This window comes from Trachinotus anak, unplaced genomic scaffold (genome assembly GCF_046630095.1).
Source record: "Trachinotus anak isolate AG129_WGS33_773 ecotype Australia unplaced genomic scaffold, CSIRO_AGI_Tana_v1 ptg000003l, whole genome shotgun sequence".
NCBI lineage: Eukaryota > Metazoa > Chordata > Actinopteri > Carangiformes > Carangidae > Trachinotus > Trachinotus anak.
Genome location: NW_027273854.1, coordinates 16,077,036 through 16,137,983, shown reverse-complemented (window position 1 = coordinate 16,137,983; position 60,948 = coordinate 16,077,036). Strand labels below are relative to the sequence as shown.

At 41.7% G+C, this 60,948-nt stretch overlaps 2 protein-coding genes across 3 annotated transcripts; both read left to right on the top strand.

Annotated features, from left to right (window-relative positions):
- Positions 1 to 3,442: 3,442 nt before the first annotated feature.
- Positions 3,443 to 32,753, top strand: grapa (GRB2 related adaptor protein a). The gene is made up of 5 exons (XM_071474123.1): positions 3,443 to 3,842; positions 8,981 to 9,078; positions 10,077 to 10,196; positions 20,054 to 20,222; positions 31,343 to 32,753. Exons 1-5 carry the CDS (start codon positions 3,765 to 3,767, stop codon positions 31,526 to 31,528), a joined length of 651 nt encoding a protein of 216 aa, XP_071330224.1. The 5' UTR covers positions 3,443 to 3,764; the 3' UTR covers positions 31,529 to 32,753.
- A 4,229-nt stretch (positions 32,754 to 36,982) lies between these two features.
- Positions 36,983 to 53,458, top strand: fam83ga (family with sequence similarity 83 member Ga). Of its 2 annotated transcripts, XM_071474122.1 has the most exons (6): positions 36,983 to 37,435; positions 38,473 to 38,640; positions 43,179 to 43,303; positions 44,259 to 47,316; positions 47,461 to 47,493; positions 48,620 to 48,741. In XM_071474122.1, the coding sequence occupies exons 1-5, from the start codon at positions 36,983 to 36,985 to the stop codon at positions 47,488 to 47,490; spliced, it is 3,834 nt and encodes a 1,277-aa protein (XP_071330223.1). In that variant the 3' UTR covers positions 47,491 to 47,493; positions 48,620 to 48,741. The 2 variants fall into 2 exon arrangements, with proteins under 2 accessions (XP_071330223.1, XP_071330222.1); XM_071474121.1 differs by lacking the exon at positions 47,461 to 47,493 and having other exon boundaries at positions 48,620 to 53,458.
- Positions 53,459 to 60,948: the final 7,490 nt, after the last annotated feature.

Sequence of the window (60,948 nt, the reverse complement as noted above, 5' to 3'; positions counted from 1 at the left end):
AACACTGTAATTACACACAGCCAGTGAGTCATGAATTTTTCACACATCTTATCATTTTGAAAGGGTGAGCAACCTGTGCGCCAGGTTTGGATTTTTCAAATAAAGGACCCCTGCTGCTCTTTATTACACTCCTTATTTTGTTGCGTCCGTGGTGAAATATGTCACTTAAAAAACAAAAGTCAAACATAAACAAAAGATTGAGCATCAGTAACAGACTTGTGGCTGCTTTAAGTGCTCAGTGTTAGAAGACGATCCAAAAGTTTCTCACCACCTTTATAAAACCTTTTTAAGCCAATGTTGTTATCACTCAGCTGACATCATACCCTGCCCAGTGCCAACTGTTCGACGTGAGCGCGAGTGTTGAGAGGAGCTAGAGGTGTGGAAGTTTTAAATCTGAGTCCTTTGCAAAAACCAGTGAGAGGAGAGGAGAGACTAGGGGAACACAGAGAAAGAGAGAGAGGGAAACAGGATGTAAAAAGTGTCACAGGGACAATACAACATAAGGAAAGGAGGAAGAGAATCAGTGGACAGAGACCACAGACTTTTTTTTTTTCCAGATCATGGTGGCAGAAAAAAAAAGAAAAGACTGATTGAGAACAAACCGATGAGAAACTGGGCCTCGGACTAAACAGATGGAGAGAAGCAGTGTTGTCATTGCCTTTGAAGGGAAGCTGAGACTTTGTGCCCACCTGCTTTTCCGCTGTTGCCCACTTGCTTCCGCTCTCACACACACACACACACACACACACGCAAACTTGTTCATCTATTTCATGCTCTCTGCATCAGTGCTCCTGACAAGATGAAATGTTGGTGTCACTCAGGCAGAACACTGTGCATACTAGATGTGCCTGTGTGTTGTGGGTAACGCACATTACTGAATTTTGTTAACACTGGCAATGAGATCAGTTTTTTTAAAAATATGACAATAGATCGTGGGAACACTTGGAAGAAAAAACTTCCTCACTATTATTAGAAACTGTGTCATTGTGTGATGTAAAGCAATGATAATACAGTCACTTGGTCAACATTTGCTGTTAAAAACATCCGGTGCTGGCTTTCCCTGGAAACGGACACAAGAAGTGATGTCACTGCCTCAGCTGAGTGGATTGAACAGAAGATAAGGGTGTGAGCAGTGATCAACACTACGGCTTAGTGGACAAAGACCAGAACCGCCCACAGAAACTCCAAAGTAAAAAATATCGCCCACGCAGCTTGTTTGAAAAGTGAGGCGAGCAGAAACAGAAGAGTAATGACCAGCCGACACGGATTTAAATAGAGGAATGAATAAAAGCTTACAAATGGACGCACATCTGTAGAAGTCGCCTTTAAATTACACGCGAGAATTAGACGGGAAATCATCACACACACACAAAAAGGGTAAAAAGTAAAGGACGAGAGTGTGCCTCGGCCCTTGAGCTGAAAGGCAGTTCCTCTTCCTCTCCTCCTCTTCCTCTTCTATTGTCCCTTCATCACGCGTCCAGCCCTTCCCTCTTCCTCCCGCAATCCTTCTTTTCATGTGAGTCAAAGTGAGCAGCTGACTGGGGATTTCCTGAACAGGTCATGCTATTGAAACCACAGTCCCTCCATTGCTGCCCTGCTGTATCGCTTTGACTAGTTCTGCTTCATTTTTCTCTCCTCTTCTTCTCTCATCTCTCTCTCTCTCTCTCATTGTCTCACAAACGTGCCACGCCGGCTGATGTCTTTCCTGAGGTGCGGTTGGTAACGTGGTAATCGCTACAACCTGGCTAAAAATGTCAAAGTACTTTGAGAAGTTTCCAAACTGCACGCACACAGCGCACACTAGACACCCACTGAGTGAAGAGGGGCACATCCTTACACTTACGCTTATTTCACTGATACCTCTGTCTTTGACCTTTGCCATGCTGCATGTTGACATTTGTAATCTGAACCCAAACCTAACCTTCACAAGTCTCTCACCAGACTAGACTATGTCTTACGCAAGTATTGTACTGCAAGATAGTTTCTTGATAAACACACAACTCAGGATTTTGAACAGCTATAAACGGCTGCAGCATTTCCTATGACATATGCTGACAAGGCAAAAGGGCGATCGTCCTCTCATTGTGTGGCAGCTGGTGGCCTCAGCGTGCAGTTTGGAAAACTCAGAGCTGATGAATAAGAACTGAAGTTTGTATGTTTGGGAGTACTGATGCACCCGTCTGTGCAACAGTCCGCAGCATCAGCTAATTCACAGCATTTAGAAAAGTAGGTGACACTAAACCCTGATTTATGGTAGACATAAGGGGTAAACAGGAGTCCAACTGATTGGCGTAGATTGTGATTTATGGTTCGGCAGCACCGCTGAACACGAGATAGATGTTTTACACATGATTGGCTGTATTATTCTTTAATGATGTACATTCCCCACTGTAACAGTCTTTGATTTGCTTTGTGATACGAGCAACAGTTGGAGGGTCTGCCTGATTCATTACTGAATATGGAATATGAGATTACTATATGCCATGGCTGTGTTTCTGTTCTTGCATTCACTATGTTAGACAGCAGTGCGCAAAAGGTCTGCAGAGGAAATGGTTTGGTGGCTGGATGTATGTTGTACGTTTTTTTTCTCCCCCTGGTTGTTTCATGTTGTTTTTACTCTCAGCAATCTCTGCCGACATCAGGAACCTGTAGGAGAAAACACAAGCACGCCATTGTGATCAATCACGGTGTGTGCGGCGTCCATGTGTTATCTCCAAAAGTCATCTTAACCCTGAGGTGAATATTTGAGGAGACCCTCAAAAATGTGGCTTCACATCTCATAGCACCTCCACACCTCATAAAGCGGCAATATTTCAACTTCCACGTGTCGGGCCATTACTTACTTAGTAACTGTTGGAGACATTTTAGAGACACATACGCGACTTCACAGTGTTGATTCATGGTGTAATTGTCGAATAATCTATCAATTATTATCCACGAGCCAAAGCTACAGCAAATCTGTAATGTAATACGTCCAACTGTGAAGGGGGATGGGAGTCAGAAAAGGGGAAGTGAAGCCTTTATTTTAGCCAGTAGGTTTGTCACACAGAGAAATCCAGCTGCCTCACAAGGTTACAACTCGTGTTGAATGGGCTGATAAACAATGCTCCTCTTTTCAGATTTGGGTGAATTGTCACTTTATTTCTCACCTTGTCCTGACCTTCACCGAAAAGTTTCAATCTTCAAGAGTGACAATCAATGAAGAACGGCAAACATGCTCACTTTTCACTGCGTGTGAAAAAACTACAGCCGCTGACAGAAGTGTGAAGACTAGCCACACACATACAAAATCCACAGAAGCCACAATGAGTGTATGAGACAAATATATACACAGGAAGTGCCTCCCACTCCTTTGCCACTCTCTCTCTCTCTCTCTCTGTCTCTCTCTCTCTCTAAATGTTACTCATGGCAGTGTGTTGCTGAGCAGCAGCCAGTCGTGTTTTTCCCCTCACCGAGCTCTCTCTCTCTCTCTCTCTCTCTCTCTCTCATCCTCTGCTCTGACTCTCTCGCGCGCTCTTTGGCTCAGCGGACAGACGAGACCTCTCCTCGCCAGCTCCTCTTCTTCTCTGTCTTCTCTTCCTGCCTCTTATTTCATTGTTTCATCTTCCTTCAGCCGTTCATTTATTTACTTAAAAAAAAATTCTTTTTCCCCTCTTTCTTCCCCCCCGCTCCCCATGCCAGGGACATTAGTGGGGGTCCCTGAAGTGTGTGTTTGAGAGTGTGTGTGTGTGTGTGTGTGTGTGAGTGTGTTGGGGGGTTTCGCCATGGAAGCAGTGGCACTATATACATTTCGTGCCACTGAGGGCGATGAACTCAGTTTCAACAAGGGAGACTTGCTCAAGGTAAGACAAATATTTTTTACTCACTTTTCCCTTTTTCTATCCACCTATCTATCTATCTATCTATCTATCTATCTATCTATCTATCTATCTATCTATCTATGCACGTTACTCATACGTGGACCAACAAATCAACCACCTCTCTCTTTCTCTTTCTCTCTCTCCACCTCTGCTGCGATAATTACAACAATTATAACTTTAGCGTCTACAGCTCCTGACAGTCTGTGTCCAGGTGCTGCTGTTGCTGCCTACAGAGAGAGCCTCACGAAAGACAGCCAGCGTGTAGATGGCTTGAACTCGTTTTGAATGTTACAACGTAAACATTGGATTTCTGGCCCTGATGGCATAGCTGGGAAGTACTATGTACAGAAATGTATTTCTTATTTGCTCTACAAAGGTGTAACTTAGTATTTTTTATTATTATTTAAAAAGAAAAAACTTGGTACTTTTTTCCTTTTTTTTTTTTTTTTTTACGTTTTGTAACTTACTGCAAAATTAGAGTAGTTTAAAAGAACAGACATTTTGGGAAAAACACTTACCCCCTTTCTTGCTAGTGTGTTAGATGAGAAGATTGATGGTAAACATGTAGCTTGAGCCAGCAGCTGGCTAGTTTAGCTTAGCACAAAGACTAGAAACAGGGGGGAAACAGATTGGAAACTGGTGGCAACATCTGTCTACCAACATATTTAAAGCTCACTAACTAACGCACCAGTTTCTTTCATATGTACAAGAAATGTAAAAACATCACTTTGGTGTGATACAGCTGTTATGCAACAGACTATATTTTGACTGGGAGCAGTAACTTCCTGCACTTTCTGCTGGTTTTGTCCGGAAACTGGTCCAGGCCAAGAATTAGTGAGATGCATAACCCCTTATAAAATGGCAAATTTGTGCTTTGTGCCTAAAGCTAGTTGCCCCACTCACTTGTTTCCAGTCTTTGGGCAGTAACGTCATATTTAGTGTATAGACAGAAGAGCAAATAAATGCAAAGAAAGAAAGAAAGAAAGAAAGAAAAGATCTGATTACAAACGTTTTAAGGCCACTGCTTTTATATTTGTCTGATGGCTAACAGACCAGATGTGGTGCGGAGATTGTTCCTGTACAGCTGGAAATTACTGTCGCAGAAAATCAGCAGTGAACCTCGTAATTAAAGAGCAAGAGCTTCTTTCTAGACTTACGACAAACCGTGTCACCAGCTGTTCGACAGTCATAAACAGACAAATCCATGCTAGAAGACACAGTCAGATCGATTTCTCCTCTGGATTTAGCCTCAGTAGACCAGAGTGCAATGCTGCTGATGAACAGATCTGGTGTCAGAGGCGGCTCTAACTTTTTCTTGACTGAAAATAAAAACGAACTAATTTTTTTGCTCTTAAAATGACATTGCTACGGCCACCTGCACACTAGCTTGCCACCATTCTCCAGAAGTTTTCTAACTCTGGGAATTGTAGGGAATCACTTGAGGATGATGAGGTAGGAAGATGGAAAGACTTCATCCCTCAGATACCACAAAACAACCCATGACATGGAATGTATTTGATGATGTCTAATAGGATAGTAATGCCCGAGGGTGGAAGTTACCTTTAATTGTATGCCACAGGCTACTATATTATTCATCCCAGACAGACTCTGTTCCAATATTAGACAACGCATAAATAAAGCAGCTTCTCATTTCTGCTGTCTGCAAAATCTTTATTTATTTATCTATAGGTGGACCTGAGTGTCAGCGTATGATGGAGCCAATATAAGGTGGCATTTAGTTTTGTTTCTGCCAGTGTGTTGTTACAGTAAACAAATGTGATTCTTTATTCCCTGAAGTTTTTATGTCCAGATACAACGTGGTAAAGTCTTCTGGGCGTGTGATTTAAGAATTGTTTTTTACCGACATGTAAATCCTGATGTATTTAGTTGTTGGCTTTGATCAGCGCACTGCAAAATAATTGTATATTTCAGTTGATGGCTAGGTGAACAGTTTCAAAGCCACAGTGACGCATTTCTTGCAACTAAAATGGGACCAACACTTAAAATGCTGTTCCCTTTATGTGCCATGTTTTCTGTCTTCCCGCCGGGATAAACTGCTCTCTTGACTCAGCCAAACAGCTCTGGTTCACACTTGGGTCAGGCTTTTAAATAATTCTTCACGTTTGCTCATTCCCGCTTGCAGCACAGATGGCCTGAACTTTACAGTATCACCACATTTCATATAGTATCATGTAAAATGTCAATTATTTAAAAGGACACTAAACTGACTGTCAGATAACTCTCCTGCACCACTTACCGGTGTTTCTTTTTATTGTGCATAAACCCACCTTTCTATATAAAAAGCTTTATTTTGGTCCCAGAGCTGCTCCGTTTCCCACTTTGTTGGCAACGTGGATGAAAGCAAATAGATTTTTTCTGTATCATTCTTATGGGGGGAGCATTGTTTTGTTCATGGCCTGTTGTGCAGTAGCCATGTGATGAGGAGTGTAGATGTGACTAATAAAAAAATTATAAAAACAGCTTCATAGTTCAATAAAAAGTAGCTGTTCTGAAGGCCAGAAGATGTGTGGTCAAGTTTGACACAGGGGACGCAAAAGTGGGGCATTTCTTTTGTTCTCCAAACCCCAACGCACGAATATGACAATTTAGGATTGTGTGACTCCTCTGTCAGTGGCAGTGACTAAAATCACAGGAAGTAACCGGGTAGTACAATGGGCACTCCTATCGCCAAATAAGAAACATGTAAAAACTTGAGTCGCTGAAATAAATTCTTCCTATTTGTTGGACTTCCTGGTCCAACAAAAAGGACCTGAGCCTGAGTCTTAATGTGTGCCAGCGGGGCACAAACATGCAGGATGTCACCGAGCCTGTTTCTGGGAGTCATTTACAGTATAATATTCATGTTGAATGTTTTGTGTCTTTCCTTAAAGGTTGAGCAACTGTTAAATCCATTGGTGCGGTCTAGAGGGATGTGAGTCAGTCACAACTCAGTCAGTGGGGGCGGTCATGAATAAACATCCTAAATATGTGTTTTATACCCAGATTTTCACACATGGGTCTATGGATGCAGCTAATACAAGATCAGCATTAAGAATGTGTATTCTGTGGAGAGGAGTGAAGAAGCAAAAGCAGGAATTGTCAGTGACAATGTAGATGTAGTTAAAAAGCATGGAAAGTTTTAGAAGATATGGAAGGAAATAAACAATGGTTAATGAGCAATACAAACATAACAAGCAAGGATCTGGATTTTTCCATGATACAGGATTTTGACAAAGATTTACAAGTCGTACAACTTCTGTTTATTGGTGGTGGAGGTGATGATGACGTCTGTAGGAAGTAAAGAAGAAATAGAAAAAGAGAAGCTGATTTTACTGCAAAGTGAAGAGCTCTAGATGTAAGTGTAATGTGGCCCCCGGCAAAGTGGAATTAAGAAGCAAAATCAGAAAGGACATCGAGAGGCAGTGTCATGAGAGGTCGGGAAAAGTTTGGTTGGAAAAGTTAACATCTGTGGGTCACAGAGTCACAGTGATGAATTAACTGAGGCTGTGGCTTGGTGGGGTGAGTATGTGACTGCAGTGCAGACAAGGGAAAAGATCCAGTTGGGCTTATGTTGTTTAAGTGGGACTTCTTCTTCCTCAGATAAAATGTCTTTTGGGCCAACACTGAAACCCCAAACCGATTAATAGGGCAAACATTCAGCTCTGTGACTGACGGTAAATCATTCTATAGCCTGCAACACATTTAAAAATGTGCAGTGTAACCATTAAAATAGCTGGTGCATGAAATAAAGTTCCTAAAGGCAGAGAAGGGCAACTTCTTGACATATGGGCAGCATTGGCCAAGCAGTTCTCCATCACTGAGGAGCTCACAGGCAGGATACATTTCATCTGTACATTTTTTTTAATGATATGTCAGACTTTACCTGGTTAGTTTCACTGATAAAAAAAAAGCATGGGCAATGTAAAAAAAACAAAAAAAGCTCCCAAAAGTGACCCCGGGTCTGCAGGGGAGATAAAGAAAAGGAGTTGATAAAATGTGTCTCTGCAAGCAGCCAAGCAGAGCAAACAAAACAACAGCTTAAAATCAAAATGACAGGGAATGTCACCACTGGATTAGAATAAGGAGAAAAAAAAAATATGACTATAGCAAAGAAAAAAGACAAGGCCAGTGAAATGAGAAAGGATAAAAACAGCTGCATATTAAACGAGAGCATATCAGGTGACAATGTGTCTCTCTCACAATTAAAGGCTGTCCTGCAATGTCCTCATCACTTTATTGTTTCTAAGCTGGTCTAAAACCTGTCAAAATAACGAGAATAATAATGATTTATGAAGCTGAGGTACAGAGAACTACAATCAGCTCGGGGATGAGCAGTCGTCACTCACCTCAATCACTTTTTCTGTTTCGAGCAAATTACTTGAAGCACAAAAATGTGTTTTCAGGACCACATTAACAATCTGTGTGGACATAGAAGCACTGACCGTCTTTCTCGTTGAAGCTGACATGAATGCCCTTTCCTTGTTTATTAGCGTTGACAAATCTGATGCAGTGTGAATGTGGCAACTGCCCCTGAGACACATTTCAGGCCTCCATGAGTTAATTGCTGGTTGTTTGGAATCAAATGCTTAAAGCAAGATGATACGACTTTTGTTGAACAGCGGCCACTGCAGTCACACTGCAGCCAGCCGCACTGCACTAACTGACATGATGCGTTTACTTCTTTCACAATTTTATGTTTGTGATTAAGTAAGTAAATGAAAAGTTACCTGTGTTTACATGTGGTACAACAGCCGCACAACTAAAAAGTTGAGTTATGATGAAATTTCGGGATTAATGCAGAGCAGGCCAGATCTGTTTGCTGGCTCCCCATGTGTGTAATCACAAAGGTCTTCATGTGGCATTTTGAACTTGCCAACAATCGTGTGGGCTTTGGAATTTGTGTGAATTGAGAGTTCACACATACATGGATAAAAGCCACTGTCGAATAAAATAGAAGAAGAGAGGCTTGGTGAGGAGAGTGAAATACAGCGAGACAGAGAGAAATAACAGTGGCCTAGCTGCATTAACATCATTATGGGCAATATATTACATTTCTCTCTCTCTCTCTCTCTCTCTCTCTCTGTGTGTGTGTGTGTGTGTTTGTGTGTCCTCACTCCTAGATCACTAACATGGAGGATGATCCTAACTGGTACACAGCTGAGCTCCACAACAGAAAAGGCTTTGTGCCAAAAAACTACATAAACCTGCGGCCACACGCGTAAGTACACACACACAAACACACACACACACACACACGCATCTTCAACTCATCTGTAAAGCAGATGAATACATCTCACACGTCCAGCACTGGTCTATCTTAACAGCTCATCAGTGAGTGTGTGCACCTCCCGGCGTTTTCTGCTCTGCTTTGGACATCTGCACTCCGGCATAAGGCAGCCTACCCAAAGGGACACACTCACTTGCTGCCTTACGTAATCACACACGATACAGCGTGTGTGTGTTTGTGTGTGTTTACAGTGAAGCTGCTGGTGCACCCTGAATCTCCATCAGATGGTCATACACCAGCTGGGTTCTACTTTTCACTGTGACAAACACTAAACTGACAGCACAGCCATTACAGCAGCTCTGGCTCATTAATGAACACTGATGTACGGTCCAGTTGCAGTTTGTGTGTTGTGTGTTAAGAAGTGTGTCTGTGAGTGTTTTTTTCCTCCTCCACATTTCTTCACAGAGCCGTGAAATAAAAACACGGGAATGCTGACCTTTTGACCTGAACCGAGAGCGTCCTATAATCTGTCCACCATACTGGATGCGCTCAGGTTCATGAAAGCAGAACATCACTTACGCAAGCCTTGCATCCAAAGAAACTGCTCTACTAAGCAAAACTAATGAGAAAAAAACATCAAATGAAAAATGACATTATTTCTCCCGCTCCACTGCTGACAACTGAAATCCAGCGTTTTGGGATTTGTGTTGCGGGCATATTTAGCAGCGTGTTTAAAAATAACTTCACCAATGTGCTAATTTTACAGTTTTTCTCCCCCCACACTCAACCTCTCTTTTATTTGTCAGCATTGATCTGTGCTGTGCTGAAAATACAAACATCCAAACAGACCCCTCACGAAAGTTGTGGTGAATTACACTGTAGCTGCTCATTAGTCTGAACAACACAGATTATGTGCATAAAGCAGTGGCATCACTGACCTCTTTCTTTCCTTTCTTACTTCTGTTCTTTTCTGTCTCTCTCGCCTGCAGCTGGTTTGCAGGCCGTATATCTCGCAGTGTGGCGGAAAGTCGACTCAGACACAGGGAGTGTGGAGCGTTTCTGGTCAGAGAGAGTGAAAGCGCTCCTGGAGAGTTCTCCATGTCCGTCAGGTAGGCGATCATTCAAGAACTTTTCCCGACTAAAATTCACATGTAGGTTTCTACACACAACTTTGATCCATGTTTTCCTTATTAATACATATTGTTCCTATTTTTCATGTATCCACCTATGACTGCGACCGCCCTGTTTCTCCACCGGGATGATTCAAGTTTCATCCTCTCTCATCTAATACAATCTCACTTAATTAGCAGATCTATGTAAACATAAACTGTGCGCACACGTCCCTCCACACACAGTATAATTGTCCCTGTTAATTAATGCCTTCTGAATGTGCACATGTATGAGTGCGTGTGCATGTAGTGTTAATAATGGTGGCAGGGGATCAGAGGAGCAGTCAGAGGAGGAGGGTTTAGGGGATAAGGTGTGGGGCGGAGGGTAAGAGGGAGGATCTGCAACCCCTCTGGCCTGATGTGAGCTAATCCTGTCTGGCACACTGCGGCATCTGGAGCTGCTGATGGGGGCCGATTGGTTGTCTTGTTGGGGGATGACGGTCAGGGATGCAGCTGAGGCTTGGTGTTGTGCCCCCGGGGGCTGTGTGGATATTGGAATTGGAGAGACGCAGTATATGTGTGTGTGTGTGTGTGTGTGTGTGTGTGTTTGCCCGGGTGGGGATTATAATGTCTGAAATTTGGTGTTATAAAGGGCAGGTCTGGAACAGAGGGTTGGCTTCTCACTTGCAACTGGGGCTGTAAGATGGCTCAAATCAGGGGTTAAGGGTTGGACTTTTGGGTTGTTCTGTGGTCAGTTGGCACAATTTCTGATTTCTGAGCATGATACTCTCTCAGTGGATTTGTTTTAGACTTTAGGAAGGATTAATACAGGACGGGACGGGACGGGACGGGAAGGGTAAGGAAAGGAAAGGAAAGGAAAGGATGACTGCAGTAAGGGAATCAAAAGGGGAAAACTAGAGGAGAGTGAGGGGAGAGAGGGGAGGTGTTGTGTGTAAAACAGGTTTGCCAAGAGGGAACAGAGAGGATTTTGATGCTACTTGTTTTTCTGGCTGTTTGTTGATGTCGCTCTGGCTGTTGTTGCTGGATGTGCAGCGGCTTGAAAATTGGGTCAGGTGTTTGTCTGAGCGTGTGTGTGTGTGTGTGTGGTCCTTGTGTACTGACAGCTCTCCTGTCAGAGGAGACGTCCTGACAGAAGTGGATGTGGAGATTGGGCTCAGCACGGTCCAGCTTTGACGTCACATCAGTCCATGGGTCTACTTTCACAGGGTTCAAGAGAGGGGCTTTGTTTCTTGGTTTATTGGAAAAACTGCAGGTGAAGTCAGAAACCATATAACACGTTGAATGTGGTGTAAGGTTAATTTTCACTTAAATGAGCATCCATTGATTAAACTCAATTAAAATAGCTATGTAGCATTTTTGTAGATGATGGTGTTTATCTTCTTGATTTACATAGTATGACAGTTTGATAATATATAAAAAAACTAAGGGTCATTTTCCATCTATTATTAATTTGATAATATGGTTGTGATGTGTAGTTTTAAGTGTCGCTCTGAAGTTTAAGTTAAGGCAACGTGGTTCATTCTCACAGACGTGGATGTTGCTTTAAATCACCATAGTGACAGAGTATTTCCTGGTGTTAAAGTTCTCTTTACACAGAGACCTTTTCCCCATGTCATGGTGTCATAGTGATAAATAAGTCGATTACTACAAAATGATAAAGAAGTTATATATCAGAAAACAGTTACTGGCAGAGTGGCCTTCACAAAGTCTCAAAATAAAGTGAATTTTTCTTTATTTATTTACTGCTAAGTATTTATGATTATTAATCAGTTAGAAATGGTTTATTCAGCCAATGGAGAGGGAGAATTTTATCAAACCATACGATTTGAAAATGAATGGTTTTCACTGGAGGGTGGTCAAATCAAACACTGGTAAGGAAATTATAAATCCTGTATTTATTTACTTATTTGTTAGCATTTGTAGTCCTAAATATTGAATATTTACTGAGTCAGAAAGATACTGGAACCAGCCTATAAAATACCCACCGATGCAGAATGCAAATTTCCGTCAGCTTTTTAAAATCTGCAGAGAAAATACCCGTGACATGACCTCAGTGTCCTCAGTGGTAGATTTGGTTCTTACTGTGGACCTTTAAGATGATCAGTCGTCATGGAAAATCGGTCAGAAGGGCATGTGGTCTGAATTGGACACATTAATAGAAACACTTAAAACACTCTTTCAGCAGAATATCTTTTGAAAGGTGGGTGGTATGTGGCAGGGGACCAACTTCAGACTGTGCCTTGTGAAACTGTCCCAATGGGTTATTTAGTAGCTTATTTTTGGAAAGTGGAGCAAAGTGATGCCAACCTAGACTTTTATAGATAGATGAGGAATCCATTTTGCTTCGCTGGGCTTTCACAGCTCTCTTTGACTCAGCAGCAGATGCACCCAAAGCAAATATTTTGTCTTTTCTGAGTTCTCCACGATGCTATAATATCGATTTATTCTGAAAAAGAATATAAATATTTGAAGATGAGAAAAAGAGCAGCGGCACATTGACACAGTTTTAAATAAAAGGCAGCATGTTGTGTACCTGCGTGGTATTTTACAGATTCGCGCAGAGAGGAGACGTAACTGTCATTTTTTTCTCAAACGGAAAATCTCACTTCCTGATTCACGCTCTGCTACAGTCACTATCACTGTCAGTCCTCCCACCTGCACCTTCACAGCTGAAAGTAACAACTGTACTCAGGCTCTGTGTGGCATCAACACACACTCTAAGAAATCAGTAGCAAAAGCAAACCGTGTATGTTGAGGGAAGGTTGATACACTAAACAGTTACAATTACCTAACATTGTAATTATGTATAATTACAACAGAATAGCTAAAGGTCCTCTTTAACAGATTTTTGGGATATCTTAGTCTTGTCGTTTTCTTTATCAAAGGCTTTTTCTCCCTGAAACAGAACCAAATGTATTTTCTTTTTCTTTCCATCAAATCGTACGAGCATGACATCACTTTCTTTTTGATCGCTGCATAGATTGTTGTATGTTAGAGCTCATGATTGTTTCACCACAGCTACGTCCTGCTTGACGCATTTTATTTCAAGCGCACTGTGGTCAGCCCATGTATGCATACACATGAAAGCTCACAAACACCCGGTTGGTTTTCCTGTTGCCTTTGTCGTTTATGTTTTAAGGTCATGGAGAATAAAAGACATTTTTTTTGCTTCAACAGTCTTGTTTAGTTTGTCTGAGCCAGACATCTGTCAGAAACTGCGTGTATGTGTGTGCACACTCTTGTTATTCAGGGAGTTTAATCCAGGTGTTTCCTCAGCAGACAAGTTCAATCTACATTTGTTTTTTTGGTCTAAATTGACATTTTCAGCCACAGAAAACATCCTCCTGGCCACCGTCTTTGTCATGGCCTCAGATATCACTGACTCATGCTTCCAGTGGCTGATGGCTCATACAGTAAGTGCTGAAATCAGCCTCCTTTTCTTCAGTCATCATTAGTCTCTTATCAGGGTCATTACTCTAAAGAGAAACCGTTAAAGGGAACTGACCTTTTGGCTTATACTTATTTTACAGCTTCATTGTCTCTGCGGGTTCAGCATCCCATGAATGTCATCACTTGGGGGGGCAATTTCACACTAAGCGACTCTTGATATCTCCTCAGATAGTACATTAGTTTAGTTTTTTTTTCAGACAAATGAATGCAGGTGGGGAAAATGCATCAAAGATTTGCATGAAAGAATCAAGAAGTGAGTGAGTCAGAGAGTTATGCAATACAATTTTGGAATAAATATACGAGGCTGGGACCATATAGGTTCATTTTTTTCAAGTGCAATTCTTTTTTAAGTTGTGTTCTTGCTTTATGCATCCTGAAATCACTGAAGCAATAGTTTGATAATAATATCACACTTACTGCCCAGACAGAGCCAGGCTAGATGTTTCCAGTCTCTGTGTTATGCTAAGCTAACCGGCTGCTGGCTGTAGCTTCAAACAGACATGAAAGTGGTATTAGTCTTCTCAATTTAACTCTGGGCTAGAAAGTGAATAAGCTAACTATTCCTTTAAGTTGTTTGCATATGATGAATAAATGGGCGCTGGAGGGATCTGGAAATATCCCTCATGAATATATCTTTGTCAAAATGTGTAGCAGCCGTAGAAAAACTGGTGCATTGGTCTTCTGCTTTATCACCTCTCCACTTAGGCTTACACTGTAGCTCAATGGCACAATTTAATACCACAGTCCAGTGACCAAGGCACAGCGGAGAGAGACTCGAGAGAGACAGAGACATAAATACAGAGAGAAATGCAGAGGAGAGGGAAAATTATCAAGAGAGACGAGGAAAGACACAAGGAAAGAGCAAGCAGCTTAAGCAGATAAAGTAGACAGGAGAAGGAAAAGCCAACAGCAGGTGGAGTGGGCAGTGAGTGAGGGTGGGGGTCTGCTTTAAGTTCTTATTTCTCTGTTTTCTCATACTGACAGTAGAGATGAAATAAGACCAGCCAGTCCTCTGGGAGACAAACCCTCCAGAAGGTCTCCTCCTTTCCTTTCTCTGTCTCCTTTTTAATTCATTTTTTTCTCACTTAATCCTATCCTTACTCTATCCTTTGCCTTTTATCTCTGTCCGTCTCTTCTATGGATCAACTGTGGGGGTAACTAAAAAGTTGGCTAAAAGCTCCCCCGTGACTCATGCTAGCAACGTGAAAGTTGGACATTTGGGCAATTACACGGATTCACTTTCTTAGAGCCAGATGAGAGGATTGATACCGCTCTTATTGTGAAATGAAGCCACCACTGGCAGCTGGTTAGCTTTGAACAGAAAGACTGGAAGCAGCTAGCTTGATTTTGTCCAAAGGTAATAAAATTCACCTAGTAGCACACCGCTAAAGCCCACCGTCTGGTTTGTTTAATCCTCACAAAAACCTAAATTAAAAAATATTAATAATAAAAAGAGGCTTTCGTCACCCTGGGCAAAGGCCTGCTGAACTATTCCCTTTAAGAATTTAGCACATACAGCAGCAGTGCTAACTATTTTAAATCACTACAGGCTGTTTTAGCTAATCTCTTGGCAAGTCAGCTAGCCAAAAAGAAATATGTTCATTTTAAGCTGCAAAGCTACTAGAAATTGTACTTTTTTTTTTAAAAAAAGAAAGTAAATTAAAAGTAAATTATCTCTGTAGCTTCTAACTTAAGAGTTTGTGTAACATCCCAAAAAACCTGTGGCTCTTTGGCTTCTGCCTGTTGAGATTTATCTACACGACTTAAATTATTTTTTTTCCCTCGAAGCAGCACTGGCTCTGAGAAACCATTATATAACTACTCACATGCAGGAATTCCTTTAATGCAGTTAAAAATTGCCAGTTGCTGATATGGGCTCCATCTCCAGAACAATATCTCAACCAGTGACAGCAGCTATTGTTCCCGATCGTATCAGTCCGTCCTCATTTTCAGGCTGACACGCAACACTTCATGGTTTAAATTCATCGTATGAGCTGGAAAAGATACAAAGCTATACGGGCATGGGGTCTTTTCAAAAGCAAAAGCTATTTTCTTCTTTTTTAAGTATAATTAATGTTTGTTTAGATAAGTGTCAGTTTGCTCTCTGACGATAACGGGCTTGAGAAGAGACTCCTTCTGACTTTACGGCGCTCATCATTTCTGTCTGAGAGGCTCCTTATTGAGCCGTCAACACACTTTTCGACTAAATTGCCCCCACCAAACATCTTTTATCATTCTCACCCTCATTCGCTCCGTCTCAGCTCCCTAACTGCGCATACAGACACTTCCTCCCTCTCTCCTCATCCATCTCTCGAAGCAGGTGACGGCCGTGCTTTTTTTTTTTTTTTTTTTTTTTATCGCTGCAGGAGGAGCTGAACCTCTCACTCACACACTGACATGCTTGGCTGACATGCAAGCATGACACACACATGCAAGGATGACACACGCTTTACAAAATAACACACACACACACACACACACAGTCATGGCCACTATGCTCACAGACAAGTGTGTCACACATAAGACACAAGCTATGGGCAGGCAGACACACCCGACGTGTCGACACGTGAAATCATCTGTGATTTGCACCAAGCACGCACACTGATAGCTCCCTGACACGACCATCAGTTACCGACGCACGCTCACAGTCAAGTCAGAGTTAAATTGACAGCTGGAGGTGTCAGTGTGTCTGTGTCAAGTATTGCAGACATCTGCAGCAGTTTAGAAACTGAACAGCAGATTAGAGAGGGGGTGGGGGTGGGGGGGGGTGGCACTATGAGAGACAGCGCAGCGAACAGGGAAGTGAGAATAGATTGACGGAGGAAGTCGAGAGAGAGGGATGGATGGATGACCTTCATGCATCTTGAATTGTGCTGGCAGAGTAAAAGTTTTAAAAATAACCTCTCTCCTCATCTACAGTATACCTCTCGCTGTGTGTTCTATCTCTGCATCTATTTCATTTTCTCTCTTTCAATCTTTCTCACTCTTGTTCTCTCTTAATCTCTCTCTCTCTCGTTTCCTTTTACTTGGAAAAAGAACATAATCTCTCCATCGCTGTGGGCCTTAATTACACTGGATCAGGGAGATGACAGGGCACTTGGAGAGTGTGCTTTGTGTGTGTGTGTGTGTGTGTGTGATGAAGCTGAGACAGATGTTGTCTGTGTTTTTATAGTACACAGGTCCTCTAATGTCTCTGGGTAATAAAACCTTCATCAGCTATAACACTGATATAGCTACAACATTTCATCTGCTTTCTCTCTTTCCTTCCTTCTTTAAAACATCTTTCTTTTGTTTTTTAGCTTTAACAAGCCTTTGCTGGTAATTGCTGGACTAAGTTAGAGTTTGAATTCACCACAATGGGATCACTGATGCAAACAACTTTCAAGATGAGGAAAAGTCAAGTATAGTTTATATAAATAATAAAAATACGTTTCCATTGTTTCCATTGTTGTTCCAATATTTGAATGGATTCGCCGCACGTCTCCACTGAGATGTGATGCGCAAAGTTCAGAATGAAAGATTTCTGATTGGTTTTGGTCTCGTCTCAAACACTTCACGAGTATCATTACATAGTGGTTGTAATAAAATGTTTTTATAGAGAAATTTATATGTGTGGAGGTTTTTAGAAAAGTTGGTGTCTTGTCTAATCGGACCTTTTCAACACATTTTGCCAAACCAATATAATGGTAGCATACACAGAGTTTCAATGCACAGTAATGCCTTCACTCCTTTCAACTGGAATTATCTTCCCAAAGGCTTTGTGTGCCATATGAAAAACCAGCTTTAACTTTCTTTTATTTCATCACACAGTGCCTGAGTTTAAAGTTGTCGTATCAGTGAACGGATGTGCAGACAACCACTGGATGAAACAGCCTGTTTGCATTACATTCATTTTTTTCTGATTTTAGCATTAAGAGACAGTTCATTTTAAGCTGGCTTTAATATGACATTTTCTGTACTTCCAAACAAATGTGAGCTATAGCATGGTTTCTATTGCCCAACACCTGCAGGAAGTGAGCTCGATGTGGTGAACAGGCTAGCGCAACTTGAAATGCTTTGTTTCCCTTTTCCTTCCTTCCAAGTATTTGATGTTTCATTCTGCGTTACATTATTTGTGAATCCCCTGCAGGGAAAGTCCTTGCCCTGTCTACATCCTGTCCTTAATCTCCGCTCTTCTCTCCACCTTTTACACCTTCTGACTTTATAAATTCGTACCTATTATTTCTTTGTCATGCGGCGCACACACTGGCCCATGCTTTGTCGCCCCCAGACAAACAGCTGCAAACGTCCACAGCTGGCGGCACAAACAGAGCCCCACCAGTAGGGTGCAGCAGAGGGTGCCAGACAAGCCGGGACAGTGGCGGGGCTAATAGAGAGCATCCAGAGAAGATCATGATTTTGTGTTGAGAGTGTGGAGGCTGAATGGAGGCAATGGGGACGCAGAGGAGCACATAATTGCAGTAGGGAGGGAAAAGTTAGATAGAAGTCAGATAATAGAGAAGAGTGAGAACACAGAGAGGAATACAGACCCAGAGGCAAAGCAAATGAAAAAAAAAACAGACTGACAGCACTTCTACTCACACAGAATGAGTTAATGCTCAAAGGCTACAGAAACTGGAACAGTGTAAACCTGAAAATCAGTCCAAAAACTTTATTATTTCGGCTTGAATTATGCTGCTTTTTTTCCCCCACACTACAGCTTAATCATTTTTTTGGGACACTGACTTGAGGGTGAGGGGAGAGAAATGAGGACATGCAGGGTGAAACAGAGAAGGCAGTGAAAGAGGGGCAGGGTGGAGGTGTAGCTGAATGCCATCCAGTCATCAGGGAGTCAGTCCTGCTTGTTCACAGAGCTCGGCTGCTGAATAGAGAAAGAAATTCAGGGTGAAACAAGCTGAAGCTCATTTACTTTCTCTGGGCTTGGAACAGTGCCCATCAGACGAGATAGAGGAGGAGTTTGACGAGGTCAAATCATGAATGCCAAATTGTGCTTGTTCAAGAGAAAAGCCTTATCATTTATAGGAAGAATTTGCTGTATCTTCATAGAAACTGATGATGTTAAAATAAAAAAGACACAAAAGATGATGAGGATGTTAACACTGTTTTCATCTGTTTTTTTTTTTTTTGTTTTTTTTTTTACAAACAGGGGAAATGAGATGTTAACATCATTAACAATAGTGTGACACACACACACACACACCTACTCTGTGATGTGTTTAGAAATATGGGGGAGTTGTATTGACTTCCGCTGCATATTAGGTGCAGTTATACAACAGTACGATCGTGGTGAGATGTCCAGATTTCTAAAGATAAGCTGGCAAGTTACTTAGCAACCACCACAGAGCAGGACAGGGGAGCAGGTATGATTGCCAAAGAACACCGGCCAAACTCTTTTAATCACAGCAACAAGGCATGCTCTCCAACACTGTGGCTATTTTTGCTTGTGCCATTGGCTTGATTTTATTGTATTTTTGGCTACACTAAATCATTTTTTCCCCCAACCCACTTCACATTAGTCAAAATTCACTTTTTCATTTTTTATAACGTGCGATAAATGGGTTTTTTTTAACCTTAAAAAGTAATACGCATCTAAATGTGTGACATGCGTTTGTTTGACATCATCTGCTTTTGCACAGACTCCCCCAGACCCACACAGCAGCCCATGTAAATGTCATCGTCTGCTCTTTTAATTCCAAAATATGACTCACACATACTAAAAAAGGCTCCACTGATAATTGCCTCTATTCTCTACTAATTATATTGATTTAGATATTGCATAGATTTTCCTCTTCATGAATGTTGTGGCTGTGTCAGTTCTCTTGTCAGTTTTTGTATAGTTTTGTCTGTTTCAGGACTAACCTGGTTAAAACACCAAAATTAAAATCAAATAGGAAATAAAGGCGACTCCAGTGGTTTTTTTTTTTTTTTTTTGGGAGAAAGATGAACAAGATGGCACTGAATGCATGCCAGCTCTGACAGCTGACAGCTGTGGATTTAAGGGACGGATGAGAGGACCAAAGGCCAAGACTGTTGTTATCACCCCAAAGCTGTTCCACATTTATTGTATGCAAAATGCAATTAGTGATGTGAGGACACGCTGCTCTCTGAGAAGATCAGAGGATGACAACCTTCTTTTAATCTTCACTGTTGCTACACTGCTGTGACAACTACACACTCGAGACAGTCACTTCCGTTTTTCCTTTAGTCTGGCTACAGCAACACCGAACTCAGAGAGAATCCAAACATTTTAGCACAGTGATGTGTTGATCGCCACCTCCGTGAACCCACTCAAGATATACGAGGGAGCTCATATCTTCATAAATGCCCTTTTCAGATAAGAAACTGTTGAAACGTTCTCTCTATCTCTCTGTGCATTGGTTTGGCAGTTATGGGGACCATGTTCAGCATTTCAAGGTGCTGCAGGACCGCTGTAGTCAGTACTACGTGTGGGACGAGCTCTTCTCCTCTCTCAACGAGCTGGTGGAGTTCTACCATAGCAACAGCATCGCTAAGGAGAGGACCGTCTTTCTGAGAGACCCAGAGCAATTCGCCAGGGTGAGCATGTGACTCCTTGTTTGTTTGTTTGTTTGTTTTCTTTATGCAATTTGCATATGCATATTTTGCCTCAAATACTTATAACCACAAATAACTAACATCTTTTTTTTTTTTAATTTTTTTTACATTTGCAACTAAGGCAAATGAGATGAATAACTAATTTTAAGCGAAGCAAACAAAATAAGATTTGACATACATTGACATTAGCAACATCTATTAGTTAAATATCAGGTTGAACAGTTATCAGTTGGCAAGTGATTAGAGGAAATGTAACACTTCAAATCAAAGTCCTCCCTGTACCTTCCATGCAACTGTGACTGGCTCACATTGTGTGTAGGCCATTTACACATGTTACACATGTTGCAAGGAATCACTGGAAAGGACACGTGAGAATTTATAATTTCAACAATTATCGTAATTAATTAATCATTAGTAATTTAAAGCTTATGATGGGTTTCACATAATAATAAGTCAATAATAAAATAATTATAATGAATGAAAAGAATGTGAACATGAAATGATAATTTCATAATCACCCAAGATCCTTTCTCGAGATCATCCTTACTGATTTCCTCTCTGAGTTTCTCGAAACTGTGTGAACTGCTGGTTATCCCTAAAATATTCAAACTCACTATTGTTTTGAATTTAGGCAAATTTGGTTTTCTTACTTCTTTTTATACATGTGAAAATCAACAGGAAGTCAGGCTTGGTCATGCTTTCTGTGACAGAAAGAGACAGTATATATATATATATATATATATATATGTAGGTGTACCTAGCTATAGTCCATATGTTGGTCAAATTTCTGAAGCTGTGTATATATACACAGCTTATATATATATATATATATATATATATATATATATATATACACCAAACCATTTAAAACGCATCTGTTCTTGTTGTCATCTGTCTCTGCCTCCCTCCATTTCCCTGGTGCTGCCAGTGAAAAAGCATTTTGACAAATGTGATTTTTTTCCCCCCCAATCTGTTGTCAAATCAGTATGTTAGGACAAACATTACAAGCTACCCAGGTGTTCATATTTCATTTCGTGGTGACTTCCAGGCATAACCAGTTTTTTAATGGAGCTGACAGCTATGGGAACAGTCCATATGTTGGTCAAATTTCTGAAGCTGTTACCGTTGCAGCAGGGTTTGCCGTAGAGGTGCAGCTTGTAATGAAAGATCACAGGACTGCCGCTGGTTAGGAGCAGAGCCAAATCAGTCATCTTAGGCACTGAGCCAGAGGGAATGAGCACTGCAGCACTAGAGAAAACATTTTTTTAAAGGCAATTAGGCAGTTATTTACTTCAGAGATGATTTAGTCCCTTCATATCAAGTCTGGACAGAACATTACTTTTAGTTTCCCTTTATAGGTCAGGCCATCTTACTCTCTGTAGCTCATACTATATTGTATTAATATGTAGATTAGATCTAAAAACACTGTAAGTAAGAAAAGGCCCAAGTCTCAGCGTATTCACAATGTTTTCTGTCAGTTTTAGCAAGAGAAAATACAAATGACAGGTGTAGTTCCCATGATGGTGTCACCATGGGAGAAACTGCTGCTGTTGTTGTTGTGAACTTATTATGCAGACAAGATCACATTGCATGGTAACTATGCCTGGGAGTGGCAGGCAAGCCGTGCCCACAGGCAAACCCGGTCAGTACGGAGGGATGTGATTTACAGCAATCCTGACATGACAGCATGTTTGTATCACTGTAACACCAGCCCCGTGCTAATACTTATCACATCCTATTCACTTCTGTAGCTTGGCACCTGAGAATAGACCACCAGAACCAAGGATGCCGCACTGATCACTGAGAGAAGTCAAATGTAAAGTCGTAGTCGGGTAAGAAAAAGCTGCCTCATGGAGAGCATATTTGATTTACAACAGGGAGGGTGAACTCATACTTAGACAATAAGATGTTCAACAAAGAGACCTGGGATTCCTGGTCTCTTTGTTGTTGTTTCAGTTCAGCTGTGGCTTCGGTCTAAGACCTGCTTTCATGGCAATGCCCAGAATAATGTTTTTTTTCTTGTTTTTTTTTTTTTTTTAATACATACTTCTCAACGATTCATGCAACAGTGTGAACCGCTGGCTTTGTTTTTAGCCATGCTAGCTGCACGACTAAAGCAGAGAGTTATTGATCTTTTGGTCGGGCAGACCACCACTTTAGTCTAGAATAAAATATCTAAACAACTATAGGACAGATTTGCATGAAATTTCATACAAACATTTATGATCCCCAGAGGATGACTCCACATGACTTTGATCCCTTGACGTTTCCCTTTAATGCCCCAATCAGAACAAAATTTGAACTTGTCCAATTTGGTTAATGGTGGAACACCTGCAAAACTAATGACATTCCCATCAACTTCAACTGTACTTATGTTTTGCGCTAATTAGCAAATGCTTGCACACTAACAACAGGCTACACTGTCTCGCCCTCCTTTAAAAGGCGTCAGCCCACAGCAACGCTAAAGCAGATGAGAACAGCTTCCAGGTTTCTTTGGCCATCGTGCTACCATCTGTTTCAGTCCTGCAGATGGGGATGTGTTTGGCACCACTGCTTTGACTCCTCCAGCTCATTTTGCTGCAAAATTTAACCCTGCTCTCAACTATTAACTCACTCCTCTGCATACACCAAAGATACAGCAGCAAAGCGACATTGGCCTCTAAGGCACCGACATGGAAATAACTAACCACAGCTTCACTTCAGATAGGAAGTGAGGTGCTTTTATTAGGGTTAGACCGAGAGAGGAAACGACACCCAAACACTCAAGCACGCACATCCTGCTGTGTGTGGTATATGGCATTACCCTGAGGGGGAGTTTTTAAAATTTCAAACAGGTAGGCAAGACAGCACACTATACCCCCCCCCCCCTCAGCACCATCACCACCCTCCCAGTCTGATGTGTATTCAGCTTCTAGTTAAAGCTTGGAGCAATATGTCTTTACAAATATAATGTTAAAAAAAAACCTGAAAGAATGGGAAAGAAAGAAAAGAAAATATAGTTATAGTGCAAATACATTACCTGGAGTGCTCCCATGCATTTTAAAGAACACATGTAATAAATGAATAGATTAATACAAGTTTCAGTTCATGACCACAAGCAGCACTTGAAGAAAATCTGATTGATTGAAATGTGTTAATATGTGTTATGTAAGTAGCCTGTCTGGATCTTATGCTCTTCTAAAGACGATCCACCTTTACTGATCTATGTGATGTGTGAGCTGACCTTCAATACGTCTGCTCTCTTTTTTTCTTCATTTCTTCATATACTTGCTGTTGTGTAAGTGTAATGGAGTAAATTGTAGCCCACAAGCCAGCAGGATTTGAGCTTTTCATCAACTTTTGTTTTCTAAAAACTTAATTTTATTTTAATGGTGCAGCGCCATAACTGGCAACAGGAATCCGACTGGGGCTGTGTTTCACCCGGCAGAGCAGCACACTTTCAGATGAGGGCGACAGGTTTTGATGCTAAAAATAGGCTTCTGTTTCACACATCAGCTTCTGACAAATGTATTTCTTGTTTAGCAACATCTGGCCGCACACCTAAATAGTTTCAGGGCTCCAGACTTACCTTTTCCATTTTAATAGCACTGGTACCCCCAACAGAAAACTTCAGAAGTGACGGCACAAAATTTATGGAGCACCATTAAAATCAACGAGGAATGCAACATATTCTTAAAGACAATTTACAGAAATAACAATGTCCTGTTTCATTTTAAATGCGTCTGTCCCTGCATTGTTATTGCAAATGTTCAAATGTTGGGCCAGACCAAGAGAAGGCGTCCCTTTCTTTGCAACGTAAACTGTGTGAGCCACTCCTGTTGGAAAGAGGAATTGTTGGGACTGCAGGGGCACAGGAGGGTCTGAAAGATCTTTTTCTTTGAAAAATGAACAGATTGTTTCATTGTCACTAAAGGGCAGAGTGAGCGAGAGTACACACAGACCCGTCACAGGTAGACGACATCTTGCACAGAATTGTTTACACCCCGAGTTGTTATGATGACGAGAGCCTCAGTTTAGCTCTCCACTCTAGTCACTCTCTATCTCTAACACACACACACACACACACACACACACACACACACACACACACACACACACACACACACACACACACACACACACACACACACAGTGGTGCTCCTAGTTATAAAATATAGCAGCTCCATCTCCAAAAATGGTCTCAAGCTGTGACTAAATGGTTGCAGTTTGCAGCCTTGCAGTTTCGTGCTTTTCCCAAATCACTGGGGAGCAAATGCAGCTGGAGCAGGTGCAAGTGAGGAATTCAGCTTTAGGGCGTCGTGAAGGTAGCTAAATGAAAGATAATGACGGGCGTCCCATGGGAGGGAGATAAACTATATGACCTACATACTGTCACATTCTAAATCTGTTTAATATGAGCAGCAAACACAGGAAAACAATGCCAGGTCCCTTTTGTCAGAAGCTTATTTTCTAGTGTTCATAAAGTCGTTTATGTCGCTCTGCCGCCAACACTGGCTATCGTCTGGTCTTGGCTGAGGTGCTGATGTCATGACCTTTAACCATGTAAACCAATAAATTCGATAATAAAATGGTAACAATAACTGACCTCTCTTCTGCCCAAACGGCTCATTCAAAACTATCATTCTGTGGCGATTAATATTAGCCACTGGGATCTGTGGTCTGCCATGACTGACAAACTCAGGCAAAGTAATACGGACATGTTTGACAGCACCTGTATGAAATATGAACAGTGGGTAAAGAACTTTGCTGCAGATGCTGTTTTATTTTCCTGTTTTATGGGTAATTATTGCTATTATGAAACAGACCAAAGACTTTAAGAGGATGTTCATGCTTGTTAATTTCATGGCTATTTTATACTCCATTTACTCCCTCCATTCCATTTTCCTGTGACGACGGAGCAGGTTTGTCAACTGGCTCTGAACTCTAAGTGAATGAACAGTTATTAGCTCTTATCTAGTGACTCTTCAGATATTTTAGGATCATATTGTTAAATGGAGCTGTTCCAGTAATTTCATCAATAGCTGTATATTCACAAGGCTTTTATCCATATCTTTAGTTGGGCTGCTAATGATTATATTCATTATTCATCTGGGGATTATTTCCTTAGTGGATTGATTAATAGTTTTATCTGTAAACTGTGAGAAAACAGTGAAAGTCCATTGAAATCTCCCAAATCCACTGGTGCTATCTGACCATCAGTACTTAATTCACAGTGATATATAAAAAATTTTTTTGTCAGTTTTATTTGAAAAAAACAGTTAAGACAATGAAGTAATTATCTAATGACCTGCCAATTCATTTTGTGTTGACTGATTAATTAACTAATTATTTCAGCTTCCTCCTTGAAGTGTGGCTGTTACTGCTCTATTAACATTCAATGCCCTAACAAATCTTAGAATGGTGACTCTATTAAAGACCTCTCAGCAAACTTTAGAAATCATATCAGACTCCCAACAAATGAAGAAATGAGTTACACAAAACAATCACAGTACTGCTGTTCAGCGTCTGAGCCCAGTGGCTTGAGATGGGATAATACAGTGAACTTCTATTTAATGTTACTGCATTATATTCATGTTCATATGACAGTTGTTTTTTTTTTCAGCGTTCTATGATGTGATAAATCCCAGATTAATTCCATGTACAGAACAGATTAACTCTAATCAGTGATTAACTCCAGGTCAGAAGTAATGCCATCACATCATGAACATGATTATTTAAGGTTGATCGTGACAGTATTTATTCTATATTTTTCTGCCTCAGGTCTGAGTTCATAGGTTACCTCTTTGTTCTGTATTAATGTCTAGATCTAATAAGCGCTGCGTGCTAGGTGGGCTTTGTTTACATACATGACTGTACAAACTGTATTGTGTATCCTTGGGCTGCAAACACTGAAACCTGGATTTAACTAATTAACAAACCCAGAATACTTGAAGAACATGCATGACTATGTTATACAACTTTCAGCCGTATAGGTCTGTAGATGATCTTAGATACGAAGCTACGTTATATTTCTGAGTGAAACTGAGGAAGCAGAAGTGCTGGAGAAAAGGAAAAGAATCAAATGACTGTTACTTAACTCTCAAACTGACCTCAAGAGATGAGGTCAGAAGTCCTAACTGTCCAAACCTTACTGACCACTGCAAGGAAAGTGCCATTGTAGAGACTGGTTGCAAAAATCAACAATCATTTAAATCTGAGTGACTTTTTTCTTGGTCATATATAGTAACCTTGTATCATTCCAACATTAGCACACTGGCTGTGGCTTTTCCTGAACTGTAGGTCGCCATGTTGCTACGTTATGACCTGGATATAAGGTCACACATGCCCCATAGCTGAGGGTGGCGTGCTGAAGGTGCTGTGTTTACCTACATAGCTTTGTGGCCTTAATCTGTCTTTCCACATCAGATCACAGCAGCTTAGTCATACCTTTATGTCTGTGCTCTTGTTTACTGCACTGCTTTTAACTGTGCTAATTAGAGTCTTAAGGGGTCAATTCTATTTTCTAGGATCTAACAAGTTACAAATAGGCAATGATTTAGCAGCATAATTGAGCAAACATCTCAGTTTTGTCACCAACTCTCTGCCAAAAAGTGATTTAAAAAAAGTCTTTCATTGGCGAGGTGATGCTGATTATGTAATACAGGTTTGTTGCTGTGCAAGAAATGTAGACATTATTTTGGACAAAAAAGTTATTTCCACAAATTCCCCTGCTTCAGGATACGTTTAATTCTTTTCCAATCAATCAATTAATAATTACTTTTGCTTTAATCTTGCAGCAGAACAAAGAGAATGATATAAACTCCATCCTGACTTGTCTGCATACACCTCTTAGAGATCGTATCATCTGTAATCCAACAAGTCAGTGGTCTTTGTTATGCTGTCACCAGGTCTGCAGATTAAAACACATTTGAAACATTAAATTTAGTTTAAGTCATTGTGAGGCTACATCTTGGCCTTGACATCAACAGAGGTGATCTTCACATTATCAAGGCTTCACTACCAGAAATGATGATGTAAGAGAGAAAACAAGACAATTTCATTGGTAGACGCAGTAAATCTTTCCTGTCTCTGTCCATGTATTATACTGTACCTAATATTCTGCCAGTTCATTCAGCAGTTCTCTTCCCTCCCTCCGTGTTCTCACTGTGTATGCTGTCTGTTGAATATATATAGTAAAAATATTAAATATTAAATATTAATAGTATACACTCACTTCCTCAGTTAGCAACACAGCATTGCAAGCTTCAGGCAGTGATACTAAAAGCACAATAACACAAGGAAAAACTAGTCCTTAGATGGCTCCCTTTAGACCCTTAGATAATTAATTGAATGAACACCGTGAGGTCATTGTAACTTCAAGCACGTACTGTAAATGATTCATGAAAACATTGTCTTAGGCTGATTACTCCCTTGTTTGACTCGTCTTTCTCACTGTTTCTAACACTACCACATGATCGCAGACATACAGTCTGGCGAGGACTGGTTTAATCTATGAATCATGTTGCAGTGCTCTTTGTATTGTCCCTCCCATTGTGTAGTTAGTCTTTCCAAACTAATTCCACATCAGCTCATTACACGGCTCTAGATCACTCCTTATCTCACTATGGCAGGATTCACAGTCTTTTTTTTTTTTTTTTTTTTTTCAATTCTCCCACCAGCATATCCCTGATATCCTAAACACATGATATTCAAACACAAAGCTTGTTCATGCAAAACTTTTCCAACCTCCTTTTGACACCTTGTCATTTTCCAGTGGAAACAGAGGCAATGTCAGAGCCAGTTTTTTTTCTGCCTTAAAAGCCCTGTATGTGTGTGTGTGTGTGTGTGTGTGTGTTTGCAGAGACAAATCTAGTACAAAGCTGTAGTCCATTGATGTTATGGAGTAATTTGTTCCACTGTCAGCTCTCGCTCTGGGTTGGAGCGGGCACTGGAGAGGACACTGATCACAGGACGGCCGAGGGCAGCTGATACAGAGGGACCATATCTCTCCTTCCAAAACGCCGCTCCTCGCAGGCTGGCACAGAAATAATGTATGAGTGGGTCTCTCCTCCGCTGACACACACACACACCCACACGTATATATGTACACATAAGTCACAGGGTTGCACATACACACTCACACATACATACCCGGGCAAACAGGGGCGTGCTCACACATGCTCTCTCACACCCAGACACCCATGCAGAGTGAACGTGCACGTGCCCACAAACTAGAAGTCTAGACTAGATCAGTGCAACAATAATGGATAAGACCAGGAGGATTTTATAGATTTGTGGGACTGATAGATTGTGTCTGCGTCTCTTGATCCTAATCCCAGTGTCTGGTTTGTGAGTGTATTTGTTTGTGCGTGTGCCTGCTTCTGCCTGGATGCCATTACGCCGGGCCCTTGGTCTAAAACAGAGCACTCCACAAAAATGAAGGCCAGAATCGCGACATACAGATACCATCACACACATAAGGCATAGTTTCCAATCTCTCTGTTCCCTCCCAGTTCGTATCACATCCACGTTTCTCTGTGGGAGTGCAACTGACAGCAAAGAGGTTAGTTAAGTTCAAGACACTCTCCTTAAAATAGCTGCTTTTATTCTGCTACTCTTAAACTGCTTTTACTTCTCGAGTCAACGGAGATCAGAGGAGGCCCACTATCAGGGGAGATGAAAAACGCTACTTTTTGTGATCTCAAAGAAAAACACAGTGAGACGGCGAAAGCACACACTGTGGGCTGAATTGAAAGCAGCTCACCTTGCCGTGGATCACAGTTTAAACAGAGTTGTTTTTAGTACGTACGTGTGTAGAGGTGTGTACTCTTATCGTGCCCTCTCGCACATCATCCTGTCTACCGGTCTGTGTCTTTCTCTGTTTCTCTTTTTGTCTCCATATTTTCTGAAAATGTGCATTTATTCTTTCATTCTGTTTAAAGCTGTGGTCTGATTAAGCTCGGGTGTAGTCAATCATGAAAAAAGTTTATGAGGTTTATGAGAGCTGTGCGGTGTGATTTTCATGTTTCATGAAGTTATATGTGGTGATGTGTTAATGAAATAAACAGCCTATTTACAGGCCTAAACCACAAAGTGCAGCTGCAATCTAAAATACCTTCCCTTACTGGGAACTACAAAATACACTTCTGTGTCATACGTAAATATGAACTGCCTGTCATTGTTTTATCTGCCTACCTGTCCACCTCACCACCTCTGTCTGCCTCTCACTGTCTTGTCTGTGAGTCAGTATGTCACATATTCAAACTCTACTTGGCTGCACTTTTCTTTGTTTCTTTCTCTTTGTAAATCTGTCCCCCAGCCTTTTAGAAATTATCATATCTAATGTCCCTGAAGCTACAAAGCCTGAAGTTTTTTTTTTAATGAAGGAATATGTTATATTTTATATATCTTGTACTCTTTTTTTTTGTCAAGAATGAGATGAAAAGATCAATACCACTCTTATGGCTGTAAACAGGAAGAAACAGCTAGCCTGACTCTGCAATAGGCAACCTTTACACTCTGGTTTTTGCACAGGTGAGAATAACCAAGCATAACGTGACTATCCCTTTGATGATGAGCTCGACCTGAGCGAGGCCAACGACATGTTTCCTAAATATTACTCTCCTGTTTGCTTCCTGTTAAAAATCTTCTTAGAACATCCAAATGATAAATCTAAAGAGGCAGCTTCTTTCATCCGCATGAAATCCATCATTTTCTATCAGAACTACACAGTATCTAATCTACCTGTCACCTGGTCACGCCAGTCTTTCAAACCTGTTCCGTTGGCAGCTTGTGCAGACCTGCTCCTCAGCCACACAGATTCAGCAGCAATGATGTTTTTAACTGAGATCAATCAGCATATTATTAGTCATCACTGAGTATTTGTATATAGTCTCACATGCTGCTTTTGCAACCACATCTGAACTCTCTGGGACATCTTATTCCATGTAGTGGTTCATAAAATGTTTTTGTTTTGTTGTTATACAGCCATAGAGGTAACAAGTGCACTGCTTCAAAGAAACACTCAATTTGAAAATTCACAGACTATATCATGGCTGTTCAATTAAAGAAAACCTCTCAAACATTTCAGGAGCGGAGAAAAAACAACTGCACTGGCTGCCATGAATTTTTCACACAAAGGGGAATTCCATTCATTCCATTCAACTTGCAAAGAGAAAAGATAGAGGGCTTTGAAAAGACTGCTTGGAATTCTCATTTTTTATCCATGTTAAAGGAGTATCTGTGAAAAACTATTTATTATGTATAATAATAAGAGAGATACAGTTATATAAGTAAGTAAGTATTTTAGTAAGTGACTAAAATAATATTATATTAAATATTGCTTAAATAAAGTTATATTTGTGTTTGTTTCATTCTAAAGAGAAATACTTTTCTCTTTAAAGGGGAATTCTCAAGAATTAACTAAATGTATAGTCGAGACAGCAAACCAGAATTGCTTGTTAACATTTTTAAAATGCAATAAATCAGTCATTTAAAGAAATAAATAAATAAAATGAGCTCATGAATTATGCCTTTTATTTCTGCCGCCTCCTCCAAAGAAACTCTCAAACTGTCTCTACAGCAGCTTTGTCAGAAATGCAACAGAGGAGCAAGGTGTGCACCTGTTTACAGCGCAGCCAAACAAACTAAGTTAAAAGAAGTCAGACAGTAGTTGGACTTTTTCCATCCACATCCACCATGTGATTTCATGTTGCACATGACACAAGCAGTTTTACACGCAACGTAACGTCAGAATAAATTTGCATTTGGAGGTTTGCAGCTTGTTGCCTGCAGCTCTTCATCGATCCGCTCACTGTGGCCTCCTGTGCTGTTGCTCCCTGCAATATTTGAAACTGAAGTGCTATAAATGATGATTTTTATGAATGACCACAGTCAGCAGTAACCTCAATGACAAATACATTGAGGTTACATTGTGGTGAAATTTCTTGTGATTTCACCACACTATGTTTTGCTAGTTCAGTGCTTTTAGTGTGAAACAGCAGACTGTTATAATGAAAACTAGTGTATAGTGTAAAGACTAGAGTGTAGAGATGTATGTAAGTTATTAACTTTCTCTTTTCTTTTGTCCCCTCACTCCCTATTTTCCTTCTTCTCTTCCACAGCGTCCACATCATGCGCACGCTCTCTTTGACTTCAACCCTCACCACCCTTCCCAGCTTCGCTTCCTGCGTGGTGATGTCATCGAACTCATTGACTGCTCTGATTCGCTGCGCTGGAGGGGCCGTTGCCACGGGCACGTGGGCTACTTCCCACCAGAGTATGTCCAGCCTATATACCACTGCCAATGACCGGACGTGTCAGTCAAACACAGAGCCGGGTCCTTCGGGGGGCCGTCTTGACCCCACCCCTCACACTGCTCCCCTGCTCTGCACTTGCCCATTGATTTCTGGAGCAGATGACTGACGAGCTGCCGCTGAACTACTCATATGTTACTGACTCCTCCCATTTTCATGTGACTTCACATGTCAATCACAAGCCCAATCAGCTGCTACAGGCTCATCAATTGCTTCCACCTAATCCCATAGCTCCGCATCACTTTAGTCATGTAAAGAAAAACCAGATATGGACCTAAACACTGTGGAGACCTCCCACACATTATACACACAGACAAACTTACACACACTTACCAACAGGCATAATCATTTATTACAGCTTATCAGCACTGGTGCAGGCTAAAAGTAACACACACACACACACACACACACACACACACACACACACACACACACACAGACATACACTAACCTGTTGAAAAAAAATGAAGTGTGTGTGGCCCATGGGAGCCTGTGGATTAAGGGCAGGGTTGGGTTTTCTCCGCTGCAGATGAGTCAGGATTTGCTCCAGTATTTTGCGGCTGTTCCCACGAGGAGATCCGGTGAGCTGAGCAGAGAGACACAGAGACACAGAGTCATTGTGTTGCGAATATTTGGGCCAGACACTCAGTGGATACTGACACAGCAGATTCCTGTCTCTCTGGGCTGTTGTGGTTGTGAGTGTGTGTCAAGCGATTTGTTTGTTAAAAATGGTTCTGAACACATGTAAAACATGTATACCTGCAAACTTTATGTGTATGTTTATTATGGGACAGTGGGAATGGATGTATGTATGAGTTTGGGGATGCTGGTTATGACACTGTGTGTGTGTGTGTGTGTGTGTGTACGTGTGTGTGTATACTCTGTGGAACAGTAAAAGAGGTTGCTGTGTTCCAGTGACCAGTGAGATGCACACTGCCCATATGCCACTTTGTTTTATAATACATAGCTTAAAATGTAATATGCTTGACTGAATATGTGGATCATTTGTTTCTTTCTATGTATTTATTCTTATTCATGTGTATTCATATAATACATATATTACAAGTAAAATTACACATTGTATAAATCTTTTGTTTCCGTTGCAACAAAAAGTTTAAGTAAAACCACATTTTATGTGACCTACAGTGAGAACTAGGACCAGTCTTCCCTAACCTGTAATGACAAATCAATCATTTAAATAAAGTGATACATTTACTTCTTTGAACGTGAAGCTTGGGAATTATTGTTCAACAACATTTCAATTTCTGTTATATGGATTTGTCCATTGAAATATAATACCAACAATACATGGTCCACAAAATCCCATGACATGTTGCTGTAATGCTGTAGCCAACTATTCACTTTCTCCATTATATTCCTACACTTGTAAATTGTGATTGTTGCTCCTCTTTGTTGATGCAGTTTGCCGTAAGCTGTTCACCTCAACAATTCTGTATAGCCTGGCTCCAAATCTCTGAAGAGTGACATTTTTCCCAGCATTTCCAATAGAATAACGAAGTGAAGCAATACACGCAGTACATGACTTTGTGACACATGCCATCCACTTCACGTCACAGAAATGAAATTTACAGCACAAAATGCCACTTAACTTCATGTGTACATTGAAGTTTCATGACATTTGCTGTGACATTTGACAGAGAGCAGAGAATGAATCTGTGTATTTTGTCCATTACTGTATTACAGTATGTACTGTATGACTGATTAGTCAAATGAGAGAAAATCAATTAACAATCATTTTTAAGTAAGAATGGTTCTAGTTTCTCTGTATCTCTACGTTACATCCTAGTGAATAAAAAGTCTGCATTCTGTTTTGTTGTGTGGATAAAACGAGCAATTTGCAGACATTAGTTTGGCTCTGAGAGCTTGTGATGGGCTCACTGTTTTGTTTGTTTTGACACTTTATAGACTGAAATAGGCTTTAGACTTTTATTTACAGTTTGAGAGCTTTTTAATAGACATTAACTGTTTAAGTGATGATGAAAATAATCATTATTTGCAGTTGAACACATATTTTTCTGTCACTAAACTCCATTCAATGTTGTGCTATGATATTAACATAGTAAAAAAAATGTAATTAGTGTGGACAGCACATACTACATGAGTACTACTACTACTACATACTACTACAAGTATCTGATGATAAGCTGTACACGCTAGGAGAGATCACACTGTCATTTCATTCTTGTCAACATAATATTAGGTCTAAGTGCGTTTATGTGTGTGCGACTGAGCAGCACTTCAACTGATGACAGACAGACAGACACACACTCAATATGTCATTATAGATGTTAGCACAGTGTGCTCTGACAGCTGACTGGTGCTATGTGAGGAATGATATGTCTCTCATGAGGATGTAACGTTTGACATGAAGCAGGAAACAGGCTTTACATCCTGTAATTCCCCTCGACTGAATCACTCCTGTTCTGTTTCCCTTCACTCTTTTGTCTCCTCTTTTTTTTTTTTCTTTAACAATCCACTTTTTCCATTCCTCCTGGCAGAGTCACCTCTGGCTTGTCAATGACAGTTAGTCAATACACCACGAGCATCCAGCAGGAGAGAAGAAGAAGAAGAAAGGAGTTAAAGGTGTAACCAGAAATAGCAGTTTTCTGTTCTTTTTTTAAAACTGCAGAGTCACTTTGAAGTGTGTGTGCGGTAGAGAGCGCGCTGCGGTATGTGTGCGCGAGACAGACTGACACATTTATGATGACATATTTGTGTCATACACTAGACGTGTGAGACAGCATAAGAATATTAAACATCAGAGACACGCCGTCGCAAAGCAAATCTCTCAGTTCAAAGTAACCGATAAGAGGAAAACTGAGGTCGAGTGGTGAGACAGCAGTGAAATTAAGACAGGGTAGAGAATGAAAAAAAAAATATGTGGAGAGGCCAGAGACGAGACAACGAGGAAGCAGAATACTGATGAAAGACGGGAAGGCAAGGTGAGGAAGCAATGTGTCAACTGTATGAATGAGAGTGACAGTAAAAGAGCAAGCGGCTGGGGAAGGTGTGTGAGCTGTGACATCAGTGATATTCACAGGCGTTAGAAGCAAATACAACAAAACAGTTGAACCAGTCTGACTGACTGACTAGCAGCCGCTGGCTGTTTAACCCCTGAGAGTGGAAAGAGTAACAAAAAACCACAGCTGACCTGCAAACTGGTCAAACACTCTTTAAACCAGCGGGGGAGTTTATCAGATCATCAGTCACATGCTGGCAAACAGCAAGTAAATAAATCTAAAGGTGAGAGGGCCAGATACCTGCTCGAGATTCAGAGAGTTACAAAATATGTGCTGTGCAGTCACAGCAAGACAGAGTCAAAATTGGAAATATTTAAGGGTTCCTAAGGTAATGCTGCCCTCAAGAAGCCAAACTGAGCTCTATCGCTTTCCTCCATCCTCCACAGTCCAGCCTGTACAGCCTGCAGGTCTGCAGAGGTGGGTCACATCATTTTGAGAAGTGGCAATACATGGTGAATTAATCTCTGTTACCAGGCACTTTTTAAGTATGTTGAAAAAAAAAAAAAAAGAAAACACCATGGGTGGCACTGGTGTGAGCGTGTTGCTTTAAGTACCAGGGACAGTGTAATGTAAAACAATCCAGAGACCAGTTCAAGAAATATATCCATGAGTATGAAAGCTTATCCACTGCACTCCGATGTACGGGACATGTGAACTTGCAAGTATTAAACTGCCAGACGATGCTGCATTGTGTTGCAGCGAAAGTGGTGCAAGTTTCAACTTCCATGGCAGATAACCCTGCGTTACTTACAATACTGGTTTCAGTCTGAACAATAGCCTGTGTATAAAAACATCTGCCCAAGTTCCTCATGCCAACCTGAGAAAGCGGCAATAAATCCGTTAATGTTTCTTCACACAAACTGAGAATAGCATTGTAATTATTTGATTCCAATTGGGTTAGCCCATCGTTTCACTTTAATATGGCCCATCAGCAGTGGAAAACTTGCCACCCCAACAAGATCAGTTTGCATTAATGCGCTCTGTTACTGCATCAGTGTGACAAAGATTTAACCACTTTCTTGCTGTTTTTCTTTTTCCTTTTAGCCTGTGGGCTACAACATATGCACAGCAAATTAATAATTTATATTCGTGTAGACATACTGACTAATGAATACCTCACAGTGAGCACCATGCTACAGTACGTACATACTACATATGTCAGCCTTCAGGGCTCAATGCAAATGTCTTTTTCCCCACTGTCTCAAGGAGTAGCTAATGACATGTTATTACATCACACACAACTTCAGAGATCAAGCCAGGCTGACTCATGTGACTGTTACCCACTGATAATGAGTGAGCTGCAGAGGTCGTAACTCTGAAGTGATATAAAGTTAAAGCCTAGAGGCTGTGTGTTTGATTTGGCTGCTGGCTCTTTGTAAAGACTTGCTCCTTTGTCTTTCATGATAGGTTGAGTGATGTGCAAATGTATCAAGGCAGGATATTTAGTTGGAGCACTTACCTAATGTGAGATACATGGAATGATCCTCAATTACTACAGAACCATCAAACCAATATTAAACATACTGTTCAGAGTCATGAGAGGTGATTGTGTAGACTGTGGTTCAAGACACAAAATACTGAACTTCCTTGTAGTTAGTCTCCAAAAACTGAACAGTGTATCCCCTCCAGTTAATGTTTTTTTTCGGTAGACATTAATCTCACACTGATCTCTTCATCTTATGTTTGCCTTTATTTAAAGTAATTATGGGCTTCAACTTGATCTTTTCAAAACGGGCTCGGGCTCTCCCATCCTGGCAGGAGTGCCGAGAAACATGACAGAACAGGTACGACAGCACTGCGCTGGATATGCATGATCGGCTGATGCTTATCAGATAATGTTTCGTGTGTATCGGGAACTGGCTGGCTAATTATTTAATGAGATTTAGAAAAGGGAGGGGTGGCTTTCTCTTCATTTCTCTGGTCAAACTCAAAAACAGAGGCCACCTGTGTCTCTGTGTCGCCTGGACAGAGAGAGAGAGAAGAGCTGCTGGAAGCCCTGCAGGTCATGTGACAGAGGTGTGCATGCTTCTGTGTATCTCTGAGTGGGTGTGTTTTGTCTGTCAGGGTCACACCTGTCGGGCGGTGCCGCCGGCATGTCATCATACAAACTCACATTACGCGTCTTTCTCTCTCCCCGGGCGGTCAGCTCCTTCACTGGGTCACGGGATGACAGCGGCCGAGTGTTAACGCACCATGGCCGGTGACAGGAACGACCAGGTTGGCCTCGGCAGGGGACAGCTCGGAGCACTGTGCACCAGGCCTGGAAGCAAACTTTAGCACTTTCATGCAGCTGTCTTTACTCAGAGTCTGGAGAGGTTTAGGAGGAGAACTGTCGTGAGATTTGTTGGAGTTTTTTTTTTTTTTTTTTTTTGATGGTCTTTCTTGTTCAGCGTTTTGGGCTCCAGACATGGCTCTTTCCCAGATACAGTGCCTTGACGATAACCATGTGAACCCGCGGACGCATGAGTCCAAGCCGGAGTTTTTCTACTGCGAGGACCAGCGGCTGGCCCTGGAGGCTCTCCTGCGGGATGGCCCAGAGGCGTTCGTCAAGTACCTGCAGGACCGCGGCCTACGGGGTTTCCTCTCTGACCCGGAGCTGGACACTCTCGCCGGTGCGTTGGAACCTTATGACCCGGGGTCGGAGCTCTTCCCTGGGAGTGCGGAGGACGACGAGCCCCCGCTGTCACTGCATTATTGGCCCGAGCTGTCGGACACATCCGTACCCCAGATGGACCTGGGCTGGCCGGACTGCGACGCTTACCGGGGGGTGACGCGCACTACTGTTTACACGCAGCCACCCCTGGATGGTCAGGCACACATCAAAGAGGTTGTTAGAAAAATGATTGCGCAGGCGCAGAAGGTATGTTGGGCCACTGGTACTGGACAAATTTAAGCAATTTCCGGTCAATTTACCACTACCAGGCTCTTTCTTACATTTTACATTGTTTACCTATCTCTCCACGGTAGCATATAAAGGCATGAAAACAACTGATAATAAGAAGGCTATAGTGAAGTCAGTTGAGATTGTTTGGCCTTATTTGCTGGACTTAAAATGAAATGTCTCTATTTAGCAATGTCTGCTTGTTAAAGACCCATGAAGTACTTACAAATATGTGTATCTGGGCTGATTCTATACTCTTTGGCTCTCATATGTTGCACCAAAGCCAGCCGTCCTATCACCCTGTCATACTGTAAGCCCATGCAACTCTTGCTCAAGTTACCTTTCATGGCCGGATAAATGTCTGGGACCTTGGTTTTCAATCATTAAAAAAATCCAACAAGCCTCTGAGATACTCTAACTCTAATTATCAGTAGTTTATTTCAGTGGCCTGCTGTATCCATCCTAAAGATTACCTGTAATGTTGACACAGTGTTACCTGGGTCTCAGTGAGTATGAGGTCAGAGTACAGGCCGCAGACTGAACGAGACAATCAAGAGTAAAGTGCAGCTTGCTTTATCAGGGGCTGAAAGTGGCACCTCATGCTTTAACTGTCCCAGCAACATTGGGCCATTATGCTGGACATTTGCATGAGTATGTGCATTACCGCCAGGACGCATGTGCATGAGGATGTGCTTGTGTGCGTTCGTGCAGCTGACTCATCTGAAGGCACAAGTTTATGACATGTTTAATCTCATAGCAGCTGCTCTTGTGCGATCATATCTTACTCAAACCTGTGGAGCAACTTGAATCTTATTTATTTTGCTGGAGTAGGGTAAACACTGTATGATGTTTGCATGCACAAATATAGTCACAGCGACTTCACGGTTGTGGCTGTGGTGGCTGCATGTGTATATATTCATTAATTTGCATGCACAAACTATATGTATGCATCTATATCTGTATTTCCTGTGTAAGTGAACTACATTTTGTGTAACTGTATGTTTGTATGTCTCCAGGTTATAGCAGTGGTGATGGATGTCTTCACTGATGTTGACATCTTCAGAGACTTGCTAGATGCAGGTTTCAAGAGGAGGGTTTCTGTCTACATCCTGTTGGAACGCACAACGCTACCTCATTTCCTGTCCATGTGTCAGAGGGCCAACATGCACGCCGGACACCTAAAGGTGAGCCAGCATCACCCCCTTAAACATTTTTGCATAACAAGCTGATGTTTAGCATTTAGCAACAAGTCTAAGTTAAAACAAGTCAAAAAATAAAAACCCTCATCATCAATTGGAGGAGTCAGTATGTGGCCAGTAAATCATTTTTCCATTAGATTCTTATGCCTCTTTTGCTCAAGTGAAAATTGTGATCTTCTGGGGACTGAGTCAGACTGGCCAACAAATATCACCATTTGTAGGTTACACCTGGTCAACAATAAGTCGTGATAACTTAAATAATGAGCTGTCAGAAAAATGAATGTTCGTGATCACTTCCTTAAAGATAAATTGGTATAGTTCCTTTATAGAGAGTAAATGTTTCACTGATGGAGAGCGAATATTTGACCTTTGGCTAGTGGGGAGAATTCCCAGGTGTTAGGAAATGCAGAGACATTACATGTGAATTAAAACCTTTTGTGCACAACAGAAATGATCACCTCATTTTGAGACTGAAATACATCTGTAAACACAATAAGTACAAATGATCTTGTGAAAGGAAGATATGCAATTGACGCATTGGTAAGTGAAAGCGCATGCAGATGGCATGTGCTTTCACTTACCCATGCCCTTCTCTCTCTCACTCACACACACGCATACACACACACACACACACACACACACTAGGTTTCAAACAACACAAGAAAACCCTAGCAGCAGGAACTGTATGTAACCATAGATGAACCTAGGTTTGTGTTTTCCACTCCATAATTTCCATGAAAAACACAATATATATTAATCAGAATTTGGTCATGTTGGGACATGTGGAACTACAACAGTGTTTTCAGTGAGATGGATTCTTAAGACATAAATCTTTTCACCAAGCTGCCAAGCCACAAAGCATGATTGTTCTCAATCAAGTGAGCCAATACAAACATCTCTGATGAGGTGATATTATTTCACAGGAACAGCAGATGATACATAAAACGGTATAATGGTTAGCATCTCGCGGTGCAGCGTTTAGCAGGTGGAGGTCAGGCTTTTTAATTGCTTGCTTCAGTGCTTGTCCTCCGTCCTCTAGGGAGAAAGCCTAAAAAATCCTACATACAGCAGAGGCTCTCAAGGTGCTTAAATAATTATACTCAAACTGATGTTTACTGTTAAGTGTACACTTCTTTACGTCAGTCTTTGGCAGGCAGAAGTCAGGCACTGAAGATACAAAAGCCATAATGTAGAAGACCTTAAAAAATGGTAATAGATATGCGTGTATCGAGACAGGTTATCTGCACATGGGTGTGTGCACAAACATGCATACCTGAGGTGACAGACCTATTGGTGCAAACACATCGGATTGTAGAGATATAAAAGAATCAGGCACACACACTTAAATGTAACACACACGCACACAAACTCCCCTCTGTCAGTTAAATGCCTTGGAGTAACGGAAGTGTAACACAAAGACAGTAACAGCCTGACAGACTTTCAGTACCATCTGGATCTGGATTATAAGCAAAGCAGCAGAAACAGCCTCGTGTCTCATGTGGCAGTTTGTGCTTTGTAAACATTAACACATTATTTATGTGGCATATGACAGTTACACATGACAAGTGAATGAGGCTGACATTCTCAGTAAAGCAAGTTTTTTCCACCGAGTATCAGCCCACACCATGTGCAAACCTGCCCACAGTAATACAGCAGTACAGTTCCAACTTAGCCTGAAGTCACCATACGTCACAATATGTGATAGCAGAAAGTATAGCCTGCGTCACAGATTTCTTTATTGCTTTCCTGTTTTGAGTGGAAGCATGGATCTGTTATTACAGGAGGGTTTGAGCTGAATTTCAGTTCACATGCAGTCTTCAACCAGCACACGTCTAAACCACTCATCGGAGAAATTCCGCAGAAATACATGCAAAGCAACAGTCATTTAAACTCAGACTGACTCAGCTCACCTCACATATTGAGAAAATTAATGGCGAGAGCTGGCTGATGTTTATTTGTTGGCATATCCATACCTTGGTCATACTGGGGGGATTTGTTGTGATTGTCATTTATTTGATACATTGTGGAGCAGCCTCTGGAGCTGAGCCTATTCTGCCAAATTGAAGTATACACTCATCTATGTTATAAATGGTCCTCCAACATGACTCTCTGACTACGTGGATCGCCGTATGTTAGCTGTACAACAGTGATGAGCAGCTAATGCAAAATTTCCTCAGGTACCAAGTCTGTCATGAAGCTAAGCCTGGGCTGCTGATTGAGAGGTTGACCAGCAGGAAGTGGAGAGGACAGGTGTGACAGCTTTAGGACAGTCTGAGTTTTTACTGTAAGCTGTAAGAGACAAGAGGGAGTAGGCGGAGGAGTGGATAGACAGGATTGGAGGAGTTGATGTCAGCGAAGATGTGCCAGATTGTTCTTACTCTTCAGTTGTCTACATGGTACACCTCTGTTACAGTGACCCTTCAACCGGTCAGATGTGGACTTAGAGCTGAGTTTAAGTATTTTCCCGATATCCACATTGCCTCAGTTGGTTGAGATGTTGTTCTGTGTTTGTTCAGTATACTTTGTGATTGAAGCTCATTCACTGGTTGTATCTTCACATGACATTCTTTGTATGACAGCTCAAGTGCTCATCAACCACAACTTAGAGCTGAATTCACACACGCAGAAATGCAATTTGCTGATTCTATCTAATCAGTTAGCCAAAGGAATGTACTGAGGCAAAGAGAAAGTCAAGGGTGGGACCAAAGGAGGGAGAAAAACAAGTGTTTCTCAAAGCCACACCAGGAATAATCTGCTGCATCAAGAAAACTGGTTATATCATGTTTTGGCTGTATCATAGTTTAGGGCCTGTCCTCTCTGAGAGACCTGGTTCATGAGGTTGCGTCTTTCTGAGGACCTAAAGGCCAGGCTCCTTCTCAAATGAGATGGTTTAAGTTTAAACTTACAGTAACTAAAAATAGTGGTGTGTTTAGGTGGCCTCAGGACAAATCAGTGAGTCAAAACCTTCTAGTTTATTTAAGAAAGAGACCAGCTGACAAACAGCTCGTCAACTGGCAAACAGTATAGGTAATGGATACACTCGTCATGTCCTCCAGAAGTCATGAAGAGATGGCTGCATATTTCTGATGCTTGTGGAGGAGCCTTTGAATGGGATATATTTTTGGCCCATAATGACATATTCCATTGAGAAATACAGACATTGGAGGATCCAATTGCTGAAATGGGAAGTTGCTTTTGTATTCTGGAGATCCATTTATTACAGATATTGGCACAAACCCTCGTGAATGTCTTCCAGACTCACGACTGGGCTGTTCTCAAGAAATAAAATAAGTAACAAAGGAATGACAATACAACTTGATAAAGTTTTCATCTTGAGCTACCTTTCATGTTTAATCTCTTATCTGAAAAGTTGTTAAAGCTTTTTACAACACTTACACTGCACCACCCTGTTATTATCTTGAATTTTAGCACTACCACACATGAATATATTGCTTTACAGTTATATAGTTACACCTGTAATCCTGTCACAGTGGCTGTGTTTACATGTGCACAATACAAAAAAATGAATAAATAAATGAATAAATATGGGCATGCAAAATGCACGCACACACACACACACACACTCACACACACACTGTACACATGTTAAGAAATAGTGCACAAAGGCTTGGCAAGCAAATACTAGGACAGTAGCAAAAACAAGGAAACGGGATACACATACAAGAGGATACAAATATTATTTTTAAATTCTTATCTTTGTGACAGTGGCTTTGGGCAGCCGTCAAGGTCTGTGGAAATATTTTCAAAAAACAAACTATATTTGGCAACATTGAAATACAGTAAACTTAAGTGCACTGAGAACTGACCCTTGTGGGACACCAGAGTTTATTCTAAGAAAGCCTGAGACATAAGTATTTTTTTTTAGACTATGTCTGATGTGTTTTTTTCTCCCAGACACGAGAAAAACAGGCAAGCCCCAACAAAGACCTAACAGTTGGTGTAGAAGATACGAAAATGACGATGAGGCAGGGATTCAGAATCCATTGTAATTAACATGCTACTGGTTGTGCAAGATTTAATCACAGCGCTTGATACACTGCATGCGGTGTGTGTAATTGTTCAGCAGTTTGAAAATGTGAAGCAATTTGCTTAAATTAAGGGTGGCAAGTGGAAAATTACTGTTGCTGCGGCCTCTGTATTTTATTTTTTTTAAAAACTTCCATTTCATGCAGATACATGCACCCTAAGGTTATATGGATTCTGTCCTAAGTGGTTTCTATCTACCTAACTGCTGCTTTCCCCAGTCTATAGTCATATCTTCATTTACATACACCCTGACCATCAGACACTCAATAAATATTCAAATATTCAAAGGTCACCTCGTAAAGTCATTAAAATTTTTTGTTCTTTGCATGCTTGACGCTAGATGTTATGATAAAGATGAAGTAACCGCAGTCCATTTTTTGCAGCCTTACATGACACAGGTCACAAACAGATACTGTAATTCTGAACGTAGAGGAGGAATGACGAATATAACCTTTGTGTATGTGTGTATGTTACAGCACCTTCGTGTTGGCTGTACAGAAGGAGCAGAGTTCTTCACTCGGTCCTGCACCAAGGTCAAAGGGAAACTGGGGCACAGATTCATGTTCATTGATGGAGACAAAGCTTTGTCTGGGTCGTACAGGTCAGTGTACTTCTTGTGTGTGTGTGTGTGTGTGTGTGTGTGTGTATGTGTATGCGTGCGTGTGTGTTTGTGTTTGTCCAGTAGAGTGTGAGAAAGAGATAAACTGACTGAAAGAAGCAGATTATCTCTGTGTGCTCCACCTGTCTTTGGCTGTCTGAGCACGGGGTAGACAGATATGAAAAAAGAACACGGTGTGTCTATTAATGTTCTGTGGCATTCCCTACAAACTAGATAGACTGGTTGCAAATGTATCCGGTGTACAAGAGAAATAAATGCATGTACAGCTCAGTTTCTATTTAACTGGACAGTGACACATTTATTTTTGACTCTGTACTTCAGGTTAATTTGAAGCTGTAAACATCCACATCACACATACATAGTTCCCCTAATTTAGGGGGCAGAAAGGGATAGGACAAATAAACATCAATGAAAATGATGAAACAAGTCATCACATTTAATATTTTTAGAAATGTGTTTACTGAGGCAAAAAAGCCGTTTTCATTAACAGGCTCACAAAAGAAAAAACAGACAAGAACAGAACAGAAAAGTCCACCAGGAAAGGTATGAGGTCTCAATGTGTGTTAACAATGTATTACAGCATTAAGCTGACAGAAGAAGCACAATCACAGGGCCCCTTCTAATTCACCAGCCAGGAGGATGTAATGATGGAAGTAAGGCGAGGAAAGAAGCCCACACTCTTTTTTTACTCTAATCACATTTAATATTTGATTGCAAATCCCATTGTAGTCAATGACGAGCAACAACCCATAGATAACAGCAGAAGCTTGCAATTCTTAAAGCTTTAACCTTAACTTCATAGTCATAGGATGTATGTGAGAAGATACCTGCTGGGTTCAGTTATTGCTGTATTACTTGGTCATATTTTCATTGACGTGGCATTTGTTTTGTCATTCCTAGGTGTAGTCTAACTTTGCATTTGCTTTGTTCTGTGTAGTTTCACCTGGATGTCCTCGAGGCTGGACAGAAACCTCATCACCGTGGTCACAGGTCAGGCAGTGGATGCCTTTGACCGGCTGTTTCGCTTCCTTTTCATGAACTCGAGCTCTGTTGACCTCCGGTCAGTCGCCACAGAGCCAGGACCTGAGCCGGAGCCCCTCCCACAGCCAGCCGCTCTTGCCCCTCCTTCTGCTGATGTTGCTAGGAAACTGTACAACCCCAAATATGCCCTAGTTACTGCAGGCAACCCCAACCTGATCACGTCCACTGGCCACAACAGCCCCAAAGAGCCACAAAACTCAGAGAAATCCAAAGACCAAGAAGTCCCAGAAACCAAGAAGAGGAGGCAGAGGAGGGTTATTCAAGATGATATACAGGAGGCTCCTCCCCTCCATCCTGGACTTACCAATTTAGAGAAGGCATGCTTGATCTCATACCTGCCTACCTGGCCAGAGCCTGATCCTCCCAGTGACGTAATTGGGTTCATTAACATTCGGGATGCCAACAAACCAACTCAGGTCCATCTGCAGCGATCTGAGATGTTTGAAACAAGTCAAGCGATCAGGTTTAGCAGTCCATTCAGCATGCCTAAAGAAACCCTGCCAAAGGTCGCCGAGCCCAGACAGCTTCCTGCTAAACATGAGGAGATGAATAAACTCCAGCCAGCACAAAATGAAACAAAAGCTGAAGAGTCTGTGGTAGACAGTGTTCAGCCAACACAACTCAGTGCAGAGCCTGGCGACGTCAAAACTAAAGCAGAGGCACCTGAACAGAAATCATCCACATCTGTGCAACAGTCTGAACCTGACAAAGACACAACTAAGGCTCTCAACACTGAGAATAAACTGCTTTCAAATACACCCACCAACCAAGATGCAGGCCACAGCACTACACCTCACCTCAGTGTACACACATCCTCTGAGTCCAGCAACAAGACATCCGCTCCTGACACTGCGCGGCCTTCACACACCACACAAAATGTTGCCACAAACAGTCCTAAGCCACAGTCCCCCCCAAGATCAAACACTAAAAAAGAAACCAGTGTGAACACACAATGTGCTGTTGTGCACACGACACACACCCTGCAGTTGGGTGACCCCACTGACTCAAACTCAAACTCTGACCAACACACACAAACAAAGACGGAGATGCCACAGACAGATTCCCACACACAGGCTGCTGACATGCAGCCACACAGCTCCTCTGAAATGACTCCTTATGTCCAGACTCCCACTGACCACAGCCACACTTCCACCTCCTCTGCCTCTGCCATGCACCCTCAGTCTGTCAGCTCCAGCTTCCCTTCTGAAAAAAACCACATCCCCGTTCCTACAGCGCACTCAGGGACTGTGAACATTTCCACTTCTGTGCCTCAGTCCTGCACATCCTCTTCTTTGACCTCAAATCCTCCCGTCCCTAAACCTCGTACTGTCCAGCTGGTTATCAAAAATGACGGCACCAGCAACAGCGAGAAACTGCCAGAGATCAGTGTAGTCAGGTGTCCTGAGAGCCTGGCCAGCACAGGGCCACTTGTGGTCCACAGGAAGCCTGATATAGCAGATGTGGTGCAGACAGCAACAGAAAAAGACCCAGAGACTAACCCACAACCGCAGAACAACAGAGGAAGCAAAAGAGGAGCTCAAAAAGACAATGAGAACACAGAAAATCCCGAAGAAGCTCTGCAGCAAAAGCAGAATGTGACTTCCCAAGAGATAAAGCATGAGGAAACAGTTGGACTACGTGATGACAGAGCAGCAGTGCAGTCAGCCACTGGAACCAAACCACAAACCCAATCAGATCTTTTGATTACTGATGCAGCAAAGGCAGTAAATATTCAAGAAATAATTCCAAAAGAAGTTGAGCCAGAGAGTTTGATGTCAACAGACTGCAAAATAACCCCAAAGACAGAAACAGACTGTGCAGCCACAGCACAGAGAGACCCCACGGCCCCAGAAAAAACCCTTATAGGCTGTGAGTTCGTTAAAGTGCCAAATGAAAAAAAACTGAATCCAGTCGATTCAGATGTGTTGGCAACTGTGGACTCTTTAAAAGCTTCAACACACACTAAAACTAACTCACACACATCAGCACATCACACGGACAGTAATCCAAATATGGGAAAACATAACGCACACATCAGTATCACCTCTCAAGAATCCCAGCAGACCCCCAAAGCTCGGGGAAGCTCGCACACTCCTGAAAGACCCCTGCGCTTACATCTCTACGACACTCACGTGCCAGACCTGCGTTCGCCAACCACCGAGCGAGAATCGCGGCCTCTCACTGCTGTGGCACGCACTCCGACTCCAGATGGACTTCTTCCACGCACGCCCACCCCAGACTCACGAACGCACACACCGGACCCACGGTCATGCACTCCAGATCTTCGAACACCCACGCCCGACGTTAGCGATGGGTATATCTCATCCAGGGAGGACTCCACTCTTTCCACCACCTCGGAGGAGTATTACGAATGTAGCGACTCTCCTTTCCATGACCCAGCGTTTCACAACCATGGGACGACAGTGGATCATGACAGCTTCACTCACACAAATACCCCAAATGCCACATCTGTTACCACCACTGCCACTAGCCCTGCATATATAAATAATACCACTTGTGTCTCCACTTCTTCCTCTTTACTTGAGAAAGTGAAAATAGGGGAGGAGAAGGAGGTCACAACTGAAGAAAATGGTAAAGGAGAGGAGGAAAAGGAGAAGAAAGTGAGTCTGGCAGAGAGGAGAGGCAGCGATGAAGCTAAGAGAACAGCAGACCATCTCACACAGACTAAAGAATCGACCGAGGTGGTAGAGAAAGACAAGGAGGCCCACGACCCTGGAAGAAAGCAAGTTCTACAGCAATCAGCAACAGAGAGACTGGTTGACGCAGGAGTGACTCTAGGAGAATCCACCAATAGGGCAACAGACGCAAAGCGTCTGTCCACTGGTGACCTTAAGCCAGAGAAAGAGAAGGTGGTGGACAAGGCGGCACTAAGACCCAGCGGTGTGGAGAAGACAGACAAGCCCCAGTCAACCAGAGAGACTGAGGGACAGAAGGTATGAACAGTAAGACAGCAGATGCTCTCATCCTTATATTCAAAATAGTCCTCCTCATCAAACAAAACGTAACGTTTAAAGCCAACATGCAGGTTCATCTGACCATAAGTATTTGTAATTGTAAATTTTCTAAACACTTTGCAGTATTCTGTTCAGCGTACACCAGTGACATAAAGGGTAAGCACAGTTTATCCACTTTTTCAGAGGTCATGGTATAGGCTACATCTTTATAACAGTACTTCATAAAAAAAGTCATATCAAACTGTTGGTGTTTCTTTTGATAAACTGTTATAGTTACTGATCATGATAAAGTGAATTCTGACCAACGTCAGCATTTTTCTGTCCGTGTGCAGTTCTGATTTTGGTGTTTCACCACATTACCGAAAAATACAAAAATAAGATATTGATGAAAAAAATTCTGAATTATGATTTAAAGTAAGAGTTAAATATCACCACAGACTATAGACTTTTGTTCTAAAAGCCAAATGTGAAGCTAGCTTAGCATAAAGACTGGAAAACAGTTAGCCTGGGGTAAAGGTAACAAAATCACCACCTCTGAAACTAAATGATTAACATTAACAACAGTCTTTTGCATGGTGACTCCCAGTTGACACATAACCATTTTGCCGTTGGATTTTGTTACCTTCAGACAGAGCCCCCCTGTTTCCTGTCTACCTGTCTGTCTATCTATGAGGTGCACTATACAAGCTTAGCATTTCTGTCCCGTCTGTGAGTCTGGGTCTTCAGAGCATGCACCAGCCAAGCATCACTAAATTGAAACACACGACACTTGTTCATTATTGAACAAGGTGACTGTGTGTGAATTAAAGTGACATACTTTTAATGAAGCGGCACGCATGCTCACCCTGGTGCAATATTAATGACTCTGTAAAAGATTTATAGTCCCACGTCCAACTCACTCACTGTTGGCCCGAGTCTACACGTTTCATCTAACAATAGTCCGCTAACGTCAGTGAGGTGTTGAGGTGGCATGTTTTAACTCAGGTCGGCCGTGTAATATTAACAGATGTGACAGTAAAACAGAGCTCACATTTTCATCCATGTACCTCTCTTTTCCATTTGCAACAAGGCTTTTATGTCACTCAGCAATGCATTTGTGAGCATTCAAATGTACAATGTATTGTAGATATGTAGCAAGCACACTACTGTAATATGGTGTTTGCTGGAGTGTATAATAAACTAATCAAATGCACGATGCACTGATATGTCATGATAAATACATTATACATTTTCTGATAATTCTCCTTCTCCTTCTCCTTCTCTTCTCTTTACTCTTTACAAGTCTGGGGCATCCTCCCCTTCCCGACCACCCAGACTCCCTCGACCCCCCTCAGCCACCCAGTCATTCGGGGCTCGTCTCTGGGAAAGCCGTCAGCTGAACCAAGCAGAAAGCAAGGTGCTTCACAATAGTTACCAGGTCTTGGATAATACCTCATCTCCTCGCAGAACTCCATCCAGGCCACCCCCTCCACTGGCAGCAGGCGCTGTCAGGTCTGCAGCTGGCCAGAAGCAGGTCGAGGTCTCCCACAACAGGCAGAGCCTCCTCTCACGACAGCCCATGGCGGCACAGAACAGGACCAGATTTGGACAATCACAGAATCAACTTCCTAACCCAAGAACCCAGCCCTCCTTTCTCCATACACACTCACACTTACATTCCCGGGGGGCAAACAGGCCAGAAGAAGGAAGGGCTCCATTTACCCTCACCTTTGGCAGGCTGTACAGCCTTAAAGACCTGAAGGACAAGATGAGCAAGCTGCCAACACAGAGCAAGACAGGCAGCACCAGCTCTGCACTACATGGACGTAAGAGCACAAGCTAGCCTTCTCATTAGGGGTGTGCATCTCTCCAATACAAGACGATCCGATACGTATCTAGATGCATGGGGTACGGTTCGATTCAGGGATCATACAGTTTAATATGGAACGATACGGTTCGATTTGATTGATTATGATTGGATATGATTGGATATGATTCGATTCGATTTGATTCGATGCACTATGATGCAATCTGATACACTTCCTTGCGTAAAGTAGACATTCATTTTACATTATAAATTAACATAAGTCAATCCTATAAATGTGGCAGTGCTTACCTTCACATAGATATATTTTATAAAAGACCCGGGAAGAAGTATTTTTGTTACTTTTGACATGTATCAGTTCAGAACCATGTCATTGTGTTTATTACTGTAATACATTGCACTTTGAGAACTTTGCAAAGCCCCTCTGTCAATGAAAACAAACCTAATATTCAATCTTCAGAGCCAAAGAAACTAGTAAAGGAGGTGAAAGAAAGAAAACATTTGGAGAGAGTTCCGTGTAGGCTCAGACAAGCGAACAATGAGCATGCTACTGAGCTAGAAAATTATGCTAACGCATCCCTTGTCCCATTTTGTAATGTCATAAGTGCTTGAGCTAACACAAGGGAGTTAAGGCAACAGTAAAGCCCCTTTTCCACTGGTCAAAAACTCGCTAGGACCCGCTCACATCGGGCTTTTGTCGGCAATGGAAAAATGTTCAATCGGCATTCACACCCGGGTCAAATGACTCTGCTGTAGACACAGGTATTCATCGGCTCCGGCTCCAGTCAGCATTGATGTAAACACAAAGCCCGGGTGAACCGGCTAATTTTCGCCTCTCTTCCTGAGTCACAGTCACTGTAGACACACCTGTCACCTGTCCAGGCGCTGTTATACCAGAAACGCTGCGGCTACACTGAGATCAGGGATGAAAGAGTGAGCTGCAGCTCTGAAAGTTTTAAAAACACACAATCACAGATGGAAACATCTCATACGGATGCTCCGACACTTAAACAGGAATTTTACCGGTTTGCAGGGCGGTTAGCAGCTCACTTTCTCTTCTCTGTATCTGTGTGTGTGCTCTAAGTGCATGTGATGACATCGCTTCTTACAGTTGTGCGTCCTCAGTCCGAACAGTAAGACAAACTCGACTGGCAGTGGAAAAGGGGTCAATCAACTTTTATTAGCAGTTTTACCTAAGTGCAAAATTTTCTGAAAACAGAATACAACAAAGTGGCAAACTGTACTATCTTACGTTACTGTGACGAGTCTTGCGATAGTCTTACGGGAGAGAGAAAGAGCTGTAAACACTGCAGACGGAGCTTTCAGCAGCATAGCAGCTACATAAAACCGATTAATAACTTTGTAATCAGGCCAAGTAATCATGGTACAATTAGATCGATCCAGGGGTCCGTATATTGATGCACTCGACCCTTTTAAATTAAAACCGATTTCCGATTCATATCGGTTATTTGTTACACCCCTACTTGTCATCCTCTGGAAAAAAAAACCAGAGCAGGCTTGGCATCATTTTATGTTACCCTCACCTTCAAGAAAAAGCTTTGTGAAATCATGACCTGACCCAGAATGTGTACTGTGAAAGTAATGCCTCAAAACGTCACAACATCTGTGCTGCTAACACAGCAAAGACAAAGGCTCTGCACCACCTTTTCACTCCAGGGCCTGAACTTTGACCTGCTCCTGTCTCGTCTGATGGAGGACACACTTCAAGTTGTATGCCACATGGCAGTTTTCAGTATGAAACCATTCATCAACTGCTCATTACAGGAGGTTTTCTTTTCTCTTTGGTTTCTTATTTCTAGAGAGGTTTTTTTTTTTTTTTTTTTACAGATTCATAGTCATGTGCCTTCATCTCAAACCTTTGAAATTCTTCTCATGTTGAAAATCCAGCTGTCTGATTGGCTGAACTCTGAGCTTTGTTCTTTAGGTCGTAATCTTTGATGTTATCAAAGGCCTTGATATCTGGAGTTGAACCACATCTGCCTCCGTAATGATTACGACTCAGATACTACCAAAAGTTGAAGTCTTGTCTACATTTTTCTCGTTGCATTTTCACCCACCTGGCCTCAGTTATCGAACAACTGAATAACTGAGTTACTAGTGAAACTGTTGTCCGAAATTTTCACATGAAAACAGCAAGAACATATGTAAAGCATGTATACACCCAAACGTTTGTCTTTTCCATCAGTTCTGTCACTTACTGCACATTAAGTAGCTGCTTTGATCTACTGTACATACGCTGTGGGAAGCACTGGGATGTATTGAAATGCACTGTTATACTAAATTAACCATCACATGTTTTTTTTTTTGTTTTTTTCAACAGCACTGGGAGTTACCTCAGTGAATGTGAACTCAGCATCTGGGCTAACAGTATGCTGTTTGTTTTTTGTTTTTTTTATGAAAATGTGCACATTGTGTGAAACTGAACAATACTTTAAGCTACTGACAGTAACAGACTGCCTCTTCCAACATTGTGTTACAGAGAGTTACTCTTCTCCACCACCAATTTACATTCTGTGAGCGGCCAAATAAGTAAATGTTCAAATGTCTACCAGCATGACAGGGAAACACAAATAGAAAAAAAGAACTGTTTATATTGTGTTTATTTGGGTTGAATGGGAGGATTGGTCCCATATTTGTATTGTAACAAGCCCAGTTTTTCCTCTTCTGTGCATCTTTAAATTCAAAAAGTGTTTATGATGTTAATTTTCATGCTGAAACTGTTAATGCAAAACCTTGTCATATTGATTTTGATGTCTCAGACCTTAATTTTGTCTATTTTGTATTTTTCCATTGTGGGTTGTACGTTGAAAGACTAAAGGAGACAGGTTATTGATTTATTCTTTGTTTACACGAAATTCCATTTACATTCAAAGTGCTTTTAGCCTGGAAGACACAGTCACAGCAACTGCGGCCAAAACAAAATAGAAGTTATTTGCAGAGACGAGCACAGTCAACAGCACACAGGACAGACTAGTTACTCTGTAGACAGATACAGATGGCCTGCAGATTATGACAACATTGAGTTTTTTTGAAGGAAGATTGTGGAGAATTGCTGTTTGCAGGACAAATAAACTCATCAGTGACATCAAGGAATTTTTTTTATCATTCGTATGTTGTCAGACAGTAAAACCGACTGACTTACAAAGTGAAAGATGAGGAAATCTGCAGTCGACCATGTTGTTATGGGAGGCAGACACTTCATTTGTGCACTTGCTGAATGTTTGTTCGTGTCTTTACTTCTAAACCAGCTTTATTTGACTGTTGTAAATCCCTGTTTGGCTCCGTGTACGAAATATGTTTTAGGGTGTGTTTAGTGCAAAGTGGAATGAATTCAATCCTTTTTATATCAAATATGGATTATGGATGATGGTTGGCTGCTCTTCAGAGCTGTGGAAGGCTTCTGTGCATGCTGACTGAGATACTCAAAACCTGACATGCAGAAGGAGTACTAAACATCTACCTTCAGTTCTGTTTAAAAAAAAAGAAAAAGGCAAGCAGACATACTGTACGGTCCCACAATGCCTCTGTGGTTTTGGAAACACCAGTCTTCTTTCACAGCACGTTGCAATTCTACAAATATCAGCTATAATCTATGTCAGACACGGCTGTGAGATGTCACCAAATTTTCAATAGCAAACAGAGCAGGGTCGTACGAAATTCTGAGGCTGAGATGTGATGATTTATAGTTGATTGTCACAGTAAAAGAACTTTTAGTAGGTTTAATGTGTGAAATGACAGACATGATTTTCTTCTCTGTGCTGGATAAGCTAACTGCGGTGGAAGTGATACATCGAATGGCTCATGGACTCACCTGAATTGCATGCTTAGGTAACAAGAGGAAGAGAAAATAGAAAGAGGGATCTCTTTATTACAGGGTGGGATGCTGTGAAAAAAAAAACACACACACTAACACACACTTACTGCACATACACACAGACACACACACTAACTTTCACACACTGCTAATTATTCCTGGTGGGGCTTGCCTCCACACGTGAGGAATAAAATTCATTTGAAGCTCTCCCACTGAAATAAAACCAAAACATTTCATCAGACATGATTCAGGTGTAAACACCCCATAGTCACGAGTGCTGTTACAAAGGTGACTTATACTTGGTTGAAACCAAACCAAGCATTTGTCAGCTTTTAAAGGAACAATTAACATTACTTATGTGAACATGAAACAGGGTTCCAAAGAAACTGCAAATTTTATATCTTGATTTCATATTTTGCATATTCCAGTAAATTACAACACATTGTAAACAAACTGTAGTGAATTAAAGAAGTGAAATGTCATTATGATTTTGTTTACCTATCTGGGCTATGAGACACAAGAGTGTCAGAGGGTAGATGCTATAATATGAACCAATATTCATAACCATGTAGACACAAGATGAAATATGCTTTATGAATAGTTTTCTGGGTCACACATCCAGATTTAGAATGAGTCAGACACAGTCAAACACACACACACAAGAAGGATGTGGAAGGAGGGGGCAGTGATTGAGATGCAGCAAGCAGAGAGACAGAGAAAGAGAGAGAAACAGAAAATCCCTCCTTATCTGAAGTGACTGAGAGGCAGAAAGAAACTGAATAAAGCAAGGAGCAGGCAAAGATGGAGGGACAGAGATATACAGCAAGAGACAGAGGAACATGAACTCTGCAAAATAAACTGTCGACTGCAGCATCCAGACGACGGCCTAGCTCGTCGAGTCAGCTGAGGAAATCCTTGTGGGCTAATTTTGAATTTTCCATTTAAATAGTGTTTCAAAGTAAACACATCAGATAGGTTTGGTGAAGCTGGAGTTGTTCTGTATTTTTCTTGGTGTGGGCATATCCCAAGAAAAGACCAAACCCAGCCATGTGTCAGTCAGTCTCACAATACTGTTTGACTTCCTAACCCTGTGGCTGTGCCCTGTGGCAGTCAGCCCCGAGTCCATTGCCTGCTACCAAATGTGTAAATCTTTTAAAAATTTTATGTAGTTTAATTAAAAAAGTATCAGTAATTTCCTTAAACATCTGGGAACTGTAGTTTTTAGTAAATGATAATCAAATTGGAGTAGATTTGGATGCCTTGGAAACCACTTAAAACATGGCTGACTTTTTTTTAAAGAAGGGATTTAATCAAGAGCTACAATAATTCAATAATTAACAAAGACAAACTCACAGACAGACATCTTTTTCATTTTGTGATTGTTCAGAAATATGCTTGTAACATCTGGCACTTTAAAGCTATTCTTTCATATCTGGAGTTTGTCTTTACTCCTTACTGGTATCTTGTGTGTAGCCAGAAAATTCTTATCTGAGCAAGAAAGTGGAGCCATGATGGTATTTAGATATATTTCGATGGAATGGGCAAGCAGCAACTGTAAAACAGATTACCATCTGTGATGTGAATGTGTACCAGGCACAGGTAATTTGTTCTGTCAAACCTGTACAGTCAACAACAAACTGTGTAGTATTAACCAGAATTGTCCATTACCTCTCCACACACACACACACACACACACACACACACACACACAAAAGCCATCATAAAAGTCTTGTGATTGTTGTTTTGTTTTTGTGGATGATTGGACAGCATGATAGTGGTGGCTCAGACCCAGAATAGCACAGCTTACACATTCAAACACACTCAAATTCAAATAGAAACCCATCCCCTTTCCCTCAGGCCATCTATATGGAGATGAGAGCCTTGGTTACCAGCCAGAGACACACACACACATAAACACACACACACACACACACACACACACACACACTAAGTGTCACATAGGGCTCATCGTAACATCATCCATTCAGCTGAGCCCTCCAAGCTCATCATAAATGATAATGCCAGACTTCCAGTCAGCTCCAGGGGTCGCGATACAGACAAGGATGACACAATGGGCTCTCTCTCTCTCTCTCTCTCTCTCTCTCCCTCTCTTTCTCACACACATACACACACACACATACACACATACACACACACATGCACACAAAGCGGTGACTCAGCCCTCTTTTGGGTCTCTCTGTTTTGTGGACTGCCCTTTGGGTCCTTCAACTGCCAAGCAGCCAAGCAGCTCACACACACACACACACACACACACACACACACACACAAACTAACACACATACAGGCGTAAACACAGACATTGGTTGTCTTGTGGATGCACAGATATTAGAGAGAAGAGTGTGTGTGTGTGTGTGTGTGTGTGTGTAGGTGGACTGGAAGCTTAGTCAAGACGTCCTCTGATGTCAAGAATTTCTGACACATGACCTGAGTCATTCTTTAATTAGCGTGTTTTCGTGCTCACTTGGTCCCCTGGGTAATGAAGTGCCCCATTAGCCTGTTTGGACCTGATTAAAGACACACATGTGTCACTTCACATTTCTTTATGTGACACTGGGCAATGATGGAAGATGAAGACATTAAATTTCATGCTCACTCCTTCCTGGTGGTTTGTCTGTAACAAAACGTCATCTGTGTGACTGACTGGGAGCAGCTTTGCTTAAAAGGACCCATATTGTATAAAATAAGATTTCCTTGTCTTTTTTGATTATACAGGCAGGTCTATGTTCTATATTTATACTATGAAACTACCAAAGTGCTCAGTCCACAGAGAAATGCACACAGCCTGTATTCAGAAACTGAGCCTTAAAATGAGCCATCAGGACTTCTGTAACTTTGTGATGTCACAACAAAGCAGTCACCACCCTCAGCCATGCCCCAAGCCTGGCCCACCCACTCAGGGCTCAGGGCCTCTCCTCTGATTGGCTCGCCGAACTGCTATTGCTCGGGCTTCAGAAAGAAGCCTGAGAGGGGAGATGTAAAACTAGATTGAGATGGTTCTTGGTCCTTAAAGCCACAAATATATCTTCTTCTGGATATCAAAACTTCAAATAAAACGTCAGAAAAGTGTAAAATATGGGGCCTTCAAAGCTTGGGAAAAGTTCATCTTATGGTTTCTGAGCCTGAGCGACTAGAAGTGATCCCTCACCGGCTTCCTACCCCTGATCGTTGTCAATTAACAGAGGACATAGGCTTCTTTATGAGGAAATGGGGGGAACCAAATGCAATTTTAGCAATATCACCATGAAGATTGCAACAAAACATTGCATTATTCTTTATGCCATAATTTTCCAATTCCAAATTTACTGGTTGGAGGATATCTTTTCAGAGGATGGCCTATATTGGAGAAGCAGCAGCTGGCGATGACATACTTCAATTCAAATGTATGTTTTTAACATGATGATAAGATATTGAAAATGTGTTCATTTTGCTTTTACACATCCAGACAACGGGCAGTGAAACAGAGGTATAGCATTGAAAGTTGAATTAAACAGGTGTTTTCAGGGTCTGTGTCGGTGGTTGTAGAGATCCAGTGAGAAAACTGTCTGTAGAGAGGCCACTGAAGCAACAATAAAACTGGAAGCCAAGACACAACAATCTGTCATGGCAGTTTGCAGAAGCTGCAGGGCTCGCCCTGCTACACGACCGTATAGTTTCATCACCTGGCTGTAGCTGCAGTTTGTCTGCTTTCCTGAGGAAAACAAAGTGCACGGTGGATTCAGATGTTGACTGCAGAGGCTTCATGCAACACAACTCTCACGGTCTCATACACTCTGGGGGCCGTACAGTTGATAATACCAGCTGACAGGGTGTCCAATAGACTTAGAGAGAAAATAGATACGTGGCATGGGATGAGATCCCCTAGTTGGGTTTAAAATAATAAAGAATGCAGTCGCCACTGTAATAAATAAAAGGAATTTTAAAGCAGTGTCACCCGTCTGCACCTCACCCAGGTGAATTATGTGTCTAGATGCGCATGGAGGAAGGGTGTGAGAGGCAGTTTACATATTTCACAGGGCGTTCAGGTGCACAGGCTTGTTTCAAGCCTTCTAAAAGTTAGAGCTTTGTGCCAACTTTGCTTGCTTCTAATGAATGATCTTTTATTTTATGACTACTTCATGGAAGGTGGAAAATTCCCTTACACTTGTAATAAAGCAGTAAAATATTATAGCAGGGTGTAAATATTAGTAGTTTAATTTTTGAGTTTATTCATTTTACAATCTTGAGGTTTACATTCAAAGTCTAGCATGAATTAATCAAATCTGTGCAGGACTGAGTGAATTCAGAGGAAATAAACTGAGCCATATTTACACCATCCTGCTGAATTTAATTTAGCACCAACAATCACAGTTTAATAAGCATAATAAATTAATTAATTTAACAGCCACTGCACATTGTTACCATGGTGAAAGAGATGGAAATGTTAAGATAACACATTCTAGATCAAAGGGTGTGCACACTGGCCTCGTGCAAAAATATGAATCGCTTTTGACATTGAAATAAAATCAAGAGTCTACAGCCATGTCAGCATGTTAGTTTATTTAAATACAGCATTGTTTCCTTTAATATGTTGGCTGACCAAATAGCATTGAAAAAAAGGAAAAGCTCAGGTTGTTTTGAATGACAGACGTGTCTGAATAAGACTATAAAAAAGTAATAATGATAAAACAGCTGATTTGAGTCCCTTACTTCCTCCAGCACCTCTCACCTCGCTCCAATCACCTCATAAAAAAGCGTCTGCTTTGCAAGTTTAACCTGTCGGAAGCAAACAACATGTATAATCTATTAATTATTTATTAGCTCATAAAGGTTATTGGTGTGACCCAAGCTTTGTGTTTTACAGCAGACTCGCTCCACCAGAGATCCGTTCATCCCGCAGGGTGATGGACACGTGGGCTAGATAATGTCACGCTGACGCTTTGTACAGTGGGCCACACCTGGTTTCAAAGGATGGAGAGTAAACCTGCTCTGACGAATGGCTCAGGGCTAACTGGCACATTCTGTAAGGCACTTGACATTGTCCTTGTTTTTGTGCATTATTTAAGGTCTGGTGTTGTAAGATGATATTTCAATCCCAGTCTCACAACAGTGGTGACATTCTGAGCTCGACAGGCTGCCAACAGGAGAGAAAAAAGAGACAAGAGAGACAGACACAGGACATGATTTTGGATCTGTTGAGGCAGAGCAGGAGGCAAAAAAAAAAAAAAAAAAGAAAAAAGACAAAAAAAGAGCTTAAGGTCACACACAAACCACTCTGGTCCACTCCTTCCTCTGGCATGCAATTGATTGTTGGAGTGGCATTTAATTAATCCTGCCAGAAAAGGTTAAGAAAAAGAAGAGAGAAGGGAGGGAACAAAATTAAAGACATAGACAAAGGTAGAAACTCTGAAAGGCGCTCTGTTTTGCCAAGTGAAAAACAATTAATTTCACCAATGCAATTTAACTCAGCTCCACTCTGCAGACACTGAATTCAGTGTACTCAGTCACTTATTGGGGCAGATTTCTGCTAATCCTTCTGCATGTGAAAAGATGAAGGCAGGTGATTTCAGATATGTTATACGTGTTAAAAAATCTGCAGTATGCTTTATGGTCATTTTGCAGCATTCCTATCCTGGATCTCTGCTCTTCTGCTTGAAGGTGGGTAAGTTGCTGCTTTAAATCCAGGTGGTGAAAGTAAATATGAACCCCCTCCCTTTGTAGCTATTATCAAGCCCCTGAGCAAGGTATTCAGCCCCTGCAGAGAGGCACAGGAGAGGACTTGTTGTACAGGTGTGACTGTATATGTAGTATATGAAGGCTAACATGCAAAAAAGAAAAAAGAAAAATCTTGCTCTGTGAATAAATGTCACATCTTAACGTCCTCATCCTTTGTATATGACTGAGATGCATGGATTTTTTCCAAGAAGACCTTTTTCAGGTGTGCCTTTTTCACAGAGTAATGAGAAAGGTTTTTATTGCTCTATACCACGAGATGACACTATATCTGCAGTGGCTGGTAAGGTCGTTGATTACCTCATCAGGGTCTGAGCTCTCTGTCTTTTAAAAGTCATTGTCCAGAAGCTCCTCACCCACTGGAGTTTAACTATCCCCTGTGTTCCATCCTCTCATTCATGCAGAGCACAACTGCGAGCTTGGAGCGGCACCAGAGGAGATTTGAACCTGGCTGCCAAGACAGAATTAATGATAAAGCTACATTGACCTCTTCTGGGGGATTAGTGCTCTCTATATTGTGAAAGTGAGGATTTTAGGCGACTGTCATCAAAGCAATAAATGTGCAGGAGAAGGCAGCAACTGGTGAGCCAGGGTTAATGGCTCAATGTCACTTATAATAGTGTGTAACGTGTTAGAAGTTGACAAAACTGTATCGTGTTTATGTTCATGGAACACAGACAGCTTAGCGGTGACCTTCACTGTGACTCATGCTTGTGGCTGTCAGGATTTAGAGACAATGAGCACAGAGCAACACAGCCGAGACAAAGACAGGACACACAACAATGATCTGTGGCTTCCTGTAGAAACGGCGCTTCTGCATCCTTTCTAACAATTGCTCAGAGCGACGAGATTACACGCACACGCACGCACACAAGTCCCAGCCTTGCATAAAAAACTATTCCTACTTAGACTATATTGCCATCTCCCGGGCATCAAGTTTCATGAACTCCTACACCGGCGATGCAGAGACGGGTGACAAATTAAAGGAGAAACCTGAAAAAAATGAGTGGAGAAACATAATGAATACAGATATTTCCCCTCATGTGAACTGCATGGTACAAGTAAGCAGTTGACATCCAGTCATGCTCTGTGGCAGGTATAAAAATGTTGAGCAGGGACATTTTGACTTTGTATAAAGATGGAAAGAGGGAAAGATCTAAGGGACTTTGAAAGAGAGTTCGTTGTTGTGGCATAGATGACAGGAGCTTCAGTCACAAAGACGTGCTCAACTGGCTGGTGTTTCAACAGGAACAGTGACTAACGTGCATTTAGATCTAGAGGAAAGATGTCAGTAATTGCTTGTGCATTCGTGTGATATGTCAGCAAAAACAGATTCGTGATCAGACTGTCGGCAAGAACAGTCACCCAGCTGCACAGAGGGGGATATAACAGTAGTGTTGCACCGCATATACCTGTCTTTACAAAGATGAGAATTCAGTCTAGAGTGATGTGGAAAAAGTGATATGATCAGAGGGAAAGGCCACTGCAAATCAATACGGAGTTGCTCTGAGTGGGCACCTTCATCCTGTGATGAAACATTTCTATCTTGATGGGAGCGGTCTCTTCCAGGATTCTCGATCCATAGGGCACGAGTGGTCACCGAATAGTTCTATGAGTATGAAAAAGATGTGACTCATATGCTATGGCCTTCACAGTCACCAGATCTCAATCCAGTCAAACACCTATGGGAGATTTTGGGCTGATGTCTCAGACAGTGCTCGCCACCAGGACGAATTGAGGGAATATGTTTTGGATGAATGCTGTTCATGCCTCCAGTAAAGTTCCTGAGAGTTACAGAATCAGTGCCAAGGAGCAGTAGAGCTGTACTGGCAGCAAAAACTACAGCCTACACATCTGTGAACTGTATAGTGCAAAATTTTACTTTCATACATCAAGCACCAGGGGTGATTTCAATCACAGCCTGTGTCTCCCTCTAGTGGAAGACTGCACAAACATCTGTCTGCTTCGCCACGGCTGCGTGCTCACACTCGTATGGCTCAGCTGTGCCCTCCCTACCTTTGAATTACCTGGACCTGATTCCTGAGTTTCACCACTCAGGTGTGGAGTCAGAATATTTCAGAAATAATCAATCATAATGTTTTATTACTCAGGTGTTTTGTTTTAAGGTGCCAAACACTCACTGAGCACTTTGTAAGAAACACCTGTATGTCTGCTTAGTCACGAAATTACACAATCAGACAATCATGCGGCAGCAGTGTAGGAAATCGTTCAGGTACAGGTC

Excerpts from the sequence above, each read along its gene's own strand:
- fam83ga (XM_071474121.1), top strand. The coding sequence starts at position 36,983 with ATGGCTCTTTCCCAGATACAGTGCCTTGACGATAACCATGTGAACCCG. Across the intron at positions 43,304-44,258 it reads GCTTTGTCTGGGTCGTACAG|TTTCACCTGGATGTCCTCGA; the intron begins GTCAGTGTACTT and ends TGTTCTGTGTAG. Across the intron at positions 47,317-48,619 it reads GAGAGACTGAGGGACAGAAG|TCTGGGGCATCCTCCCCTTC; the intron begins GTATGAACAGTA and ends ACTCTTTACAAG.
- grapa (XM_071474123.1), top strand. The coding sequence starts at position 3,765 with ATGGAAGCAGTGGCACTATATACATTTCGTGCCACTGAGGGCGATGAA. Across the intron at positions 9,079-10,076 it reads ATAAACCTGCGGCCACACGC|CTGGTTTGCAGGCCGTATAT; the intron begins GTAAGTACACAC and ends TCTCGCCTGCAG. Across the intron at positions 10,197-20,053 it reads GAGTTCTCCATGTCCGTCAG|TTATGGGGACCATGTTCAGC; the intron begins GTAGGCGATCAT and ends TTGGTTTGGCAG.